This window comes from Nicotiana tabacum, chromosome 3, assembly GCF_000715075.1.
Source record: "Nicotiana tabacum cultivar K326 chromosome 3, ASM71507v2, whole genome shotgun sequence".
Classification (NCBI taxonomy): domain Eukaryota; kingdom Viridiplantae; phylum Streptophyta; class Magnoliopsida; order Solanales; family Solanaceae; genus Nicotiana; species Nicotiana tabacum.
This window is the reverse complement of record NC_134082.1, coordinates 90,870,825-90,942,913: the sequence shown is the minus strand read 5'-3', so window position 1 is coordinate 90,942,913 and position 72,089 is coordinate 90,870,825. Positions and strand designations below refer to the sequence as shown.

The 72,089-nt window shown below is 40.1% G+C and overlaps 1 protein-coding gene and 1 pseudogene across 1 annotated transcript; both read right to left on the bottom strand.

The window, feature by feature from the left end:
* Window positions 1-30,661: 30,661 nt before the first annotated feature.
* On the bottom strand, window positions 30,662-34,904 carry LOC107802443 (uncharacterized). Its single transcript, XM_016625952.2, has 2 exons — window positions 31,958-34,904; window positions 30,662-31,871 (listed from the first exon to the last, which is right to left on the bottom strand). Exon 2 carries the CDS (start codon window positions 31,848-31,850, stop codon window positions 31,071-31,073), a length of 780 nt encoding a protein of 259 aa, XP_016481438.1. The 5' UTR covers window positions 31,851-31,871; window positions 31,958-34,904; the 3' UTR covers window positions 30,662-31,070.
* Window positions 34,905-36,054: 1,150 nt separating this feature from the next.
* LOC107802444 (valine--tRNA ligase, mitochondrial 1-like) lies at window positions 36,055-53,445 on the bottom strand (annotated as a pseudogene).
* Window positions 53,446-72,089: the final 18,644 nt, after the last annotated feature.

Below are 72,089 nucleotides of genomic sequence, written 5' to 3'. Positions count from 1 at the left end.
TGCGGAATTCAGTCAGACGTACAGACAAAAAATAGACAGGAGCTATGTAACCTGTTCAGTAAGACGAGCCTTTTCTCGGGACGCTGCATCTAGGCAATCCCGAAGGCCACGGAGTTCTTCCTCGCTCTTGGTAGAAAGAGTCATGAGCTCATTTGCTTCCGAGGTAAGCTACTTATGTTCGCCCTCACGGCGAGTCAGCTCAGTTTCAAAATTGGAAAACGTTTGGTCATAAAATCACCTTGGCCTGGAACCATGGAAGAAAAAAGGTTAGAAGGCCAAAGGTCGGGGTGCCAAGCAGAGTTTACAAATAGATTACTTGCTCGCATAACCTGTTGATCTTGGTAAAAATAAGCGAAATATCAAGCGCATCAGTAGGCTTTTCAAGCACATCTTTATCACCAACGGGCCCCCCCACGCCGAGAGACTCTATATCGGGGATATCCTGCATCTCCTTCGGAGAAAAGGCCGATTCAGAAGGGGAATCACTCACTTCAATGACCTTGACTAGGTCAATCGGGGTTGCCCCTTGCTCTTGAAGAGCTTCGGAATTGGGATCCCCAAGATAGCTTGCCAAGCGCACCTCGGCTCGAGGGAAATTTCGGCTGTCGGCAATAGCATCTGATACACCTTCGCATGCCTCTTCAGCCCGAGGCCGGGCACCATCGGAACCGAGCCGCGATGCGGAAGCCGCCGACTCAACAATATGAGAGAATATCAAATCCTCTCCCCCTTCAGGTGCTGACAAAGAATCATCTTTCCTTTCACCTCCAGCTCGGGGACTCCCCAACCCTTCTGGAATTAAGACTATTGAACCATCCTTAAGATCTTCCATTCTAGTTTTCCTGGATTTTGGAGGACAAGCCGGCGATCCCCCTCGTCTTTTCCTCTCTTCATCGGGTGTTAGAGAACCCGTTTCCCCAGGCAGAGTTTAGCTCATCAAGAAGGCCTCCCCCGGACCTGCCCAAATACAAAAACAAGCATGGGGAATGAGAGCTGTGAGCACGTGATTTTTCCCTATATGAATTGCTCCTATAAAATCAAAGAAAATAGATTTTTTCCAATTATTGGCCATTTTATAGGATTTTGTAAGATTTTTATTAATTGTTTGCATTTTTGTGCATGTTTAATTCTTATTAAAATCATGAAAAGTGCCAAAAAATACCATGCATTGCATTTAGGTTTGTTTTTATATTTTTAGGATTAATTAGTTAATTATTTGCTTTACCAAAAATAAAAATCACAAAATAGCTCATTTTTACATTTTTTACCTTTTAATTTTTAGATTAGTGATTTTTCTCTTTTAATTCAGGATCTAGTAATTTTTATAATTATTGTAATTAGATAACTAGTTAGTTTTACAATTTAGATTAATTTAGAATTTTTAATTAAAGAAGAAGAAAAAAAACAAAGGAAAATGAATAAAAGAGGTAATTGAAAAAAAAAGGGTTTTAATATGAATTTGGGTTAATTCTTTGTACCAAATTGGCTCAATTCTTTCCCAAAGCTAACCTAGATCCAAGCCCAAATACACTTAAACCCATCAACCCAAAATCCATCCCCTTTCAATTAAAACCTAGACTTAAACCTATATAGAGATTGTGAAAATATTCTTCTTCAAGAATTCCACCACACTACTCACCTCATTGTTGGGTAGAGAAACGGCCTCAACCAATTTGAACACATAATCAACCGCGACCAAAATGTAGGTGTTTCTGTTTCCACGAAGTCAATACCCCCACACATGGATTTTAGGCTACATTTGGAGATAAGATTCCTACCCAACACAGCGTCGTTTCCCCATTGTTTTTTTGGTTCTCCTTCCTTACCTCTCATCTTCAACAGAGGATCAGAACACACACCCAAAAATGAAAACCTTCCCTCTTAGAGACCCTAGCGGCGCACCTCTCTATTCTTGAACAAAAAAAGGACGAACACCACCTTCTCCTCTTCCCGATTCCCTCCTCTTCTCACACTCACCCTTTCGTCTGCACCTCACATATACACTCCTCCCTCACACACGCAAAGGCCATATAGGGGCAGCTGCAAAAATACGAAGAAAAAAAAAAGATCCAAAAAATCAAAAGCTAAAAAATGGGAAGAAAAACATGAATTTTCAATAGAGAATTGAAGAAGAACTGATTTCAAAGCTTGATTTTCTTTATTTCTGAGTCTCTGGAAGCTATTAAAGAGCCGTGGATTTGCCGCTCGATTATCGCTGATTTTGCTTCTTTTTTTTTTGTTCTGAAATTGCTGAGCTCTACTGCTTGTTTGTTTAAGAGGTAAACTCAAAAGCACCCCTTTTGTATTTTGTTATATTTAGTGATGAATGTTTGAACAGTGAAGTGATGTCCAATTGTTTGTGATATTGAGTTTAATCCTCTATTTCTCCTACTGGTTCAATTCTGTTAGAAGCTAGAGTTACATCCTCCTTAGTACTTCTGCAATCTTCCATGTCGTATGTGGATGTTAGGGGAAATACACTTTCATTTATAAAAGAAGAACAATAATTTTAAATGGCATCTATTTGAATCTTTAAGGTTATGCATTTTAGAAAAGAGGGAATACAGTGAAGTGGAGGTTCTTAGAAGATGGAAATAATTGTTTCTTGTAGTTTCTTTTCCGATTTGAAAATGATGTTTCCCTTATTTTATTGTTTATTTGTCTTGTTTTAGATTAGTTCAAATTGTTTAGTTTTTCATTTTAACTGGTTGTGACATTTTTGATTTGGCCCACTTTGGTTTGAATGAACTATATAAAGTACTGGAGATTTCATTTTTTTTAAGTTCCTTCCCTTTTGTTACTTGTTGCTGGTTTAAAGGAGCAGGTCAATACTTAGTTGGTTAAGAACTTGAAATATGTATAAATTTTATATCATTTATTACTTTATCTAATTATTCATGCATTTTATCATCAATGAATTGGTACTTTTCAATTGTTACAGCTGACTTATGTGCGATAGATCTTGTTTAGCTATTAGGATTAAATTAAGCCTATAAATTATTAGTTTGGGCCATAGAACTCTAAACTTGATATTGGTTGCGGCAGTGTTTGAACAAAATATTTTGGGCCGAAGTATTTATTGTTGTGTGGCCCAATTTAACAAGAACTGGAAGTTGGTTCATCTTTTCTATAACAAATGATAGAATATTAGTAATTCTAGGCATAATTGTGAGTTATAACTTTGATTAACTGTTTTGAGATTCTTAGTATTACTCATAAAGTTCTTCTGCAACAATCTTCCATAATCCATGGCTTTCCAATAATCCCAAACTTTAGCAAATAAATAATCATGAACATCGTAGCTTGTTTTAGGCACGATTAGTAAACCATCGTGACTATGGGTACGGTTCCCGTGGCATAGTCGTGATGTCTAATTCCCAAATTTGGGGGTGCATTTCATGTAACCCGATCATAATAACTTCGAATAATAAAACCCTTTGAAATCAATTGAGGTGTGCCATGCCAAATAAAACCCCTAAGCCCATGGCCCTCATAAACTAGTTAGCTCTTATAGAAATTTTGAGGTGTGCCATTTTCCATTAAATAACCCACGGCCCTCATGAAATTAATTCAAACCTTGTAAAAATTGAGGTACGCCATCAATTAAACTTTCCATGGCCCTCATAAATGTTGTTATCAATTTGAACCTTCATAGTTGCTTTAGGCGCATTCTTTAAATAATTCATCACAGCTACGGGTAATGTTCCCTTGACATAGTTGTGATTTTTAATTACTAAATACGGGTGTACATTTTATGTGACCCAATTCTCAACAATGTTAAATAAAGCGTGTTGCGAACCACGGGTGCATTTCATGTAGCTTGGTTTGCGATGTGTTTAAATGACATTGAATCTTCCTAAAAGCGGTTTAAATTAATTTAAAAGCGGTTATAAAGCTAAAAATGCACAATAGGTTAAAACATGTAATAAATCGGATAATAGGTCAATTTTAATAGTTTAAGCGACCGTGCTAGAACCACGGAACCCGAAAATGCCTAACACCTTCTCCCGGGTTAACAGAATTCCTTATATAGAATTTCTGGTTCGCAGACTTTTAAATAAAGTCAAATTTCCTCGACTTGGGATTTTAAAATAAACCGGTGATTTGGGACACCAAATAAACTATCCCATGTGGCGACTCTGAAATTAAATAAAATAATCTCATTTCGAATAATGTCACTTTAATTGGAAAAACTCCCCTATATACCCCCTCGGGTGGGTAAAAAGGGGTGTGATAAGAGCGCAATTAGATGAAATTCCACCATGATCCTTGGCTTCCCATCGAGCCTAGGATAAATCGCGCCACACGCGCTCGAGGTATGGGAAAATCGAGTCCAGTTTAGCTATCCATCCCGAAAGATTTCATTACCGCATCGGGGTACACCACAACAGTTGTATCAACGGAGGAAGTCAGTCCATGAAGAAATGTATCCAAAAGAAAGAAATGGGCAGTTAATTAAGTATGTCTACTTACGCTTCATGTTCCATCTTTCGGGAAACGACATCCTCTCTGCAGGGATCAAGTCCGAAGTCCTAACTCGGACGAAACGGCTCATCCACTCCTCGTTCCTAATCTCGTCGGTGCAAGCAAAGAGGGCCCTCGAGGCCCGGCAACGAAGCTTAATCAGGCCCCCGCGAAAAAGTCGGAGACTGTACACTTTGATCAAATGGTCAAGGGTAAAGGGCATCCCCTCTATCATATTCACGTAATATCTGGTCATGTAAATGATACGCCAAAATGACTGATTAATTTGGCCGAGAGTCACTTGATATCATTCGCAAAAGTCGAGGATCACGGGATCTATCGAAGACATGGAGGGCACCACCGGGCTGAGGGTAAATGGATAAGTATACACACTGAGGAAGTCGTCCTTATACATCATTACGTCCTCCCCCGAGAAGGAACCTCCACTAGCACCGCATCTCCCCAGCGACAGTCGATTTTCACCCTTTCGTTATCCGTTATTAAACTGACGTATCGGGATGCAGGTTTGCATCGCCCCGGTTTCGAAGAAGGTCTCTCGACCTTAAAATCAGAGGTCATCTCAAAGGCCCCTGGAACGCACTCTCCAGTGCTAGGAGGCATTGTTTCACCCTCAAAAGAGAGCGTGGAAGAGGAAGATACATCTCCCTAAGGGATGGAGGCGGAATTGTTCGCCATTTTTACCAGCGGATAACAAAGGAGAAACTAAAAATCACGTTTCAGGAAAAGGCACGGGAGAGAGGTAAGAAGAAAGAAAAACTCTGTTGGGAGCCTGATGATGCAGTAGAAAGGAAGGGGCAAAGAAATGAATACTTATAGAAGCCTAACATATGCGGTTGGAGCAGACCAAAAGACAGCCAACCACTATAATTAATTCAAAGATTTTCAGGATTGTGTGGATGCGACCTTTTGAAGCCCTGTCTATTACATCAGTCACTTGGCAGGACATAACTATTTGTTTCGATGGAGGCGTCGGAGGGGCAAGATCTCGAGGATGTTTCCTTTCATTTTACTCTGAGAAACGTGGAGACTATCTGTATACAGCTAAAATCGGGAAGACCAATTTTAGGATCGACAAGGTATTACGTAATCTCATCTCGAAGGGCCTGAAGAATAGCCCGGGGTCCGATGCCCTAGGGGACTCTTTGTGCCCCGTGTCAGGGCAAAACAAACCGGTGCTTGTTGCAGGTAAACGGGAAGTTCCCTAGGAGCAGTACTTTCTGACAACACCTGCGCAAATAGTGACATCCTGCACCAGGCTGATTGAGTGGTTGTACCAGTTACTTTATGTAATAATTACACATGTGTCATATTGGGATTTTTCCCTCATATATAAAGGGGACCCTTGTCATTTTCAAATGGGGGTTGGGACACAATATTGAAAATACAAGAACATTCTCTCGGCTTTCTAACATATTCTCTTGATTTCATTACTTGCATTTATTGATTATATTCATAGTGTTCTTCTATTTATTGTTCTTCATTTTTTGCTCGTTATTGATCATGAAGAGCTGCCATCGTAGCTCTCATAACTGTTAATCCTCCCTCGATTGCACTTAGTCGAGCACCCGATTCGACATCGAGGCCCTGTATACACCAGCTCGATGCCCCGACTTTCGACCATTCGGTTTGGTTATTATACTATCTACAAGCTCTTATTTACTTTCCAGTCTTTCGCTTAGCATCTATTGCCTAACAACTAGTATAAAAATAGATCGCATATTTTTAGAACCAAAAAATCAAATCTAATTGTAATTACAATTTTCAAGGTAAACAATAAGGCTTAGGGCTACTGTTACCTATTTCTTTCTCTGAGAATTCACAAATCTTATTGAAATCATCTGGTAAATCATCTGCCAACACACTCAACTTCTGGGATCACTCATTTTCACTACTTCATATCTGGTATGCCTCAATCACTTGTAGAATATTTCAATTTTTAGTTTAATTTACAGTTTTTTAGTTAGTTTTAAGACATTTGTCTGTATAATTCAAATATACAACCATGTGGGGTTAAAACTATAGTGGGTCAACTGGTACTTGCTCTATGGGGAATGGGTAAATAGGTTTTCATGCATATATGCTATTACCACGTCAAAATTTGAGCAAAACATTGCAAGCCCTAGAACTTTGTTCGTAAGTGTTTTGAAATTTGTGGCCGCACAAGAAATTATGCAGTCCATATAAGTTAAAATTAGGGTATTTTAGTAAGGCATGATTCTGCGGCCGCAATGAAAAATGTGCGAACCACAGAAAACCCACTGCGGCCGCAAAACAACTCTTTTTTTATTGTTAGAGAGTTGTCAATTTGATGACTCACATGTGCAACCGCGATAGAAAATGTGCGAACCGTAGATAACTGGTTGCGGCTGCAAAACAACCAATTCTCTGTTATTAGAGAGTTGTCATATTGGTGGTGTCTGAGTTGCGTCCGCAATGAGAATTGTGCAGACCGCAATCCAATTCTGCGGCCGCAATGAATATTCTGTGAACTGCAACTCCCTACCCTGTAAGCATGTTTTAAACTGTGTTGTTCACTGTCTCTCTGTTGTGTTCTTATATGTCTGCACTTGAATTGCAACTAACACCTGCTTTTGCTTGGTACAGAAAAATGCTTAGATCTCGAGGTAAAGGTGATACTTCGAATGCGAGGGGAGAACCTTCCAAGGGTCGAGGCAAGAGTGCTTTACCCCTCGCCTTACAAAAGATAATCACAAAGAAGGCTACACCCGGCCGAGGGAAAATGCAGAGCCCTCCGAGTCCAGTTCTTATGTCATGTCTAGGGAAGCATCAGAGGGTAACTCGGTTCAAGAGCAGCCGGTTGTCTAATCAAAGCCACCAGGAAGGTATCAACTCCGAGACGAGCCTTTCACATCTCAGATCACGTTAGAGGGTTCGGAAAGTGCTAGTCAGGCTTCTGAGCCCTCCTTTACACCTGTCCCTGAGGCACCAGATACCACTATTTATGACATCCACGATGATGGTCGAGGGGGAGATGCGACAGCTACCGGCCTTGAAAGGTCAAAGAAGAATGTGTTCTGGGAAGACCGATTTGTCAGCTTAGCAGCCTTCTCTAGTTTTCGTGAATGGTGGTCAGTTAGGTCACTCACTCTTGAGAATCAGTTCCATTTAAAAGATCTAGAAAAGAACAATCCTGCAGTTTTGAGATAGTTTAGAGAGCACAAAGGGTAGATGTGGTTTACCTAGAGCGTGGTGAATGCAAAATATTTAAATTGTCCGGGAATTCTACGCTAATATGGCGCGCATCAAGAAGGGGCTAAGGGTTACAAAAGTGAGAAAACTCAAGGTGCAATTTGACCATCACACATTGAAAACTTACTTGGGGTTTGATGATGTCGAGCCCATAGAGTACTTAGAGAAATGTGCACTTGGGGAGGCAGCCATCCTTGGTTAGCAGAGATGCTAGCAGCTCCTGGGCCACTACCACCATGGATCACAGCAGGGGTTCCTATTCAGAAGAACACTCTGAATTTTGAGGCAAAGGGGTGGCAGACCTTTATTTATAGCAGACTAGACTTGTGCCAGAATGTGACTTATCTTCCAAATCTGCAGGCAGTTCTAGTTGCTTCTATCATGGCCGGGTACCCAATCAATGTGGGTGTCGTGATGTCGGCCAACATGTCTGTGGTCGCAAGGCAAGCTGATACCTCCTACCCGTATCCTAACACCATCACTGAGTACCTTACAGATGCACGGGTTTTTTCTAAAGTGGTGAATCCGTTGTGCAAGATTTAAAGAAAGATTCTAAGTTTTACTTCAACGATGATTGCATGAGAGCCTTTGAAGTTTTAAAGTTCAAGTTGATAACTACTCCCATTATCACCGCTCCAAATTGGAGCGCTCCTTTTGAGCTCATGTGCGATGCAAGTGATGTAGCGGTGGGGGCTATATTCGGGCAACGCATAAATACGAATTTTCGTCTGGTCTACTATGCTAGTAAGACAATGAATAATGCCAAAGTCAACTATACCATTACAGAGAAAGAGCTTTTTGCCATTGGGTTTCTATTGAGAAGTTTCGCCCGTACTTGATGGGTGCTAAAGTTATTGTCCACATGGATCATGCGCCACTTCATTATCTTATGAGCAAGAAAGATTCCAAAGCTTTGTTGATGAGATGGGTACTTTTCTTGCAAGATTTTGACATTGACATCCAAGATAGAAAAAGATGTGAAAATAAAGTGGCGGACCACTTGTCTCGTTTGGATGAGGAGGGGAAGCCGCATGATGGCCTTGAAATCAATAATTCCTTCCTAGATGAGAAACTTTTGGCTATTTCAATGAAAGAGGTGCCATGGTTTGCGGATCTAGCAAATTTCCTTATGAGTGATATCATCTCGGATGAGTTCTCTTCAAACCAAAGGAAGAAGTTCAAACGGGATTGTCAAGACTATTATTGGGATAAACCGTACCTTTTCCGGATTTGTACGGATGGGGTGATTAGAAGATGCATATTGGAAGAAGAGCAATGTAAAATTCTTGGGGCTTGTCATTCTTCACCATATGGTGGTCACCATGGTGGAGCAAGAATGGCGGCCAAAGTGCTAAGTTCCAGTTTCTATTGGCCCACTCTTTACAAGGATGCAAGTGATCTACTGAAATGATGTGATGAATGTCAAAATGTTGGCGGAATCTCAAAGAAAAATGAAATTCCCCTCACCACCATTTTGGAGATTGATATTTTTGATGTGTGGGGTATTGACTTCATGGGTCCTTTTGTGAGTTCTTGTGGGAACACCTACATCTTGATCGCGGTTGATTATGTGTCCAAATGGGTGGAGGTTGTTGCTCTACCCAACAATGAGGCAAGAAGTGTGGTGGCATTCATGAAGAATAATATTATCACAAGGTATGGTACTCCACGGTCTATCATAAGCGATAGGGGGTCACATTTTTGCAACAAATCCTTCGACACCTTACTTATCAAGTATGGTGTCATTCACAAAGTCACGACTCCCTATCATCCACAAGCAAGCGGTCAAGTGGAAGTTTTTTACAAGGAGATAAAGAGGATTTAGTCCAAAATAGTGAATGCTAACCGGACGGATTGATCTAAGAAATTTGATGATGCTTTATGGGCTTATCGAACGGCTTACAAAACACCTATCAAAATCTCTCCATATCGATTGGTGTTCGGAAAAGCTTGTCATCTTCCGATGGAACTTGAGCATAAAGCCATGTGGGATCTAAAGACGTTGAATCTTGATTGGGATGTCGCCTCTATCTTGAGGGTGGCACATTTGAATAAGTTGGATAAGTTTCGATACCATGCATACACAAGTTTGTCTTTATACAAAGAGAAGATGAAATATCTTCATGATAAGTACATTTTCCACAAAGAGTTCAAAGAGGGTGATCTTGGGTTGTTTTTCAACTCATGGTTGAGGATGTTTCCCAGGAAGTTAAAGTCTATATAGAGTGTCTCGTTTGAAGTTGTGGGTGTGACACCCTTTGGTGCATTGGAGTTGAAGAATAAAAATAATGAGGTATTCCGAATCAATGGTTATCGGGTGAAGCACTATTTGGGAAAAGTTGGTGATAGCCACGTTGTGGTGGTGATTCATTTCAATTGATGGTATTGTGCATCGTGCCGCGACATTAAATCAAGCGCTTCTTGGGAAGCAACCCATGTTTTTTTTTCTTTTCTTATATTGTAGTGAGGTGTTATTATTGTGCTAACTGGATTTGAAGTGTGTTGCGGGGATGAGTGTGCTTTACAGAAAATGTGCCCAGAAATTTGGCTAAGTGTGGAAAGAATTGCGAACCGCAATTGTATTGCGCGGGCCGCACAATTACAGTTGTTGCACAAAAGGTGCTATGCGGCTGCACAATTACATTGCGGACCGCACAAATTGAAGATAGAAAATGACAACTCTCTGAAGTTGGTCCCACAGAAACATGGCCAATCTATGGACGCAAGACAAATTCTGCAGTCCGCAACAAACTCTACGGCCGCACAACAAAAGGGCTTCTGAGCCCTCAGAGCGGACCGCAATTGGAATTCTGTGGCCGCAGTCACTTCTCTTTCCCATAGAAAATAATCGACAAGTATAAATATAAGGCCTAGGGCTACTGTTACCTTTTTCCTTCTCTGAGCATTCACAAGTCTGAAAATTGAAATCATCTGGTAAATTATCTGCCCACACACTCAACATCTGTGGTCACTCATTTGCACTACTTCATATTTGTATGCCTCAATTACTTGTAGAGTATTTTAATTTTTAGTTTAATTTACAGCTTTTTAGTTTGTTTTATGCCATTTGTAAGTATAATTCAATTATACAACCATGTGGGGTTAAGACTGTAGTGGGTCAACTTGTACTTGCTCTATGGGGAATAGGTAAATAGGTTTCCATGCTTATACGCTATTACCATGTCAAATGTGCAAAAAATTGCAAGCTCTAGAACTTTGTTCGTAAGTGTTTTGAAATCTCAGGCCTCACAAGAAATTATGTGGTCCACAGAAGTTAAAATTAGGGCACTTAAGTAAGGCATGATTTTGCGGCCGCAATGAAAAATGTGCAGACCGCAGAAAACCCACTGCGGCCGCAGAACAACACTTTTTCTGTTGTTAGATAGTTGTCAATTTGATGACTCATATGTGCGGCCGCAATAGAAAATGTCTGGATCGCAGAAAACTGGTTACGGATGCAAAACAACCAATTCTCTATTATCAGACACTTGTCATATTTGTGGTGTCTGAGTTGCATCTACAATGAGAATTGTGCGGACTGCAATCCAATTCTGCAGCCGCAATGAAAAATTGTGCGATCTGCAATGCCCATTATGCGTCTGCAATGAAAATTGAGTGAACCGCAACTCCCTGCCTTGCAAGCATGTTTTAAACTGTGTTGTTCACTGTCTCTCTGATGTGTTCTTGTATGTCTGCACTTGAATTGCATCTAACAACTGCTTTTGCTTGGTACAAAAAATGGTTAGATCTCGAGGTAAAGGTGATACTTCAAAAGGTCGAGGAGAACCTTCCAAGGGTCGAGGCAAGAGTGCTTTACCCCTCGCCCTACAAAACATAATCACAAAGAAGGCTACAGTCAGCCGAGGGAGAGATGCAGAGCCCTCTGAGTCCAGTTCTGATGTCCTGTCTAGGGACGCATCGAAGGGCAACTCAGTTCAAGAGCAGTCGGTTGTCTAATCAAAGCCACCAGGAAGGTATCAACTCTGGGATGAGCCTTCCACATCTCAGAGCACTTCCGAGGGTTCGAAAAGTTCTAGTCAGGCTTCCGAGCCCTCCTCTATACCTATCCCTGAGGCACCGGATACTACTATTGATGACATCCCCGATGATGGTCGAGGGGGAGATATGATAGTTGCCGGCCTTGAAAGGTCAAAGAATGAATTCTGGGAAGACCGGTTTGTCAGCTTAGCAGCCTTCTCTAGTTTCCGTGAATAGTGGCCAGTGAGGTCTCTCACTCTTGATCTACATCTCCATTTGAAAGATCTAGAAAAGTACAATCCTATAGTTTTGAGACAGTTTAGAGAGCGCAAAGGGTGGATATGGTTTACCCAGAGCATGGTGGATGCAAAAGGAGTACATTGTCCAGGATTTCTACGCCAATGTGGCGCACATCAATAAGGAGCTAAAGGTTACCAAACTAAGAAACCTCAAGGTGCGATTTGACCAGCACACATTGAACACTTACTTGGGGTTTGATGATGTCGAGCCCACAGAGTACTTAGAGAAACGTGCACTTGTTAAGGTAGCCCGTCCTTGGTTAGCAGAGATACTAGCAGCTCTTGGGCCACCACTACCATGGATCACAGTAGGGTTCCTATTTAGAGGAACACTCTGAGCTTTGAGGCGAAGGGGTGGCAGACCTTCGTTTGTAGCAAACTAGACTTGTGCCAGAATGTGACTTATCTTCCATTTCCGCGGGCAGTTTTAGTTGCTTCTATCATGGCCGGGTACCCGATCAATGCGGGTTCCATGATGTCGGTCAACATCTCTATGATGGCGAGGCAAAGATTGAGGTTATTTCTAAACTTTCACCTCCAACATCGGTAAAGGGCGTGCAGAGTTTCTTAGGCCACGCGGGGTTTTACCGGCGTTTCATCAAGAATTTTTTAAAGTGGTGAACCCATTGTGCAAGATTTAAAGAAAGATTCTATGTTTCACTTCAATGATGGTTGCATGAGAGCCTTTGTATTTCTAAAGTTCAAGTTGACAACTACTCCCACTATCACCGCTCCAAATTGGAGCGTTCCTTTTGAGCTCATATGCGATGCAAGTGATGTAGCGGTGGGGGTTGTTTTGGGGCAACGCATAAACAAAATTTTTCATCCGGTATACTATGCTAGTAGGACAATGAATAGTACCCAAGTCAACTATACCGTTACAGAGAAAGATCTCTTTGCCATTGTGTTTGCTATTGAGAAGTTCCGCCCGTACTTGATGGGTGCTAAAGTGATTGTCCACATGGATCATACACCACTTCATTATCTTATGAGCAAGAAACATTCCAAAGCTTGGTTGATGAGATGGATGCTTTTCTTGCAAGATTTTGACATTGACATCCAAGATAGAAAAGGAAGTGAAAATAAAGTGGCGGGCCACTTGTCTCGTTTGGAGGAGGAGGGGAGGCCGCATGACAACCTTGAAATCAATGACTCCTTTCCCGATGAGCAACTTTTGGCTATTTCAATGAAAGAGGTGCCAGGGTTTGAGGATCTATCAAATTTCCTTATGAGTGGTATCATCCCGGATGAGTTCTCTTCAAACCAAATGAAGAAGCTCAAACGGGATTGTCAAGATTGTTATTGGGATGAACCGTACCTTTTCCGGATTTTTACGGATGGGGTGATTAGAAGATGTGTACCGAAAGAAGAGCAATGGGAAATTCTTGGGGCCTGTCATTGTCCGCCATATGGTGGTCACCACGGTGGAGCAAGAATGCCGGCCAAAGTACAAAGTTGAGATTTCTATTAGCCCACTCTTTACTTGGATGCAAGTGATCTAGTGAAAGGATGTGATGAATGTGAAAGGGACGGTGGGATCTCAAAGAAAAATAAAATGCCACTCACCACCATTTTGGAGATTGATATTTTTGATGTGTGGGGTATTGACTTCATGGGTCCTTTTGTGAGTTCGTGTGGGAACACCTACATCTTGGTCGCGGTTGATTATGTGCCCAAATGGGTGGAGGTTGTTTCTCTACCCAACAATGAGGCGAGAAGTGTGGTGCCGTTCTTGAAGAATAATATTTTCACAAGATTTGGTACTCCACGGGCAATCAAAAGTGTTGGGGGTCACATTTTTGCAACAAATCCTGCAACACCTTACTTACCAAGTATGGTTCCACTCACAAAGTTACGACTCCCTATCATCCACAAGCAATCGGTCAAGTGAAAGTTTCTAACCGGGAGATAAAGAGTATTTTGTCGAAAATAGTGAATGCTAGCCGGCCGAATTGGTCCAAGAAACTTGATGATGCTTTATGGGATTATCGGACGGCTTACAAAACACCTATCAGAATCTCTCCATATCGATTAGTGTTCGGAAAAGCTTGTCATCTTCTGATGGAACTTGAGCACAAAGCCATGTGGGCTCTAAAGAAGTTGAATCCTTACTGGGATGTCGCCACTATCTTGAGGGTGGCACATTGGAATGAGTTGGATGAGTTTCGGTACCATGCATACACAAGTTCGTCCTTATACAAAGAGAAAATGAAATATCTTCATGATAAGTACATTTGGAACAAAGAGTTCACAGAGGGTGATCTTGTGTTGTTGTTCAACTCATAGTTGAGGATGTTTCCCAGGAAGTTAAAGCCTAAATGGAGTGGCCCATTTGAAGTTGTGGGTGTAACACCCTTTGGTGCATTGGACTTGAAGAATAAAAATGATGAGGTATTCCAAGTCAATGGTCACCGGGTGAAGCACTATTTAAGAAAAGTTGGTGATGGCCACGTTGTGGCGGTGATTCATTTCAATTGATAGTATTTTGCATCATGCCGCAACGTTAAATCAAGCGCTTCTTAGGAGGCAACCCATGTTTCTTTTTTTCTTTTCTTTTCTTTTTTTATAGTTAGGTGATATTTTTGTGCTAACTAGATATGAAGTGTGTTGCAGGGATGAGTGTGCTTTATAGAAAATGTGCCCAGAAATTTGGCTAAGTGTGGAAAGAATTGCGAACTGCAATTGTATTGTGCGGGCCGCACAATTACAGTTGTTGCACAAAAGGTGTTATGCGGCTGCACAATTACATTGCGGACCGCACAAATTGAAGATAGAAAATGACAACTCTCTGAAGTTGGTCCCACAGAAACATGGCCCTAGAACGCTATACGCTATTACCATGTCAAAATTTATGAAAATTATTGCAAGCCCTAGAACTTTGTTCGTAAGTGTTTTGAAATCTGCGGCGCACAAGAAATTATGTTGTCCGCAGAAGTTAAAATTAGGGCACTTTAGTAAGGCATGATTTTGCTGCCGCAATGAAAAATGTGCGAACCATAGAAAACCCACTGCGGTCGTAGAACAACTCTTTTTCTGTTGTTAGAGTGTTGTCAATTTGATGACTCACATGTGTGGCCGCAATAGAAAATGTGCGGACCACAGAAAATTGGTTGCGGCCACAAAATAAACAATTCTCTATAATCAGAGAGTTGTCATATTGGTGGTGTCTGAGTTGCGTCCACAATGAGAATAGTGCAGGCCGCAATGAAAAATTGTGTGGTCTGCAATGCCCATTATGTGGCCGCAATGAAAATTCCATGAACCGCAACTCCCAACCCTGCAAGCATGTTTTAAACTGTGTTGTTCACAGTCCCACTAGTATGTTCTTGTATGTCTGCACTTGAATTGCAACTAACATCTGCTTTTGCTTGGTATAGAAAATGGTTAGATCTCGAGGTAAAGGTGATACTTCAAAGGGGGGGAGAACCTTCCAAGGGTCGAGGCAAGAGTGTTTTACCTCTCGCCCTACAAAAGATAATCATAAAGAAGGCTACAGCCGGCCGACTGAGAAATGTTGAGCCCTCCGAGTCCAGTTCTTATGTCCTGTCTAGGGAAGCATCTGAGGGCAACTCGGTTCAAGAGCAGTCGGTTGTCCAATCAAAGCCACCAGGAAGGTATCAACTTTGGGATGAGCCATCCACATCTCAGAACACTTCCGAGGGTTCGGAAAGTGCTGGTGAGGCCTCCGAGCCCTCCTTTACACATGTCCATAAAGGCACCAGATACTACTATTGATGACATCCCGATGATGGTTGAGGGGGAGATGCGACAACTGCCGGCCTTGAAAGGTCAAAGAAGAATAAGTTCTGAGAAGACCGGTTTGTCAGCTTAGCAGCCTTCTCCATTTTTAACAAATGGTGGCCAGTTGGGTCGCTCACTCTTGAGCATCAGTTCCATTTGAAAGATTTAGAAAAGTACAATCATGCATTTCTAAGACAGTTTACAGAGCGCAAAGGGTTGATGTGGTTTACCTAGAGCGTGGTGGATGCAAAAGGAGTACATTTGTCTGGGAATTCTACGCCAATGTGGCACACATCAAGAAGGGGCTAAAGGTTACAAAAGTGAGAAACCTCAAGGTGCGATTTGACCAACACACATTGAACACTTACTTGGGGTTTGATGATGTCGAGACCAGAGAGTACTTAGAGAAATATGCACTTGGGGAGGCATCCCGTCCTTGTTTAATAGAGATGCTAACAGCTCCTAGGCCACCACCACCATGGATCACAGCAGGGGTTCCTATTCAGAGGAACACTCTATGCTTTGAGGCAAAGGGGTGGCAGACCTTTGTTTGTAGCAGACTAGACTTGTGCCAGAATGTGACTTATCTTCCAATTCCACGGGCAATTCTAGTTGCTTCTATCATGGCCGATACCCGATCAATATGGGTGCCATTATGTCGGCGAAAATCTCTATGATTGCGTGGCAAGCTGACTCGTCTTACCCATATCCCAACACTATTACAGAGTATCTCACGGATGTGGGGGTAGAGCCGAGGGATTATGATACGAAGGTGCGGCCAAAGAAGTCGTTCTCATGGTACTCTCTGATGGATACTACGAACCCAAAGAAGAAGGTTCAGCCTCATACCACTGCGGGCTTGTATGACGAGCCAGCTGTGGTAGATACAGATACAATTGAGGGTCCATCCACTTCGGCCGAGCCATCATCCAGTGCTGCAGCGATGCCTCCACCACCATCTTCAATTCCCACTGTATCTCCTTCCACAGGTTCCATGTCAGCTTTGAAGCAGGTGCCCATGCCTATTGCTCCACTTTTTGAGCTGTGAGTCTCCCGGACATTGTCGAGCCTCAACAACTGGATGCAGATAGCCATTGCAAAGCTGTCTGACATATCCAGTACTATTGTAGCACAGTCATCCATTTCGGCACCTCAGGTTCCTCCGACAGTGGAAGAGACATTGAAGAAGCTCTTGGAGAACCAGGCTACTATAATGAACACTTTGGTACAACATGGGTCAGTGATTGAGGAACTGGGAAAGGAAGTAAAGAAAATGAGAAAGTCCCAGGCTTCCAAGAAATCAGTTGACAAGCTCCGGAGACAGGTGACCAAGATTGCAGCAGCTAGAGATCTCCCATTTGAGATGTTGATTGAACCAGCTCTGACAGCACCAGTAGCACCATCATCCCCATTGGCACCAGTTGGCCAGTCTGATGAGCCAGACCTGGCTGCCAACATTGTCGAGGTAGTACGCCAGATATTCACCAACCCAATCACTCCCAGAGTTGAGGATGATGAGATCCAGTTGGAAGAGACAGATGGCGGTGACATTGTTGGGGACACAGAGATGTCCAAGGAGCCATAGGGAGTCTTCTTTACTTTTTCCTTTCCTTTACTCTTACTTTGTAAGCATTGATGGAGTCTATTTGATCTTATTTGCTGATTTTAAGACATTTGGCATATACTTAACTTGATATTATTTTCAAGATTTCTCTCATTATATATATATATATATATATATATATATATATATATATATATATATATATATATATATATATATATATCTCTCTCTTATATCATAATGTATATATTCTCTCTCTTCCCTCATTATGCATATATCTTCTCTTCCTCTCTCATTATGTGTATTCGTTATGCTTTCAATAGTTTTTGCTTTGTAGATTTTTTATGTTTGTTTTCTTATTAGTTAGTGTTTAATTTAGTACCTTCTTTTTATGTTTTAGTAAATAATAAGCCTTTGGTTTTCTTAATGTCACGGTTCTTTCCAAAGGCAGTTTTTTGTGTGAACCGGGTAACTCTTCCCAATGATGGATGGCATGACAACCTTCTTAAAGGAATGAGTCTGTTTTGTGTTTGTGATAATAGTAGTAATAATGAACAAAAAGACATGATTAAGTCAAACTCGAAGAGTCAAACATGATTCATTTGGTACCAACACATTTAATTATATTCTTATTGTTATAGACAAGGATTTTTACAAGGAAATAACTCTAGTTAGTGACTTTGTGACTCTTGTATTGACTTTGATACCATCGAGTGGTCTAATTGGATCATAGTGATCTTCAATCTTGAATTTAGTCGTTGTGGGCCCTCAACTCTATCCTCTTTAACAATCTAGTTGCATGAGGGGTGAGATGTTTTGCTGCTAGTGCAAGTACCCGTGTGAAAGGTCTAGAACTTGCCTCGAATGAGTTTTAAGGAGAAATCGTAGGTTTTGCTTGGCTTGAGAAGTGATTGTAGGCTTTCCTTGGCCCCTTTGAGTTTTCTATTGTCTACCAATGATGTCATCCCTAGTCAACCCCTTCGATCCTTTAGCCTTTCTCATTTGAAAATCATGTTACAAGCCTTCACTCGTTTTATCGTGACCTTCTCTTGGCACCCGAGCTTTCCTTAACACTCATGTAAAAAAATTGGCTAAAAATGTAAGTTTGGAGGAGACGAGGAAATTGAAAAAAAGGTATCAAAGCACAAAAAGAGAAAAGAAATGATGAGAAGGAAAGGCCAAGAAAAGAAAAGAACAAAAAGAGAAATGCAAAAAGTGAATAAATGAAAGAGTTTAAGGGATTATAAAGGCAATGATCCCAAACATGGAGAAATATGAATGTAATAATCAAGAAAGAGTAATGTTAAGTCTCTCTAGTCCCCCAAGAAAAAGAAAGTGCCTCAAGGAATCTGCAAAGTGTGAGTCGAGAATTGAAAGATGGAGTGCTTAAGGAAGGTGTAACCACTTATCCATATTGTATCAATCCCTAATCCAAAATCCTTCATTACATCCCGAAAGAATTCCTACTTGATTTTGAGACGAGTGAGCTACATTAGTGGTGATCTACATGAGGGGAAAGCTTATGGTACTAGAAGTTGTACTTGTGACATTCTCTTGAGAGAGATGAGTGAACCTTTCATATATTTTTGAATTGAGTGCTAAATTCTTAAGTGAGCTTGGCAAATGGAAAGTAGAGGATGGAGAGTTTGGGATCTACCATGACCTACAAGATAGAGTGAAAGTCCTTGATGAATAAAGTCAATCCTTGATGCTCGAATGTCACATCAGAGCTATATGTGCGTAAATGTTTTAACTTGTTGCCTTGTCAATAATGTATGATTGGTGTGGGTAATTGTTGGTCCCAACTAAGGTGTGAATGGTTCACCAGTGGCTAGCTGTAATGTCCCTTAACTTTTGGAGGTGGGAACTATTTTATTTGCTTGAGGACAAGCAAAGACTTAAGTTTGGGGAAGTTGATAAGTGGGGATTTTGATTACTTATTAGCGCCTTTTTTGCTTTCGTTTTAGTCTAAAAGCATTGAATTGTATCCCCGAAACTAATCAAATTGTGTAAAATTGCAGGAGTGATGGAAATTGGGTTCCCGAGATAAAATTCGACTCAAAAAGGAGTAATCTAAATAAAGGCAATAAAAGGCATAGAAACTTACAAAGTGCGGACCGTAGAATTCCATCTGCGGCCGCAAAAGCTTGGCTAGGATTAAAGATCAGAGAGATGAAAAAAAGGTCAAGTCTAGAGCTTCCTCAAATTGCGGTTGTGTGGCCACATAAGATTATTTTGTAGTCACGATCATACTATTGTAGACCACAAAAGAGTGCCTTGCGGCCGGAGTGCTTAATTTGTGGACCGCAGAAAGATTGCCTCACGGCTGCAGTTCAGAATTGTGCGGCCGCAGACCTCCAGTTCCTGACAAGTTGAAGAAACCTGTGGACCGCACATGGAATTGTGAGGCCGTAGAAGCTCCCGAGGGGCATTTTTGTCCGAAATTATCAGCTTGTATAAATAGAAAAGTTTCACGAAATTAGGTCAAATTTTGAATATTTGAAGTATTGTAGTCGTTTATCTTTGCTTCTTTAGGAAACCTTTAGCTTATTTTGGTGATTTAACATTAGATTTCTCTATTTTAATCCTTCAATATGAGTTTTATTATCTTTTCTTCTTTGTTTTCTTCTACACCCACTATGAGTAGTTAGATTTTTACTAAGGTTTGACCCAACCCTAGTGTGTAAACCTTATGGGTGATTAATTTTATACTTGTTTATGAATGGATGTTTATTATTTAGATTAGTTCATGCTTTAATTGTGGAATTAATGGTTGCAAACATTGATTCATGTCTATTTGACTTAGTCTCTTCTTGAGAAAGAGGGACCTAGTCTAGGTTAACTTAGCTAACAAGGAATTGGGTCAATTGAGAGATTGATTAACCCAATTAAAGGGTTCAACCTAGAGATAGTAACAACCCAACTTGAGCTCTTATCAACCGTTTTGGTAGATACCCATTTGGTCTTGAGAAAGCCAAATTGGGCAAAATCACTCTCTGACCGGAGGTATTGAGTGGGCAACGTAGTGTTGTGAGCTATAATATACCCCAGTCAATAAAACGAGCATAAAAGTCTTTATCCTATTAGGCAAACACCTAGGTCATGGTCACAGCCCTAGGCCTTTTATATATTTGAAAAACATTCAAAAACAATCATCTCTAGTTTTATATCTTTAGATTTGAAATCATTAGCTCAATTTTAGAATTAGAAACAAAACCTATTTGTGGAAGTGCAATCTAGATACTTCACTTGCTTATACCGAATATATACTTCTAACTCACATCTTAGCTCTTTGTGGATTCGACCCCGAATCTTTGTTGGGTTTTATTATTGCAAACAACTGTGTCATACCTCTTTAGAGGCATGCATTTGGACGTGACCATGACCCTAGGGGGATGGATCCATATCCATACATATGCACGGCCAATTCAACTTTTTATCAGTACGGTGTGGTCACAGGCTCAATATCATAATTCGATCACGCGTGGTCACATACTATATCACAATCCGCCCGGCATGGTCACAGGCATAACACAATTTTCCCGGTGTGGTCACAAGCATAACAACACAATCCGCCCAGCGGATCACAGGCATCCAGTCCAAATCATATCACACGTAAGCAAATATACAAAAATACATGTATATGATGAGTAAATATCAAATTTCATGCTCCTTGAAGGGTATAATGACATGCTAAAGTGCAGGCATGTGCAAAGTGTGCTATCGTAGCTCAAATCAGCAATTTCATTACAGAAATAGCAATTATCAAGTTCATTCAAGGAATTAGCCTCTATGTAACCTCAAACATAGATCAAATAGTTCACAACAAGGTTGCAAATATGGAAAACATCACAACTTAATGCTTAACAGTCAATACAAGGCATATCATAGCCTAAGCACTACCTCGGACATGGATAAATACCTTGGTGCTCGCACATGGGCTCAAACCCAACATATATGCGCACCCATAGCATGTAGCTATCACAAATAACTCAGGCAACTAGTGCCCCAACCAAGTTTAGATAATATACTTACCTCGAGCAAGCCAAATAACACTCTAGAAACACCAACCCATGCGAATAGACGTTCAAATGGCTCGAAACTAGCAAAACGCAACTCAAAACATCAAATAATGCCAAAAGAAACAATAAAGGTCGAATCTTTAATCAAATACTCAAAGTCAACCAAATAGTCAACCTTGGGCGCACACCTCGGAACCTTACAAAACTTACAAATTCCAATAACCCATTTGAATACAAGTCCAACCATACTAATTTCACTCAAATCTGACTCTGAATCGATGTTCGAAGCTAAATTATTCACTTTAGGAAAGTTTAGACAAAAATCCCCAATTCTTTTCTAAAATCATCAATCAAATGTCAAAATTGAAGATAGAATCATGGAATATAATAAAAACCGAATAGAAAGCACTTACCACAATCTATGTGGTTTAAATCACTTCAAAAATCAGGTAAAATCGAGCTCCAAATCTCAAGTTGTGATAAAATGAACCAAACCTCGATTTATAAACTTCTACCTAGCATTTACGCATGTGCAAACCACCTGCCAGTTCTGCAGCATCGCTTTTGCAAACCAAGTTCTGCTTCTACGGAAGAACACTAAAACCCTGACCTCTCGCACCTACGAAAAGTACTTTATGTCTGTATCATCACAGGTGCGAGGCTCCCCTGCTTCTGCGAAACACCCTACAAATCCGCCTTTCCGCTCCTGCGCAACTCCCCCCGCAGATGCGCTAAAGCTTTCGCATCTGCGATATCATGCCCCAGCTTAACCTTTGCTTTTGCGCCCAAACCACCGCATTTGCACCCTCACAGATGCGTCCCCTACACTGCATCTGCTGATACAACATATCTCCAGACTTATTTGCAGGAGCGACTATGACTACACTTATGCGACCACTGCACCTGCGCAAATCCAACCACAGGTGCATAACATCAGTACCAGCAGAAACCACCAACCACACAAGAAGGGAAAATGGTCTGAAACGCGTCTGAAACTCACTCGAGCCCCTAGGGACCCCATCAGAATATGCCAACAAGTTTCAAAACATAACACGGACCTACTCGAGGCCTTAAATCGTACATAACAACACCAAAACCATGAATCGCACCTCAAATCAAACTTAATAAACTTTTGAACTTTCAACTTCCAAAACTCGTGTCAAACCATATCAAATCAACTCTGAATGACCTCAAATTTTGCATATAAGTTACAAATGACATAAAGAACCTATTCCAACTCCCAAAACAACAATCTGAACCTTTGGAAGCTTCAAACCAGTTACGAGGAGCAAAGCAAGCTCTTTAGGACAACAAGCACCCCAAGTGTCATCCGCATCAACCCCTGTTTTCGGATCTTCATCCTCAAAAGGAGCAAGATCTTCCACAAATGCATCTGAAGGAGGAAGCGATGTTGCTGAAAAGATCAAGAAAACTCTTGCTCTGCTTGACCTCTCCGGCTCCAAGCACTCTACTGTGAAGGAAGATGATGATGCTTCAAGCGATGGATCCTCCCCACTTACACCACATAGCGTGAGCCAGTCAAGGATCAATCTGTGTGAAAATCCATGCTACTCTCCGTCATCGACGACAATCATGCAAGCCATGGTGAAAAACACTTCATTTATGGAGGAGCAGTTGGCAAACTTGATGGAAACAATCGTTGGCTTGACCAAATGCATGCAAAATCAAGAGGCTAGAATTGAATAACTAACAGACAGGGTGGGAATTTTGATGGAAGAAGAATCTACCCATGGCAAGCTCCCAGAAGTTCTAGAGAGTGACTCTCCCCCAAGACAAGCAGCATCCACTAAGGCTATCCCTGTCTCATCTGAAGGGATGATTCCAATCGATCAACTGAAGGAGTTCATCGAAGAAACCATTAAGAACAAATATGAAGTTGCTGCCAAATCCTCTCTTACATATGCAAAGTCGTACACTGCAAGGGTCGATATGTTGAAGATGTCTGCTGGCTATCAACCTCCGAAGTTTCAATAGTTTGATGGTAAAGGTAACCCAAAGCAACATATTGTGCACTTCCTTGAGACGTGCAACAATGCTGGGACTTATGGAGACTACCTCATCAAGCAGTTTGTTCGCTCGCTAAAAGGAAATGCTTTTGACTAGTACACGGACCTCGAGGCTGGATCTATCGACAGTTGGGATCAACTAGAGAAAGAGTTCCTCAATCGCTTTTATAGCACAAGACGCACGGTGAGTATGATAGAGCTTACAAATACTCGTCAACGAAAGGGGGGACCAGTTATCGACTTTATCAATCATTGGAGGAATGCAAGCCTCAACTGCAAAGACAGGCTTAGTGAAGCTTCAGGCATAGAGATGTGCATCCAAGGCATGCATTGGGGATTGCGCTACATCTTGCAAGGTATCAAGCCTAGCACATTTGAAGAACTTGCAACTCGTGCCCATGACATGGAATTGAGCATGGCTTCCGCTGGAAATGAAAGGCTACCCATCTATGAACCTCGCAAAGTGAATGACAAGCAAGAAGTCAGGAAATGGGGCAAGTTCGTACCTAAGTCTGAAAGCAAAGAAGCTATGAATGTCAATACGTCACTTGTGAAGTTCACGACGAAGGAGAGCAAGAAGCAGAGTATGAAATCCACTTCGTTTCAAGATAAGCCAAGTGGGAAGCTGACTCTAAAAGAAATGCAAGAGAAAGAGTACCCATTCCTGGATTCTGATGTGCCAGTCATTTTCGAAGAACTCCTCGAGTTAAATCTCATCGAGCTTTCGGAGATGAAGCGACCAAATGAAGCTGGGAAAACAAATGACCCAAACTACTGCAAATATCACCGTCTTGTAAGCCACCCCCTAGAGAAGTGTTTTATCTTCAAGGATAAAGTCATGGACTTGGCTCGCGAAAAGAAGATCGTGCTTGAAGATGAGAAAGCAAGCGCAAACCAAGTCTCTATCACCTTTGGCACATTCAGTCCGGATGAATTATGTAATTTTAAAGAAAGTAAAAATGAAGAATTACTGTAGAGCGACAAAGCTGAAGTCAACCAACCTGATGATGATGAAGGTTGGACGTTGGTGACTTGTCGTAGACGCCACAAAAGGAGCCCACAAAAAGAATCAGTGGAACAACCAACAAGGAAGATGATGGTAAAAAGACCAATAAAAAAGAATCCAGTTAGGCATTTGAAGAAAGCAAAAGTGGAGATGCACCACCCTCAAAAGCCACGAAATCCAGTGACCTTGGAGGAGTTTTTACCAAGTTGGTTTCGCACGAAGATTTCCCATGAGGGCATTGATGCCTCTTGTTTCCATGCTGACAAAGGGGAAGAAAAGAGTGATGACCTACCGTTGGAACCATCTTCGGAAAAGCCCATCGAGTCCACTCCTCAAGAAGTTAATGCTTGTGAGGAAAAGGTCACGTTCACAAATGATGATCTTTTGCTAGGTGACACTCCTCATAACCGTCCATTGTACCTGGTTGGCTATATGCGCGATGAAAGGGTAAATCGGATTTTAGTTGATGGAGGATCCTCAGTGAATATTTTGCCAATCCATACTGTGAAAGAACTTGGTATTCCTATGAACGAACTCTCAGAAAGTTGTGTGATGATCCAAGGATTTAACCAAGGGGGGCAAAGAGCCATAGGCGCAATCAGGATGGGAATCACTATTGAAGATATGCAATCAAGTGCATGGCTGCATGTGATCGACGCGAAGACTTCATACAATGTTTTGCTTGGGAGGCCTTGGATACATGAGAATAAAGTTGTTCCATCTACCTACCATCAATGTTTAAAATACTACGAGGGTGAAGTCGAGAAGACGGTAGTTGTCGATGATGAGCCATTCACCGAGGCTGAGTCACACTTTGCCGATGCAAAGTTCTACTTGAAGAACCGCATTGTGAAGGAGTTGAAAGTTGATGATGGTACGAAAAGCAAGAATGACGAACCCATAACTAAAAGAGCTGATGTGACTATTGGTAAAGCCAAAACTGTTACTGAGGAGGTACCCACCAACGTGAGTAAATCTCATAAAGGGGGTATTGCGTCTTATGGAAAGAAAGTAAGTCCCGCGCTCCAATATGTCCCTAAAAGGAAGAAAGACGAGGGAGGATCACATAATCTCCAAACCAAGACGCTAAGGGAGAACTCTTCCAGTAAAACGAATTGAGGCAGTAAAGTTGTCCTCAAAGCCGCTTGCAGGGTTTGTAGCTCAAAATCGTTTGCAGAATGTGGCACTCCCTACAAAACGAACAGATGAAGGTTTCGATCCTAATGCTTACAAGCTATTTGCAATAGCTGGATACAATCCCAACGAGCCTTCAAAGTTAGGGAAGCTCCCATCAGAAGCTGAAACGAGGCAACCCCGTGAAGGTCTGGGATACAAGCAACCGTCACCAGTGCACATCTCAATAAGAAGGGCAAGTAGCAATTATATCACTGTAGAAGACGAATCTGCCGCTTCTAATAGGCCTTCTATCTTTGATCGGCTTGGAAAATCAACTGTGAGAACTTCTGTATTTAAGAGATTGGGTCCATTAAATAAGGGGAATAAGTTCCAGAGAAATCATCGAAATATAAGAACACCCGTTTTACCCAAAATTCAGGAGATCTCTAAGGATTTCCAAAGTTTGGTTCCTTCCAGAATGAGGCGACAAACAAAACTGGTGGTTTTATGTGAAGAAGTACTGAAGGTAAAGCCATATACTGTGGTCTACACTAAGGAACGTAACGAAGATGAAGAAAGTGTAGGTTCTTCGTATCATATCACTGTACCAGGCGAGAATGGTGTTTCGTCTTCGATGGAAGATAATGCGAAATTGGAGGATGTTTCGCCGTGTTATCACATATACTTCAATGATGGGGACCCTCAAGAAGATGAAGATGCGAAAGATGCTCCACCTGAACTTGAAGAAGGAGTGAAGACGACAGTTGATGCCTTAAAAGAAGTTAACCTTGGCACCGATGAGGAACCAAGACCCACCTACCTAAGTGCTTTACTAGAAGCTGATGAAGAGAGCACTTATATTGAGTTACTCAAAGAATTCAGGGATGTCTTTGCTTAGAGTTACAAAGAGATGTCTGGCTTGGACCCGAAAGTAGCAGTCCATCACCTTGCAGTCAGAAATGGTGCTTGCCCTGTTAAACAAGCTCAAAGGCATTTTAGGCCAGACTTGGTTCCCCTGATTGAAACTGAAGTTAACAAACTCATTGAAGCTGGATTTATTCGGGAAGTTAAATACCCAACATTGGTTTCAAGTATTGTCCCTGTAAGGAAGAAGAATGGCCAGATTCGAGTATGCGTTGACTTCAGGGACCTCAATAATGCATGTCCCAAAGATGAATTCCCACTTCCTATTCCAGAGCTGATGATCGATGCTACTACTGGTTACAAGGCAATGTCTTTCATGGATGGTTCGTCGGGCTATAACCAAATTCGCATGGCACCAAAAGATGAAGAGCTTACTGCATTTCGCACCCCCAAGGGTATTTATTGCTACAAGGTAATGCCTTTTGGCTTGAAGAATGCTGGTGCTACTTACCAAAGGGCTATGCAGAATATTTTCGACGATCTTCTCCACAAGAATGTCAAATGCTATGTTGACGACTTGGTGGTGAAATCAAGAGAGAAGGGTGACCACATGAAAGACTTGAGGATGGTATTTGAATTGCTCCAGAGGTACCAACTTAGGATGAATCCGTTGAAATGTGCCTTTGGAGTTACTTTTGGAAAGTTCCTTGGTTTCATTGTCCGCCATCGAGGGATCGAAATTGATCAAGCCAAAGTGGATGTCATTTTGAAAATGCCTGAGCCTCGAGATATCCATGAATTGAAGAGTCTGCAAGGAAAGCTAGCATACCTTAGAAGATTCATATCAAACCTGGTTGGGAGGTGCCAACCATTTAGTCATCTCATGAAGAAAGGCGTTCCTTTCAAGTGGGATCAAGCTTGTAGCAATGCCTTTGAAAGTATCAAAACCTACTTGATGAAGCCTCCAGTTTTAGAAGCTCTTATACTAGGAAAGCCATTGATACTATACATTACGGCGCAGGAAAGGTCTGTGGGAGCATTATTGGCCCAAGAAAATAGTGAGGGGAAAGAAAACTCTCTTTACTACTTGAACAGGATGATGACACCTAACGAGTTGAACTATTCGCCAATTGAAAAGTTGTGTTTGGTGCTAGTCTTCTCAATTCAAAAGTTGAAGCACTACTTTTAAGATCATGTTGTCCGTCTTGTTTCTAAAGCAAATCCCATCAAGTTTGTGATGTCAAAACCTGTTCTTAGTGATCGACTAGCGAGATGGTACCTCCAATTTCAACAATTTGAGATTTTGTACATCCCTCAAAAGGCTGTAAAAGGACAAGCATTGGCAGACTTCTTGGCAGATCATCCGATACCTGATGACTGGGAGCTAACTGATGAACTACCTGATGAGGACGCAATGGTCGTTGAAGTTCAACCCCCATAGAAGATGTACTTTGATGGTGCTATGCATCGTGGGGGATCCGGGGCTGGCGTAGCATTTTTCACTCCTCAAGGTGAAGTCTTGCCCTACTCTTTCACCTTGACACAACTCTGTTCCAAGAATGTTGCTGAATATCAAGCATTAATACTTGGGCTTGAAATGGCCGTTGATATGAAGCAATTGCAAGTCTTTGGTGACTCCTAGTTAGTGGTCAATTAGCTTTTAGGTAGTTACGAGGTCAAGAAGCCTGAACTACACCCATATCATGATTACGCGAAAAAGTTGATGGGGTGGCTCAGCGATGTGACTATTCAGTATGTACCAAGGAAAGAAAATAAGAAGGCTGATGCTTTAGCTACTCTAGCTTCATCATTAGCCCTGCCTGACCAAGCGCAAGTTACCGTCTGCCAAAAATGGGTAGTAATGCCGCCAAATGAGGTCGAAGGTGAAGAAAACGAACTCAAGCAGCTTGTTTCTATTTCTGAAGTTGAGAAAGAAGAATGGCGACAACCCATTATCGACTACTTATGCTATGGGATACTTCCAGAAAATCCGAGGAGAAGGACTGAAATCCGTCGTCGTGCACCTCGATTCCTTTACTATAAGGATACTCTATACAGAAGGTCGTTCGAGGGAGTACTCTTGCGATGTCTAGGAGAAGAAGAAGCTCTCCAAGTTTTGCAAGAGGCACATTCTGGGGTATGTGGGTCACACCAGTCTGGACCAAAGCTCCACTTCCATATAAAAATGATGGGATATTATTGGCCAACGATGGTAAAAGATTGCTTGGACTACGCTCTAAGATGCAAGGCTTGTCAATTCCATGCGAATTTTATTCATCAACCTCCTGAAATATTGCACCCGACTGTTGCATCCTGGTCATTTGACGCTTGGGGATTGGATGTTGTTGGACCACTGCCAAAGTCCTCTGGTGGGCACCTATACATCTTGGCTGCAACTGACTACTTCTCAAAATGGGTTGAAGCTGTTGCTCTTAAGGAAGTAAAAAAGGAAAATGTTGCAAGTTTCATCCGAGTAAACATTATTTATCGCGTTGGCATTCCTCGTTACATAATAATGGATAATGGAAAACCATTCGATAATAGGTTGATGAACAGGATTTGTGATCTCTTTGGATTCAAGCAACGTAACTCTTTGATGTACAATGTTGCCGCCAATGGTCTAGCTGAGGCATTCAACAAGACTCTATGCAACTTGTTAAAGAAAGTTGTCTCCAAATCCAAACGAGATTGGAATGACCGTATGGAAGAAGCTCTATGGGCATATAGAACGACTCATCGCACGCCAACACATGCGACTCCTTATTCACTCGTTTATGGAGTCGAAGCCGTCTTGCCACATGAGCGTCAAATACCTTCGTTACGACTGGCTATTCAAGAAGGGATCACTGATGAAGAAAATGCTCGACTTCGATTAGCAGAGTTGGAAGCTCTTGATGAAAAGAGATTGGAAGCTCAACAGAGTCTTGAATGTTATCAAGCTCGATTGTCTCGCGCCTTCAATAAAAGAGTTTGTCTGAGATCCTTTCAAGTAGGAGATCAAGTCCTTGCCGTACGAAGACCCATAATTACTTCACATAAACCTGTAGGGAAGTTCACTTCAAAATGGGATGGGCCATATGTCGTACAAGAAGCTTACTCAAGTGGGGCTTACAAGCTGGTTGATGCAGATGGTATGGGGATCGGCCCTATCAATGGCAAGTTTTTGAAGAAGTATTATCCTTGAAGTCGCCACGCTCCTTGACGCACGAGCCTAAACTACATGTTGCTACACTCCTAGCCCGCAAGAGTATAAACTGTGTACGACCCAAAAAAAACTCCGCTAGGTTGAAAATCTCGAAAGAGGTGGCCTAGGCATATCTACTCAGTCTGAACTACGGTATGACTTGATCCTCTTCACTGAGGTACGTAGGCAACTTAGAGTTTCATTATTAAGTTTAGTCGTATAAGTTCAAAAGATACATATTGCCCCAATTGTTGTTCGAGTGAAGTATGGAGGAATGCAAAATCAAGCTAAAATGTCATTCTTCTGTTGAACTTTGATCTCATTTGATTTAAAGGTGGCAACCCTCCTTGGTAAATTGATATCTTCAATGGGCCAATTTTAGAAGGATGTCAAATATTTGCATTGAAGTCCAGAGATTCTCTATGTCTTCAGGTTCGCCAAACCTTCAAGTTTGTTGGTCTCCAAGTCCGCCATCTGCCTAAAAAAAAAGGGGAAGAAAAGCGAGGCGTCAAAAGGAAACACAAGTATAAGGAAATGATTGCTTGGCGCAACGTTTCAAATTCAGTGAGATTTGAACCCCAAGATAGTTGTGAGAATATGGCTCTTAAATTTCGATTTATGTCAAGTAAGGCGTCTTCCGATCTCGAGGCTTCCATATCAAGATACAAAATATTTGGTGAAGTCGCGCAAATCTGAAATTGTCGGTGTATCAGAATTTAGTCTTGACTTTGAAATATTATCTGAATGTATCCGTAAGGCATTAAATCTTGAATTTTGGATATGTTATATATTTGGAAGTTAAGTTTCCATTAGATCAAACGGTTCATGATTTCAACGTTCCTACTTCAAGATACAAAACTTTTGGCGAAGTCGCGCAAATCTGAAATTTTCAACGTGGTGGAACCTAAAGTTGATTTCAAAATATTATCTGGGACGATTCTGAAGTTATTTGATTGAGAATTTTGGATATGTTCTAGATTTTGAAGCCTAGTTTTCAAGAAATCAAACGGTTTATAATTTCAACGTTCCTACACCAAGATATGATTTTTTTAGTGAGACTGGGCAAATCTGGAATTGATAGCGAGGTGCAATATAAAGTTGGCTTCAAAATATTATTTGGGACGATTCTGAAATTGTTTGATTTAGAATTTTGGATATGCTCTAGATCTTGAAGTCGAGTTTTCTTGAAATCAAACGGTTTGCAATTTTGATATTTTTACACCGAGATATGAATTTTTTGGTGAGACTGCGCAAATCTGAAATTTTCAACGTGGTGGGATCTAAAGTTGGTCCCAAAATATTATCTGGGGCGATTCTGAAAGTGCTTGATTCTGAATTTTGGATATATTTTAGATATTGAAATCTAATTTTCGAAAAATCAAATAGTTCATTATTTGGACTCTCCCACGACAAGATATGAATCTTTCGTTACAAGTGCGTAAAGTAAAAAATTATGCAACTAAGATAAATGTCGGGTAATGTAAAGCAAACGAGAAACAATCTTATCTAAGATGAAATAATATCCACTAGGTCAACCTAATATAAAAATTAAAAGGGGAGATAATGCTAACAGCCTAATCTAAACAAAATTTGTAGTTGATCAGTTCTTGACAGCTAGTCTCCAAGTTCTTCTTCTCCTCCAAATTGGCCGAATCATCAACAGTCAATAAATTCATGTTGTCATATGAAGAGACCTCAGTCTCGGCAGTTGAAATATTTTTCTGAATCTCTTCAACCTCCTTTTGAGTCACTTCTATAACACCTTCGAGGTTCTCCCTCTCTTGTTGTAATGTATGCAACTTCTTCACGACTCTCTTCAATTTCTTTTCACTAGAGGAAACTTTCTTGACTTTCTCACTTGCTTCAAGTTTGAACGATTCGAGACGCTCTTTAGCTTTGGAAATCAGCTCTAGCTTCTCATCTTCACTCGTCTTATCAGCCATATTGGATCGCTCTTGGTCATATGATGCGGCAAGTTCAAAAAGAGAATTCAGTAAATCTTCTAATGGAGAAAAATCCAGAATATTCATCTTCTTTATATCCTCAAAAATCTCAATGATTTGCTCCCTATAAGATGAGAGCAATTCCAGACAAGTTTTGGAGAGCCTATTGCAAATATCCTCCCAAAGTCCCAAAATGAATTCCTTCTTGCGATTGAAAACAATGCGTTTTCCTTCAAATATAGATACCGCCGTATTTGTCATTGGTAAAATGCGAGTTATCTCATTTGGAGTTTTTCTTTTTAGGGATTCGTCATGAGGAAGAGATGACGCCATTGACGATGACTTCACTTTACACGTAGGCCCTCCAATAGATTCATCACTCACTTGCGGCTTGTCGCATGGGGATACCATCGGCTGCCCAATAGTGTTTACCTGCATAAAGAAAAGGCAAAGAAAGTAAGTAACTTATAGTGAAGCTACTCCTAAAAAAAGGAATGAGCGAGGCGATTGTATTTTACCTCTTTGTTACAAGTTGTATGCGTTTTTGAGGGACTATCAACACTTTGAACCTCTACGATCTCTATTGGGTTAGGTCGTTTCCTTTTCCAATTTTGATCTTCATTGGTACTCTGGTTTATGTCTTGAGAAACACGCGTGTTAAATGGAAGAACTAGAGGGTGTGTCTGTATAGCTGTTGAAGTGCACACCACTTCTTTCAAAGCTGCCTTTGAGGATTTAAGCTTCCTTTTTTTAGGTTGTATAACTACTTTTGGGATTGGAGTTGATATTTTTTTAACTTTTGCAAGCGTCTTTCTAACACCTTGATCTTCACCTCCTAAAGGAGTTGTAGACTTTAGCCCAACATTGTCTACCAAAGCTTGTAAGTTATTCTCGAGAAACTTCCCATGCGCTTTCTCCTACCAAGACATATAATTAGTGGAGAAAGGCTTCTCCATAGGATCTCCCGCTGGGGGAAAAATCGCACGTGACATAGATCGATACAATGTGCAAATCCTCCAAAATCTGATTCCTTAATCTAGAGAGGTGTCGCGGATATCGTTCTCTAAAAAGTTGGGGATGTTCTCGTAAAATCCAAATTGACGACCAAACTGATGCGGGTTATATGGCTCGATGATGAATGAGTTACCATACCTCAAAGGAAGGTAATTAAAACGTAAGCTCATGAAGTAATTTGATTCCAAATCTTGAGGGGCATCGTTATCCACGTAATAATAAGGACGGGAATTGGTTAACATTGTTGGTGCCCAAACTATATCCTCCCCATTGTGGATGCGTTTTCTTCCATCCTTCTCGCCAAAGTACCTTGCAGCCCCTTCTCCTGAGTATGTCACCATCAAAGGGACATACGGACCCTTAGCAAGTGGATAGTGGGTTTTGAAGTAATGTGTAAGCCGGCCATAAACATAATGAATGGGAAAAGAAACTTTGACCTGATCGAGTTGGGAAGAACGCGAAATCTTATTCAAACCATGATAAATACTCGCTAAAACTGGGACTGCAAGGCTAATCTGTCACCCGCATGCCATCATGCTTGCCATCTTAAAAGTCTCAGGACGAATGGAGTTTTCTACCTTGGGGAACACAAAGGCACATAGCCAAATTGATAAGAATGTCGCTACATATGTCTCATCTTTCTTGTCAGACCTCACCCTAAGCTTAGAGAATATAGTTTCTTGATCACTCGACAACCTCGTCGTCTCGGGAATAACTCTGTTAGGATTATGTGTTGACTTTAGGCATGCAGATTTCTTTTCCTTTCTCAACAGGGCAGGCCTATATATTAAAGTTTTTTTATACCAAAAACTTGCCCACTTGATGAAGGAGACCTTTTGGGTAGCACCCGTACCCTCCTTAAGATGATAAAATGCGGCAAATAAATACTCACAAGATCGAGGAATAAATCTGACTTGTTTTTCATTCAAACCGATGAGTTCTCTTGTCTCAGGTACCACTTCTTCATACGGAGAACCCGCAATGGGCAAACCCCCAAGGATATGTAAGTCCCAAAGAGATATAGATAGCTCCCCAGCTGATGTAAGAAGTGTGTTCGTCTTGGGGCACCAAGCCTCACAAAATGCTTGCAAATGTTCGAGTTTCGATCATAAATGAAAAGTGAGGCATAGACAGCATCATAAATCTTTGTTGTACTCAGAGTTTGTTGGCTTCCACCAAGTACGTCTTCAGCCCATTCCCAATATCTTGGGATATGATAATAATCGCCCTCGATTGTTGTTGTGTTTTCCCAATGTACTTCGCCTTGAATTATGTGACTTCCTAAGTTTGGAAGGGTGCTAGCAATATTTACATGGCGATGGATTGGCGCTTGGAGAGACCACATCTTGGATAATGGATTAGAAATCGATTTGTGTTCCAAGGTCCAGTTCTCTACATGAAAGGAGTTCCTTAGAGGAGGCCATGGGGCTGCATATCGGTCGGCTTGTAAGGTGTGAACCAAAAGCTTGGTTTGTTCTATGCCATCTTCAGTCTCGATGATGAGATATCTAAGTTTTGAGGAAGGTAAGGTATAGTCCCTGAAATTTGTCATCTCTTCGTGCTAAAAAAAAGAAAAAGAAAAGAGGGGTCATCAAAGTCCGAATCAAGAATATTAGAATGGGTACAAAGGTCTAAATGGATGAAATGCTCTCCAAGAATCGGGCCATTTTGAGAGTAATATCTCCAAGAATTGGGCCACATTGAGAGTAATCTCTCCAAGAATCGAGCAATTTTGAGAGTAATCTCTCCAAGAATCGGGTCACATTGAGAGTAATCTCTTCAAGAATCGGGCCATTTTGAGAGTAATCTCTCCAAGAATTGGGTCACATTGAGAGTAATCTCTCCAAGAATCGGGCAAGGATGAATACTCATCCCCTCACACCCCAAGATTATCTTCTTCATGCGTGGATCATCTTATTGAACAAGAACATATCTTTCTTGTTCGACCTACAAAAAAAATGACAAAAGAAGAAAAATAGAACATATCTTATTGTTCGACCTACAAAAAAAATGACAAAAGAAGAAAAATAGAACATATCTTTCTTGTTCGACCTACAAAAAAAATGACAAAAGAAGAAAAATACAAGAAAAGAAGAAGAAATTACCTTAGTGTTAATGCTTCCGAATCCGCAAAACTAGACTCAATATGGCTTGCAAATAATGCGAATTGATGCTAAACAAATACGACGTAGGGGTTTATATAGATAACAAAGGTGGCTGTCAAATAGTGATTTCTCGATGTGGGACTTTGCGACAATTGGTCTTGGAAAAGGACATGGACTGTTGAGGCGGCGACAGTTACTCTAATTAGAGTTGGTGTGGGATGGAATCCTTGCAAAACAATAAGATGTCAATTGGAGTCCTTACCAATTCGTTGTCAACGTGTAAGCCAATCCAAATTTAACCCAAACTCAATTTCCATTTGACAATCCAAATGCAAATTCAATTCAATTTACGTGGCTTCCTTTAGACAAAATAGTTATTTTATTATTTTCCTAAATTTTAGGACTTTGAAATCAATAAAAAAAATTGCATATCAAAATCTTTCTTTATTTAAAATTTTATGTAATTAATTAGTCCTAATATTTAGTAGTTACTGTAAGCATTAAAATTTTATCGAATTTAAATCGATAAAATAATATGGACTATATTTTAATATGCTAGTCCAAATAAATATTATTGGGCTAATATAATTGAATTAGTTATATAAGTCCAATATATATGGATTAAATAAATAAGTCTTAATCCATTGGGCTAGCCCATTTAATTGGGCTAAAGTGATGAGCCCACTTCATTAAGCCCAAGATGTCATCTTCCTAGAGGCCCAGTTTGGTGTCACGTGTCAAATGACATGGCGCGCCAAGTCAAGCGGAAGAGCCAATAGGACCATGCCACGTGTCAAAATGACAAGGCATGTCCAATCGCGCTAAAAGGCCAATGAAATCGCGCCACGTGTGCAAGTGACATGTTCTGGCCAATCAAATGCAACCATGTCACACTTCAATTTGATTGGTCGGAAAGAGTTTGTTCTTATCACAACTCTTCCCTTCCACAACTATAAATAGGGGTCTTCATAACTCAGAAAAGAGACCAGAAGTTATAACAAGAAGTAAGAAAGAGCTCGTGGATTAAACGCTGCAAATTCCTCCACAAGTTTCAGGCTTCAAGTTCAAAAAAATCAAGTGCAAGTTCAAGAACGAAGAACAAATCAAGGTCAAGTTCAAGTAATAAAGTTCAAGCTCAAGAACAAGATCATCGTTCGAGGCAACAAATACATATTCAAGATCAAACTCAAATGCCCTTGAATTTATACTAGAAAAGTAGAATCAAAGGAATCATAGAGATTGTAACACTCAAATATTCAAAATAAAATACTACGACTGTTGCGATATTTTTTCGATCTTGATTTTATTTTCTCGACCCAAATTTATTGTCTACACATGGATAACACAATAATCAACAAGGAACAAAGAGGGGATAAAATCACGTAAATTAAACTTTACAACAGTTAAATGTATTTGTATTTGAGATGCAGATTTCGTTTTGAATTATGATGAGAAAACTGGTGCTAAATGGATAAAATCACGTAAATTAAACACAATAAATCCAAGCAACAATTGAAAATATAATTTAAATTCTCACACAGGTATTACAATAATTAATAATTTTAATGTTATTCTAATGGTAGTTAACTTAAATAGAATTACAGCAAAACCAAACAGTCGATGACCTTCCAAATGGAGTTTTCCGGAACCAGAAGACACTCTAATTATAGTACCTCAACTTGATGATTGAGACGGTACTAGGTCCTTCAAAAGATTTCCATTCCTGTGCCGCGCGCTATGAGTTCTTTCCAGTAATTTCAGTACTTGCAGATCAATATGAGGTGTAAAACGCCGAATATTATCTTCAAATGATTCCAATTCTTGCCTTACGACACAGAGTTTCACTGTATTGTCCTCATGGACGTTAAGCGGAACTTTCTCTTTATAGCGAGAGGCAGTCATCATTTTGTTTAAGCTTTTCATATTGCCTGCAGAAGAAGAAAGAGTTGATACATCATTACATGGCAAATTGAACCGCTTGTAAACTTAACATTATAAACTGACTCAAATTTCACAATATCAACTTGAGGCCAAAGTCCACTTTTGAACAAAAACAACTGAACGACAAAAAACCAAATTGCATCTTGCGCTATGCTTCAAATGGATGCACTAATTGAAAGCACTGATAGCAGACAGGAGGGAGGAATAGAGGAACATGATTTCCCATTATAAAAGAAAAAACATGCCACATGTATATTAATATCTATTGATACCCAAAACAACTTCCTCGATGTAGTTCAATGACCTCTGCAATTGACCAGATCGGGCCCAAAGTTTCAGTGACTCAAAGACTAAGACAAACACCAATTTCCTGTTTCTGCAAGGCTTATATGCTTTAAATACTGATTCAAAAGGAAAAGCGTCTAGTTTACTTCTGTTCGACAGAAAAATCAGATAGTATAGCATCAAGGAGAAATTCAAAGGCACAATCAAGTTTTGCAAACAATAGCACCAGTCTATGAAATTCACTTACTTCCTAGTGTCTTCTCTCTTCTTTATGAGCCTTTGAACTTCAACCACTGGGTCACAAGTAGTCCCTTCTCCCTCAAGAAAAACTGTGAGAGACTCATCCACAACCTCTATCAGCCCGGTTAGTGTTGCCTTGGTCCTATGCCTTTGAAAAATATCCTCAAGGCTATGAGATTATATGCCCTCGTGAGACTGTGCCGGCAGCTACACCATGAATCCTCTACATGAGGCTGCCATCATAAGGCAATGTGAGGCGCAGAGGAGTGATTATATAGCCAAGACATATGGGTAACAATACCGGTGCTATTGTCCCCCTTATTTGTACTTTTCCTAATTGTTGTATTTTTCTTTTCTGTTATTAATAAAAAACTAGCCCTAGGCGCTTGCCTAGCAGATTGCCAAAAAAAAAATATTTAAAAACCTCTATCAGCCATTCAATGGGAGCTGTATCACCCTTACTTGAGACCTGAAGAAAAATAATGCAAGAAATGTGGGCTGTAAGAAAAATAAGAAAATATTATAAAAATACATACATATCCCATCCCTCCAACCTAATAGCCACTAAAACGTCGACTCATATGCATATTACATACAATATCTAAAAGGGCACTAGTCTCTACTGGTCCTCTATTAGGGTTACCGAGGTCATTCGTAATTTTCCACCCAGTTCAACCCTGCACATTTAGTGTTTAAACCTCTATTTCCAGCTTCATATCATGTGGAAAAGGAAATGAAGAAGTTTCAGATCAAAAAGAACCAAGCTAGACATAGAAAGAGATACCTGCAAAGATGACAACGCAGCTAAAGTGCAAATCTCCATTTTGCGGCTTCGTATGAACTCCACATTATCATCCACCCAGCAAAGCACAAATGCTTTTCGCCTAAGGACAGCAAGATCACCAGTTGAATGTTTTATGAAACAGCTTTTTCTTTCTCAAAACAAACTATCATATCAAGCAATACAAAGAAAGCCTAGCATATCAATCTCTCCAACAATCACTTAGGTGCGTCATCAAAAGGTGTATCACTTACTGAATGATTCACCAACACATAATCAAACAGATCATAGCACGCTGGTATCCTTAGCTCAAGTACCATACGTTATATATGTTGTGGAATTTAGCAAAGGCACCTAAAGAAATTACAACTCAACAGACAAACAACAATTAAAGCAGTATGAAAGCTGAAGTAGCAAATTCTAATCTTCTAAAGATGGGTACTGAAGATAGATATTACGAACAACTAAGTTGAGAGATTGCCTTAAGACCAATCTCAAAGATAAATTCAACCTTCTCACAGGTCTAATAATCACAAAATTTATATGGACCAACCACATATTCGATGTGACATTACATTCAAAAGTGATCCCTGTGATACTTTAACAATCTTGTGTGGACTGCACATGTTCATCATCAGTGATGAAATTTTTTTATAACATAGCTCTTTTATAATAGCTCTTTTATAACATGTAGTTCACACACCATTGGACACCATATAGACTCCCTCTAAGAGATAGCAAAAGAAACCAGAAAATGGCACTTGAAATGCTTTTTATACGAAAAGATACGTTCACCTAGAAGACAGAAGATACGGCAAATCATTTACCTTGCGAAACTCTCCTTCGGCGGCAACAATGCCCTCCTCGACCTCAGACCTTTAACAATGGACAACACCTTTTCCATCCCAGCTTCTACCCAATCATTATCCCAGCCCTGAAAAAGTGAACAGATGTAGAGAAACAGGGTCAAAAGATAATATAACAATCATGCAGCAGCTAGCAAGCATTATATATTAAGTCCTGTTTTCCACTACTAGACTCATCTTGATAAGCTACCATTTTTAGACCCTCAAAGCAAGTTAACCTATTCCAAATATATATTCTTGAAAAACAAATTGCCTACATAGGTTTATTTATGAGAAATTTAGCAATGTACAAGCATGATGCCTACTATGTACATTGATTTTTCAGAAATTGATCCCATACAGCTCTGAGTAACCATAAGACTCTAACATCACACCAAAATCAATGCCGAAAAGATAAGAGGAAAAAGCTAAACTTCAACCTCAGTCAAATAAAAAGAGGAAGCATACATCGAATTTACTTGACAGCCACCAACAGAGGTAACATATCTATTTGCTAGTTTTGGAACTTAACATTTGTGCTTAAAGCATACCTCTATAGTTGAAGGATAATCACTTATCACAATAGATTCTTTCTTTATGGAATTTCCGCTAGCAGGAAGATGCTGCCATAATTCTTCGGAGACAAATGGCATAAACGGATGGAGTAATCTCAACCCGTTATCTAAACAAAGCCACAGGGTGTCTTGAGCAAATCTTCTTGCAGATACAGATTCTGGATTATCACCAACAAAGTATGGCTTGATTACTTCTATAAACACATCACACAACTGGAACTGCCAGAACGAATACATTGTTGTTGCTGCATCGGAGAAATCATAAGATTCCAGGGATAAGATAGTTTTTGCTATGGCCTTGTTAAGAGCTGAGAGTATCCACTGGCAGATAAAAGGCATTTCACGAGGAGCTATATTTGTTGGAGGGGTGTAATATTCACCCAGTTTACTCCAGGCAAACCTAACAACATTCCATAATTTATTACACCATTGACGATACCCAACAACTCTCTGGATATCCAGATTGATTTTATCGGACTGGAAGGACAAATTAAGAAAGTTAGTAATATCCAAAGAAAGTAAAAAGGAACATCTTATTAAATTTTAAGAAATGTTACAAATCTGAGCAGTATATGAGAGTAGGGCAAATCGAAGAGCATCTGCCCCACATTCAGGAATACCCTTAGGAAAGTCCTTTGCCTGTCCCTCCTTTGCACTCTCAATTTCTTTGGCATCCAGGTTACCCTTTTTTAATCTCTCATGAAGATTATCAAGGGTAATTCCATTAATAACTTCAAGAGGATCAACAACATTTCCCAAAGATTTGGACATCTTACGTCCCTGTGCGTCACGGATCATTGGATGCAAATAAACCTGCAACGCATGTTAAAATGAATAAGATTTATTATGATCTCAACAGAAAGGTCAAGTTACTTAACTGCTTCATGTGAAAAAAGTTAATATGTGCCTCACACAACTGACATTAGCAGCGAGGCTTCTTTTTGTCTCACAAGTTAGTGGACCCATGGACCCAAAAGTGTATGATTTGGGTCCATCAATTTACAAGACAAAAACAAGCCTCACACAACTAGTGTCAGTTATGAGACACATAATAAAGTTTTTTGCATCATGTGGATAAAACACGGATTCTTTTTGTTTTTTGGCAAGTAGATAAAAACAGATTACTAAATAACTTTCAGTAGCACTCCATTTAAAATTCTGTTTTAAGCACTGAAAAGGCCATGGATCGTGGAAACAGAGCCACATTCGTGAAAAAGATATCAACTGCTCTTAAAATAGATTAGGATCATACTCCACTTATAGCATAAATAAGAAAAATTGGCTTTTCTATGAGGGATATGATGAAATTTGCTAACCTTCATAAATGGTACATCACCTCCCAGTGTTATCGCCAACATCACCATACGTGCAACCCAGAAGAAGAGAATATCATGTCCAGTTTCAATAACGGAAGTTGGATAAAAAAAACTCTTAAATCTGCAGTATCGTCTGGCCACCCCAGTGCAGATAATGGAAAAAGACCAGATGAAAACCAGGTATCCAGCACATCTGGATCTTGAGAGAGCTCAAGAATCGTCTTCCCTGGAAATTTCCTACAAGCCAAATCTCGAGCCTCTTCTGCATTTCTAGCGACGATCCAGTGATCATCACAAACACCAAATTCCTTCTGCTTATCATCATGCAGTGTCACATACCAAGCAGGAATTCGATGACCCCACCAAAGCTGCCTTGAGATGCACCAGTCACGAATATTATCAAGCCATCAGCATGTCCATCACATGGAGGACAACAAATTTTTTAATCAAATGGTGAATCAAGAAAAAAAAACGGCTTAAAACAACATGTACAGGATTTTTATGTTTAAATTCCATAGAAAAACCACAACCAAGTTTTCCGCATCTATACATCTGTTAGAGATAGCTATGTAATTGTCCCACATTGGAATAGGAGTAGTATTCCCTTTGTATAGAGTAGCTATAAATAGCACCTCTTGTATTGCATCACACACAACATATCAATATATATCATATTTTCTCCCGTGCCTTCTCACATGGTAGTAGAGCTATCGTGAGAGATTTATCGCTGTGCATAAATTCCAGCGATTCCGGGAAATAAAATCAGTCACCGGAACCCTTTTTTTTCGGCGACTTTCAAAGTTGTTTTGTGTCTGCTTTATCTCGGTCAGTGTTGTGCACAAAATCCAACACTACCACAAGAGGAGTCACTGTCCGGCGACCAAATCCCAGTGAAAATCTCCGGCGGTACTGTAACTGTCCAAAGAAAATTTTTCGGCGAAGTTCCAACGTTGCGTGGGCCACCTTCCGGCCATTTTTTGGCGACAACTCTTCAGGACAGATTGTTTCCCTTGCAATTCCGAGCCTACCCATCCAGGTTACACCAATTCCGACCACTTTTTTATTTTTCCGGCGTGAATAGTGATTTCAAAAAAAAGTGGACTTCCGGCCATTTTTTTGAAAAAGTTCCTTCAGAACAGTTGGGTCTTCTGGTAATTCCGATCCTACCCCTACTGTTTTTATTTCATTCCGACCACTTTGAATATTTTCCGGCTGCAACAGTAACTTTCCAACTGCTACAGTAGTTTCTTATTCTGGTTCAGTGTTCTTATTCTATTTTCAGTGGATTACAGTTGATTATTTCTCTTATTTGGTAATAATTTACAAGATGTCTTTGGGAATTGATGTTTTTGGGTCTAAAAGCATGAGTTCTGGAAACTCTAATGTTATGATTACCTCGAAACCTTTAATGGGAGGTTCAAACTACTTAGCTTGGGCTTCATCTGTCGAGTTGTGGTGTAAAGGTCAAGGTGTGCAAGATCATCTGATTAAACAGTCTAGCGAAGGAGATGAAAAGGCGATAGCACTTTGGGCAAAAATTGATGCTCAATTATGTAGCATCTTGTGGCGTTCTATTGATTCTAAGTTGATGCCTTTGTTTCGGCCATTCCAGACATGTTATTTGGTTTGGGCAAAGGCTCGTACGTTATACACTAATGAAATATCTCGCTTCTATGATGTGATATCACGGATGACAAACTTAAAGAAGCAAGAATTAGATATGTCTACTTACTTGGGTCAGGTACAGGCAGTCATGGAAGAATTTGAGATATTGATGTCAGTTTCTGCTAGTGTGTCAAAACAACAAGAGCAGCGACAGAAAATGTTTCTAGTTCTTACACTCGCTGGACTTCCTCATGATCTTGATTCAGTACGAGACCAGATTTTGGCGAGTCCGACTGTCCCTACAGTTGATGAATTATTCTCTCGATTACTTCGCCTTGCTGCTGCAGCACCAAGTCACCCAGTGATTTCATCACAGATACTTGATTCCTCTGTTCTTGCATCCCAGACAGTGGATGTTCGGGCATCTCAAGCTATGGAGAATAGACGAGGAGGCGGTCGTTTTAGGAGATCTAGACCCAAGTGTTCTTATTGTCACAAACTTGGACACACTCGCGAAATGTGTTATTCCTTAAATGGTCGTCCACCCAAAAATGCCTACGTTGCTCAGAGCGAGAATACAGGTAACCAGGGCTTTTCTGTATCTAAAGAAGAATATAATGAGCTCCTTCAGTATCGAGCAAGTAAGCAAACATCTCCACAAGTAGCCTCAGCTGCCCAGACTGATACTCCTATTGCTGGTAATTCTTTTGCCTGTGTTTCCCAGTCTAGTACTCTTGGAACATGGGTCATGGACTCAGGCGCTTCTGATCATATCTCTGGTAATAAATCACTTTTGTCGAATATTGTATATTCACAGTCTCTTCCTACTGTTACTTTAGCCAATGGATATCAAACTAAGGCACAAGGAGTTGGACAAGCCAACCCATTGTCTTCTATCACCCTAGATTCCGTTCTTTATGTTCCTGGTTGTCCTTTTAGTCTTGCATCTGTTAGTCGTTTGACTCGTGCCGTCAATTGTGGTATATATTTTATTGATGATTCTTTTATTATGCAGGACCGCAGTACGGGACGGACAATTGGTACAGGTCGTGAATCAGAAGGTCTTTACTACCTTAACTCGCTCAGTCCTTCCACAACATGTCTAGTTATAGATCCTCCAGATCTAATCCACAGACGTTTAGGACATCCGAGTTTATCCAAACTTCAAAATATGGTGCCTAGTTTATCCAGTTTGTCTAGATTAGATTGTGAGTCGTGTCAGCTTGGGAAACATACCCGAGCTTCCTTTACGCGTAGTGTTGAGAGTCATGCAGAGTCTGTTTTCTCCTTAGTTCATTCTGATATATGGGGTCCTAGTAGAGTCAGTTCAACCTTGGGATTTCGTTATTTTGTTAGCTTTATTGATGATTACTCAAGATGTAATTGGCTTTTCTTAATGAAAGATCGTTCTGAGTTATTCTCTATATTCCAGAGTTTTTGTGCTGAAATCAAAAACCAATTTGGTGTCTCTATCCGCATTTTTCGTAGTGATAATGCCTTAGAATATGTATCTTCTCAGTTTCCGCAGTTTATGTCTTCTCATGGAATTATTTATCAGACATCTTGTCCTTATACCCCTCAGCAAAATGGGGTTGCAGAAAGAAAGAATAGGCACCTTATTGAGACTGCTCGCACACTTCTAATTGAGTCTCGTGTTCCGCTGTGTTTTTGGGGCGATGCAGTTCTCACACCTTGTTATTTGATTAATAGGATGCCTTCATCTCCCATCAAGGGTCAGATTCCACATTCAATATTGTTTCCCCAGTCAGCCTTATACCCTCTTCCACCTCGGGTTTTTGGGAGCACATGTTTTGTTCATAACTTAGCCCCGGGGAAAGATAAGTAAGCTCCTCGTGCTCTCAAGTGTGTCTTCCTTGGTTATTCTCGTGTTCAGAAGGGATATCGTTGTTATTCACCTGATCTTCATAGGTACCTTATGTCAGCTGATGTCACATTTTTCGAGTCTAAACCTTTCTTCACAACTGATGTCACTTCTGCTGACCATCATGACATAACTGAGGTCTTACCTATACCGACTTTTGAGGAGTTTAGTAATCCTCCTCCACCTTCAACCACAGAGGTTTCACCCATACCAACTTTTGAGGAGTCCAGTGTTATCCCTCCTAGTTCCCCAGCCACAGGAACACCACTCTTGACTTATCATCGTCGTTCGCGCCCTACATCAGGCCCATCTGGTTCTCGTCCTGCACCTGACACAGCTCCTACTGCGGATCCTGCTCCTAGTACACCGATTGCACTTCGAAAAGGTATACGGACCACACTAAACCCTAATCCTCATTATGTTGGTTTGAGTTATCATCGTCTGTCATCTCCCCATTATGCTTTTATATCTTCATTGTCCTCGGTTTCCATCCCTAAGTCTACAGGTGAAACATTGTCTCATCCAGGATGGCGACAGGCTATGAGTGACGAGATGTCTACTTTACATACAAGTGGTATATGGGAGCTTGTACCTCTTCCTTCAGGTAAATCTACCGTTGGTTGTCGTTGGGTTTATGCAGTCAAAGTTGGTCCCGATGGCCAGATTGATCGACTTAAGGCACGTCTTGTTGCCAAAGGATACACTCAAATATTTGGGCTAGATTACAGTGATACCTTCTCTCCAGTGGCTAAAATAGCATCAGTTCGTCTTTTTCTATCCATGGCTGCAGTTCGTCATTGGCCCCTCTATTAGTTGGACATTAAGAATGTCTTTCTTCATGGTGATCTTGAGGATGAGGTTTATATGGAGCAACCACCTGGTTTTATTGCTCAGGGGGAGTCTCGTGGCCTTGTATGTCGCTTGCGTCGGTCACTTTATGGTCTAAAGCAGTCTCCTCGAGTCTGGTTTGGTAAGTTCAGCACCGTTATCCAGGAGTTTGGCATGACTCGTAGTGAAGCTGATCACTCTGTGTTTTATTGCCACTCTGCTTCAAGTCTATGTATTTATCTGGTAGTCTATGTTGATGATATTGTTATTACGGGCAATGATCAGGATGGTATTACTAATCTGAAGCAGCATCTCTTCCAGCACTTTCAAACTAAGGATCTAGGCAGATTGAAGTACTTTCTAGGTATTGAGGTTGCTCAATCTAGCTCAGGTATTGTTATTTCTCAAAGGAAATATGTGTTAGACATTCTTGAGGAAACAGGGATGACAGGTTGCAGACCTGTTGACACGCCGATGGATCCGAATTCTAAACTTCTGCCTGGACAGGGGAGCCGCTTAGCGATCCTGCAAGCTATAGGCGGCTGGTTGGTAAATTAAATTATCTCACAGTGACTAGGCCCGACATTTCTTATCATGTGAGTGTTGTAAGTCAGTTTATGAATTCTCCCTGTGATAGTCATTGGGATGCAGTTGTCCGCATTATCCGGTATATAAAATCGGCTCCAGGTAAAGGATTACTGTTTGAGGATCGAGGTCATGAGTAGATCGTTGGGTTTCGGATGCTGATTGGGCAGGATCACCTTCTGTAGGATGAAATTTGGTGTCCTGGAAAAGTAAGAAACAGAATGTAGTTGCTCGGTCTAGTGCAGAAGCAGAATACCGAGCAATGGCTATGGCAACATGTGAACTAGTCTGGACCAAACAATTGCTCAAGGAGTTGAAATTTGGTGAAATCAGTCGGATGGAACTTGTGTGCGATAATCAAGCTGCACTTCATATTGCATCAAATCCGGTGTTTCATGAGAGAACTAAACACATTGAGATTGATTGTCACTTCGTCAGAGAAAAGATACTCTCAGGAGATATTACTACGAAGTTTGTGAGATCGAATGATCAACTTGCAGATATTTTCACCAAGTCCCTCACTAGTCCTCGCATTGATTATATATGTAACAAGCTCGGTACATATGATTTATATGCTCCGACTTGAGGGGGAGTGTTAGAGATAGCTATGTAATTGTCCCACATTGGAATAGGAGTAGTATCCCCTTTGTATAGAGTAGCTATAAATAGCACCTCTTGTATTGCATCACACACAACATATCAATATATATCATATTTTCTCCCGTGCCTTCTCACAACATCTATATCTGATGTGATACTTGCACAAAAGTAAATGATAGAATATCCATTTTCCACCACGAACAAAAGAGAATGACAATCAGAAGATCCTAAAGCAGTCATCAGTCCCACCAAAATGCATAAGTCCAAATATAGGGAGGCAGTGGGGCACACAAGTTAGCATCTCATTTAAACCTTTGCATTCATTTAACCAAAGCATTTTTGGTGGCCAGATCCAACATTACCTTTTCCATTCAGCAGCATATTGTTTGGGGATGATCTCCATCTTCTGTTTATCATCATCCATCACAGCATCCAAAGCCTGTTTGGCCATACTTTTGCAGTTGACAAACCACTGGGGCTTTACAAGAGGTTCCACTACATCATTGCTTCTTGAACAAATCCCAAGGCGCATCTCGTTATCCTTGACATCCCTGTAGAGACCCTGTAACACAATTCAGACATCGCATCTAAGCCACAGTCAACTCAACTAAGCCTCGTCCAGTTATCCCAGGATACTATTTTTTACTTACTATACCCCATGTTTACACAACACAGCTTCTTCTCGAGGTTATCCTCAAATGCAACCCACGTTCATAGGTAAGAAACTTAAGAACAATTCAACAGCCTCATGAACTCGTAAAGCTAAACTCAAGCAAGATGTTACATGTCTAAAAGAAAAATTTGGAACAGAATGTTACTCACCCAATCACAACTAATTAAATACTCAAATCCATCTCACTTTAAGTCATTGAATTCTACTAGGTCTGAAATATAAGGTGTTAATTTGACTCGTTTATTATATGCTCATGGTAAACAACGTTAACAAAGAGAAACATAAAAGCAGCTAGGCTGGGGCACTCATTGAACCAGAAGTTCAAAGATGGAAAACCGATACCCAGGCTTCTGGAGATCTGCAAATAGATCCTCTGTTACTGAGACCCTAGGGCATTAATTTCATTAATAAGCTGAATGCAAGCTCACGACATTCGAATATTAGTTTCCCTAGTTCTGAGTATGGTGGTTGCAATGGTTGCAATAGGGAATCACAACCTCCGCCCTGATAAATGACATTTTCTACTTCCGGGACATCCAACTGGGTAAGTTGAAGTGTTCAACTGAGTGTTTGGTCCAACTATCAGTGTCTATTTACGTATTTTGCATTAATGTTTTGTGAAGATATTTATGGATTTTTTAAATGCAAGATCTCATAAACTTGACAAATTTCTATACATCAATACATGCACACAAGTCCATTAGCATTTCATTTTCAGCTAAGACAATACATAAAGTTATGAAGGTACCTTTTCCTTTAAAGCTTCAGCCACAGCGAAACGAGCGTTGAAACGAGGCATTCCTTCAAAGTCTGCACCCCCGTTGCTATTTATGTTCCCATCGTCAGTAAAAATATTTATGAATTCAAGTTTGTGACGCTGTCCAAACTCAAAATCATTTGGATCATGGGCTGGAGTTATCTGCAAGGATATTCAAAGAATGGTCCAAAAAGCAATGATGAATATCTAGAGAGAGAGGGGCAATTGTTCCTTAACATTCAAAATATAATGATATAAAGTACCTTAACAGCGCCAGTCCCAAAGTTCATATCTACAAGTATTTCATCACAAACTATTGGAAGCTTTCTTCCATTGAATGGATGAATAGCAAATTTCCCATGAAGGTGGCAGTATCTTTTGTCTTCAGGATGTATAGCAATAGCAGTATCACCAAGTATAGTTTCAATTCTGGTGGTTGCCACAACGATTTCACCAAGCCCACCTTCCAAGGGGTAAGCAAATGATGTCAGCACCCCAAATTCCACTGGCTCTTCATATCCAGGGACCTTCAAATGTGTCTTCTTTTTTATGTCTTTATATTCAACCTACAAACAGCAAGCAGCTTGTAAAGTTTATATAGAAGTATTTGCTACACCATCTAAAGCTTGATCATGAAGGGCGATTTGCTCACCTCAATATCAGAGATTGCAGTACGCAAGACACAATCCCAAATGCACCATACGTGGAGCCCTTGATAGATGATAATTGAAGTTAATACAAAGCTAAAACCAATTCAAAAACTTGCGCAAGCAAAGAAAACGGTTGCGTCCCACACATAGGCAAGAAGACATTCACATGCACATAACGAGGAGAGAAGGCAAACAAAGAGGAAGAAAAAGAGTTACTTACCTGTATATAAGACCTTCATTGGACAGCCTAACAAATGCTTCAGTAACAGCCTTAGACCTTTTCTCATCCATGGTAAAACACTGATTTGGGAGAACATGTTGGAGCACAATATATAAGTATAACTATAATAACTTCAGGATTTTCTCGACAGACGAAGAAAATGGTAAAATCTCGATTCATACCTCACGAGACCAATCAAGTGACGCACCCAGGCGACGTAATTGCTTCAGTATAGTACCCCCATAATCATTCTTCCAATTCCAGACCTTAAAAACATCAACAAGTACAATTAATAAATATATGGGTGCAATGAATTGTTAAAAATTAGTACTTGGCTTCCTTATTCAACTCTTCAGCAGAGATCTTGTCCCAGACTGACAAAGCAGGCAAGGCAACAATTGGAAGGATACTACAGCCAGTAAAGTGATTTTTGACGAGAATGAAAAGCCAATAATGATGACACTAAGATAAGTTAAAGACATTAAAAAGGATGGTAGCACTTCGCAGTATATACTCACTTCAGATTTGAAGTTCTCCCGACCAATATCATGTCTAGTCAAATTCCTCTCCCGCATGATCTTCTTTTCCACAACAACCTAGATTTAGCATCCACGACACAGAATTAGAAATAGCATATAGGAATGCAAAGAGCAGAAACGACCATGTTATTGTAAGTAAAAATAATTGAATAGCCTTAAAATCCCTGCTATACCACGTTTCAAATCCCTAACAAATCTTTGGGGGTGAAATTTAGCTTTAGGAACAGTAAACTGACATAAAACATTATCTTGTTTTTTAACTTTTACTAGCAATTGTCCTTGACTCTGATTCATCTTGAAAAAGACTGCGATTTCAACAATCCTCTATGAGTAAATATTTATTCAAGTTCTGATGATATGACTGTATCTAAGTAATTGTCGTTCTGTAAGACCATACTAAAAAATCTTTTTGAGATTTTCTCCAGAAAGTTAAAAAATTCAATTCGGCTAAACTTAAATTCTCATATTACAAATATTTTGAGTTGTCATATCACATCATGGTAAACAATTCAATAAAATAGGCCTATTTGAATCTTTTTCATTATTTAAAACATGTTAGTTGCTATTTATCTTTCTTGTGTTATTTTTCAAGATACTATATGAAATACATACAAATACACTAGTAGACAAAATAATGCTGGTGTCTCCAATTGGTTTTAGTTTATATTTTGACACAAATCATAAATAACACCTTGGACTTGGTCGCAAAACAAAAGGATACACTAGAAGAGTAGCAGCTTGTTGGGAAAGAGAGAGAGAGAGAGAGAACTGCAGCTTGGTTTCGAACGGGGACGGGAAAAAGATGAAACTATGAGGCTGAAGAAGATTAGGCATGTTATTTTAGTAAAATATATTAGAAAGTGTAAAATTTACTAAGGATAAATGATAAAGTTCTTTCTCAAACTAAAAGTGCTTATAAGCTGAAAAATAATAAGTTGGGGTGACCAGGTTATGGCTTTTGGCTGATTTTAGCTTATAAGCACTTGGCTTATAAGCAATTTTTTACCAAACGTGTAGATAAGCTAAACAGTGTTTATAAGCTAATTTGAGCGGCTTATAAGCTTAGCCAAACACCCTCAAACAAGAAAATTGGTAATGCCAGGATTTGACATGTTTGACACACAACCTGGGTTGCGATTCCAGCATGATCCATCCCTGGGATCCACAAGGCATTGTATCCAGACATTCTCCGCCAACGAATAATTGTATCCTGCAAAATAAAGGTAAAATATAAAATTCGTACAAATAGATGAACACTCTATACCAGGCTCGATGATTCTAATACCTGGATGGCAGCTGTAAGTGCATGTCCTATATGGAGAGCGCCAGTCACATTTGGTTGGGGCAAGACCTGCATATAAGCAAACAGGTAAGCAGCTTAGGAAAAGGAGTCCAAGTTAGACAAGGTACACAATACCAAGCAAAACTTTCAGCACAGTTTATTTCCCCTTCCAAATTATTAAGCAATACAATTCACCAAGTGATTGTCTCAAATGAAATGATACCACTTAAGCGCACCGTTATAATACTATGGAAAAACTTTTTTGTAGCTTTTGGGCACATATGCACATTCACTGTAAAGAAGTAAAATGGAGTCTTATTGATGATTCAGAATTCCATCCAGGCAACAGTTTGGTCGTGGGTATTGGTGGGTAATCTGGAGAAAATGCCTCCCCAAAATGTTTGAAGACGAAAACGATATACTTAGGCCTAAACTCAAATATTCTGTTTTGCTTTCTTTTTGGACCAAAATGGTTTTTGTAAATGATTTTGATGGCATGTTTGACTTAATTAGCTCACTGCAAAATCTATGTAACATTCGTCTCTACTCCTTTCTAAAACTATCAGCACACACTTGATACTAGTCTGTATTAGTAAAATAACACATTATCAGAAACTAAAAAGTGTAAATAGATTTCCCACTAATTGGGAGTAATAACATTCTCCCCTTTAAAATCCTAGAGAAATGAGGCTGATATTGACAAAGCTATCGAAGAATACTCGAGGAAAATGAGCAAATAAAACTTTCCTCTAATTGTTTAGAGCATTTTTGCTATTCAGGAGAAAGAGAGTAAAAAAATGATCTCGAAAACCTACATCATGAACACCAAAGCACGGTAAGATAACAAATAAAAGGTTATAAAACTACATATATTCAAACGTTAACATCCCAAGTAAAAATTGCTATGTCGTGAGATACCATGTGCTTCGCCTTAAAAAGCTCTCTACGAACTCAAAGTACACATAGTTCCTATATGTCCTATATATTCATTCATACCAACATCTTCAACTAGAACATCATATGAAGTAAGGTGGTAAACTTACAATCACAAAAGCTGGCTTAGAGCTGTTTGGGTCAGCAACAAAGAAATTGAACTTTTCCCACCATGCATACCACCTATTCAAGTTAAAATAAGGAATCATGATAGTGCGCTAACAAGAGAGAACTCTTTCCTGAATTGCTAGTAAGTAGCACGTAAAGGTAGAAAAAAAAATTCATACTCACGATTTCTCTACAGCACTGGGACTATAAGTTTTTGCCATTTGACAGGAGAGCTGCTGCTTCTCTCCCAGGGGTGTGTCTGGATCAACAAAATCTTCATAATTTTCCTCTTCACCCTCCATTTTTGAGTTCTTCTTCTTATCCTTCTTTGACACATTGGAGGCGGCTTGTGCCTTAATACAGACGAACCATGTCAGAGAAGCTTACATATAGATAAGACTAAAATCAACTTTCATAATTTATCACTATGTGAGCTTGCTGAAGGTCTTGTAATAGTTGCACTAAGAGTTCAGTAATTTCCTTTCCGTTGAAATTGATATATAGAGAATGACATAACAGAAACTAAGCCATTCCACCAATACAGACATTTATGAAATATAAAAGTATCAACCATAACCAGATAAATAAGCAAAAAAGTTTTTTTTACCTGTTTTGCTGCTTCCATTTTTAGTGCAGCCTTGAGTTTTTTCAATTCTTTCTCTCTAGCCTATAAACACAAAAGAAACACTTAGTAGATGTATGACCAGCAAACACATTAAAAGTAAATACATTAAAAGCGCCAAAAAAGAACTTAAACAGTACTATGTAGAAAGCCAACAGTGTTTCATGCTAGCAGTAGCATAATCCTTCCTCTCCCTGCTATACCCCTCCAAGAAGGAGTGTCTGGTTCTTTATGTCCCAATTTATCACCTAATTTAAATTTAAATTCAAATTCTAAATTTTCCTTTTTTTTACCCTAATATTTAAGACTAGTTTTAGATCACAAGTTTCAACAGTTTTTCTTTCATTCTTAAATTCCATCACCAATCAAACATCACCGTATAAAGCGGGACGGAGGGAATATCCATTTCAGAATATTTTGAATCAATCAATTAACTGTGTCAATCCTAAGTTAGAATCAATATACTTGAATATATCGGAAAAAAATTGATTTTAACAAGGAACTAATGTTTGGACGTGGTTCATTGTGAAGAACCACCCTTCGCAACAAAACCAAAAAAGTATCGAACAAACCTTTTCTTTCTTTTTCTTTTTCTTTTCAAAATCTTCAAGAGTTAATTCCTTTCCATCTGATGTTGCTGTCGCCGCCGCCACCTATTAAAAACTCAAGTCACTTAAAACCAAAAACACATTAAAGAAAACCAAACAGAAAATTTGATTCTTACCATCATCGTATCGGCTGTAGAAGAGAAAATACAATGGCGCATAAGAGAAGGACGAAGAACCCGCGGCTGATGGAGTAGGTTGACTCAGTCTAAGAGGCCTTGACAAGACCTAAGGCAAGCCATTATGAGACAAAACTTTTAGCTTCTTATTGTTGTGCCATGATGAAAGAAGAAAGCATGCAGATCCTCATGTCAAAGAGATTCAGCAAAATTTCCACCCAAAATTTTTTTTTACCAAAAAACACACAAAGTAATGAAAATTCACAGTGCTACAAAATTATGAGCTCACTTTAACAAAACAGTCCATATCCAAAAGAAAAAATAAAGTTAAATAATTCAAATGCACAATAACAAAAGCTTCACTTTTTTAACCAAGACTACTCAAAGAGAACGAACAGATACTCGCACTGTCAACCCCACAACAACATCAAACCTTTCGGAACAAAAGACTAAAAGCTTCAGAGCTCTATATTGGGTCCTCCATGACTAAAGAACAAAGAATACATACATAAAGTATCGCTAATACAAAGCAAAAAGCAGTTTTTCAAACACTTCGATCGAAAAACAACATAAATAATTTTAAGGCACGCCACATATATATTTTTTTTAAAAGAAAAAAATCTAACAATCTTTAGAAAAACACAGAATCATTAGAGCTACCTTAAAATTAACAAGTAAAGGAGAAAAAAGAACCTGAGAGGCGAAATTACTCTGTTTGTAACTAAGCTGGCTGTTGCAAAAGGAGGAAACCCTTTTGCAAAAGAACTTTGTAATTCTGTTTGTAAATATGCTGGCTGCCGTGTGAAAAGGAGCATATTTATAATCTCTTTGCCTAAACCGACATTGTGGCCTTGACAAAGGCTAAAGGTCGAAAATTACAAATTCTCCTTGATACAAATCCGAAAGCTAAATGGACGGTTTTAAAAAAGGAAATTTGGCACCGGGTTAGAAGGCACCCAAATCCCAATTAATTGGCATACAAAAACCATACGATATTGGCGCCCTTTAGCCATAATTTTAATTTTTAAATATAATATCTATATATATATATATATAATATATTAAAAGCGTTCGTCTTTTCAATCCTTTTAAAGTAGAGCTTACACCAGATAAAATAATAATTTGATTATTTTCCTACTATTTAGGAATAATCATTTAATTAATTTTCTACTATTTAGGAATAGTAATTTAATAATTTTCCTACTATATAAAGCATTGATTTTGCAATTCCAATTCACACTAACTCCATTTACACTTAGGAGTATTAAATGTCTCATGTTAGGTTTAGGAGATATTCGACGTTAAGGTTGTAGGTTAGGAGGAAGTTGCGAATATTTCTAGGGCACATCCGAGTAGGACTAGACAGTTAAGATTTAGTTTTAGGATGCTAGTGGTTATGTACCGATGCATGACTTTATCTACTGGTTATTATTGTACTTTCCGTCTATTTCGTATTTTATATATTGCTGTTATTTTATTATGATTTTATTGATGGTACTAATATATCGCCTCTTGTCTCCTTCTTGAGCCGAGGTCTCCTGGAAACAGCCTCTCTGCCCCTCAGGGTAGGGTCTGCGTACACATTACTCTTCCCAGACTCCACTAGTGAGATTATACTGGGTTGTTGTTGTTGTTGTTTTTGGTTTCCCAAAATTTTAAAACCAAAAGCAAATAAAAATAAGCAATTAATATTATTAGGTTTAGTATTCTTTTACTCCTATCATAATTATCGTAGGATACAAGTCTAATCTTTAGTTTTCTAGAATTAATGTTACTTTAGGTTTAGTATGTTTTTACCATAACCGAATATCACTAATTAATGTTAGTTTAGGACTAGTATTCTTTTACCAAAATTATCTTAGGATTAAAGCTTCTAGAGTATTAAAATCAAAACCATTTAAAATAAGGAGGAAGTGAACACTTTTATAAAAAATAAAAAAGGTCAATATGCCACATTCTTTGCCATAAACTCATGATAATATTGATGTTGCAAAGATAAACTTATTTGTGATTGTCACTTTTAATTTTTATTTACAATATATCATGTACGATTATTAGTTTAAAATTATCTTCAATTGTAAATTATAATGTATGTTTATCTATTGTGTATTATACAATTATTATTTTTTGTTTAAAGGAAATTGTCTGTAATGGTAATCAAGTTTCTCTTTTTCCTTTAATATGCTCTCTGTATTCTTCCCCTTTTTCTAATGCATTTTGTATCTGAATGAGCAGTGATGGTATCTTTTTTATTTTGAATAATATTTACTAAATTTTCAGTTATAAAGATACGATTTTGTTATATTTATACTAAAATATCATAATATTTTTTGTAGTTCCAACTTTTTCATATTATAGGTTAGAAGAACAGTTGCATTCGAGTCACTCTAAAATAGTAATTATGATAATAATTTTGTTGTTGACTCTAATATAAGACGGATTCCAACAGACTTTTTTTAGTTTAATGGTATTAGGTCTTATCATTCAACATTATCATATATTTATTTTATTTTAAATCTATTATATTTTGTTGTGTGCGCATATATGTTTGTACAAAGGCTTTTGTAATATGAATTGAGACTCTGTATGTTGTTTAAATATACTTTTATTCAAAGTTTTTTAACGATTAATTTGCACTACATGCTGGGTTGCGTAACAAATAATGCAACCATATAAATTAGGATGTGCACTTGTACTATATATAAGTTTATTCTTATTTATAAGTGAAACAAATATTTTTATGATAATTATGAAGGCTATACACAATTGGTTTATTCTTTTTAATAAAATAAATAAATTTCATATAAATAACATTACTATTTAATTATATTTTTAAGATTTATAATTTTAAAATTAACCAAAATCTTAGCGGTTGAAGCTTTTGTTATTCAAAATATATAAAAACTCCTAATATTTAATAATTTAAAATCAAGTAAGATTTTACATATTTTTTCTTGAGCTTTTATGGAACTTTGCTTTTGTTTTTTTTTTTCTGCCGTCTCTATGTTGTTTGTGAAGGTCTACTCCTTTTCATTGTTTTGGTCAAGGTATTTATTTTAGTACTATTACGTATTATTAAAGCCAATCTAGAATGTAACTTAACTTCTTCTTTTTCGAGTACTAATAGGATTTTATATATTACTTACTAAAAAGAGTTTAACATATTTGTGATGATCCAAAAGGTCATCACTTTTTTTAAAATAAAATTCTATGTTCCGAGACTTTAAAAACCTTTTTTAGCATCACCTCGCTTTGTGTGCATAGTCCGGGCGCGTAGCTGGAAAGCTACTATGTGAAAATCTGTGAAAAATGATAAATTTTGGCTATTAAATGAATTACATTGACTTCGGTCAACATTTTGGGGAAATGGTCCCGGAGGATTCGTAGGAAAATATGGGACTTGGGCGTATGCCCGGAATCAAATTCCGAGGTCCCAAGCCTGAGAAATGAATTTTTAAAGAAAATTATTTTCTGAAATTAATTATGAGATTTGGAAATGAATTGTGATTAGAACTTGATGGTATCGGGCCCGTAATTTGGTTCCGGTGCCCGACACAGGTCTTATATGTGATTTAAGATAAGTCTGTGAAATTTGACAAGAAACGGACTTGAAAAGGTGTGAATCGGATCGTTTTTGGAAAAATTTGAAAGTTTGAAGTCCTTAAGAAATTTTCATGATTTTGATGCTAAATTCATAGTTGTTGATGTTATTTTTGTGATTTGAATGCACGAGCGAGTCCGTATGATGTTTTTAGGTTGGTGTGCATGTTTGGTTTGGAGCCCTGAGGGTTCGGATGAGTTTTGGATAGGCCACGTGATGTATTTTGGACTTAGAAAATTGCAGGTTTTCAGCTGTTGCATTGCAGGCTTCGCATTTGCGAAGCCTGGCTCGCAAATGCGAGAGGCCTGTCGCAAATGCGAAAGAGGCCCAGGCCAGCCCATCCTCGCAATTGCGAGGGTTCTATCGCAAATGTGATCCCCTCACTTCCTAGCCGGTGGTAGCAAATGCGACCCTATCTTCGCATTTCCCAGCTCGCAAATGCGAGCCCCTTTTCGCATTTCCCAACATAGCAGAGGTCGGGATTCGCAATTGTGAACCCTTGGTCACATTTCCCATACCTGCGACCTGCAACTTTTATACTTAGCCGAAAAACAACCATTTTTCACATATTTTCAAAACACAAACTTCCTAGGGCGATTTTTCAAGAACAACTCTTCTTTCAAATCGATTGTAAGTTAATTTTAACTCGTTTTCTTCAATCATTAACATCTTTTAATATGATTTCAACTCAAAATCAATGATTTTCATGGGAGAAATTGGGTGTTTTGGGTAGAACCTAGGTTTTCCAAAAATTGGGGATTTGGACCTCGATTGGAGGTCCGATTTCAAAACAAATTATATATTTGGGTTCATGGGGGAATGGATAATCGGGTTTTGGTTCGAACCTCGGGTTTTGACCATGTGGGCCCATAGGCAATTTTTGACTTTTTGTGTAAAACTTTGAAAAACTCATTTTCATGCATTCGAATTGATTCATTTAGCGTTTATTGATGTAATTAAGTAACTTGTGACTAGATACGAGCGAATCGGTGATGGAATCAAGGGGTACAGCTATAATTGAAACGTGAATTGTGTTCGTGCATCGAGGTAAGTGTTTGGTCTAAACTTAGTTTGAGGGATTAAGAGTCGAGTCTTATTTGCTATATGGTATTTGTAGAGTACGACGTATAGGCATGGTGACGAGTATCTATACGTTGGTGTCAAACATGCCCGTGAGTCTTATGTTGTGATTATTACAACTTCGTAGTATTGTTCATGCTTTGGTGATGATTTCTATTGTTGGGCAAAGATTGTGGAAGTAATTGTGGCATTCGAATATCGAGGAGCGTTGGATCAAGTCGTATAATGAAATGTGGAAGTGTAAGAGGTAAATTGAACCCTATTAGAGCATTGACTCAAGTTGTAAAGTAGTTGTGAAGTAAAAGTGAAAAAGAGAAAAGAATGTCTCCCTTGCCGGGATGTTGTTGTTGTTTTGATGTTGCCCCTTGCCGGGACTTGTTGTTGAATTATTGTTCCCTTAACGGTATTTTTATTGTAACTTCATTTACTTCCTTGCCCTATTGTTTGTGATTGTTGTTTGGATAAGGAAGAGAGTAAAAGCACGAAGGGTGATGTCATGCATTGTTTTGGTAAGAGAGTGGTAAAGCACGAAAGGTGATGTCGTGCATGATTTGTGAGGAAAGAGTGTAAGGCATGAAGGGTGATGTCGTGCCGCATGATGTACCATTCCGTGCCGATTATATTGATTATATGGTGAGGAAAGAGAGTAAAAGTACGAAGGGTGATGCCGTGTACGTTTTCATTATATGATTGTTTTGGTGAGGATGAGAGTAAAAGCACGAAGGGTGATGCCGTGCATTTATTGATTTCTGGTTCTTTTGTTGATATCTGAGATATATATTGCTTCTTTCATTTACCTGTTGTCTTTCTATTCGGAATTGATATCTCCCCCGCAGCATGCTCCCCCTCCCATTATTTGACTGTTTATTTTTGTTCTTCTTTTCCGTTGTATATATTTGAATTGCACAAGTTTATTTGGTAGTCTGGTCCTAGCCTCGTCACTACTTCGCCGAGGTTAGGCTAGACACTTACCAGCACATAGGGTCAGTTGTGCTGATACTACACTTTGCACTATGTGCAGATCCCGAAGCAACTTTTGGCCCGTAGAGTGGGTGGCTACCTTCAGTCCACGCGGAGATATAAGGTAGACCTGCAGGCGTCCGCAGGCCCTGGCGTCTCCTCTATCCTTTATTTCCTGTTTCATCTCTTTGCTTCAGAATTGTGTGTCTTTTATTTTCAGACCTTGTATTTAGCAGTCTTAGATCGTCTGTGGTACTGTGACACCAGTTCTGGGTGATTAAGGCTTAGACTGTTGTAATAGATACATGTTCAGATATTTTTGTTGTTTTCTTCCACTTATTCTAAATTTCCGTTGTTTATCCGTTATTATTTTATATAATGTTAAAGAGAATAAAATTGGTAAAAAGGTAAATTAGTTCAAACGAATGGCTTGCCTAGCTCACATTAGCAGGCGCCATCACGACTCTCGAGGGTGGGGAATCCGGGTCGTGACAATATTACAAGCCATAGTGTCAGTTGTGGTGACATTGGGGTTAGTTATCCTCATAGACAAACGGTGATTGTCACATAAAATATTTTGATTACCTAGAGTTCTAAGCATATTACAAACTGTAGTAGGTAATTATTTCAAAGAGTTGCATTCTCCGCTCATGTCCGTAGTTAATTGTTGCATCACAAAAAAGGCGGTTCAACAAATAGTTTTATTCTTCCAGATTTATATTGTTTGTTTTCTTGATTTTTGGCGTTTTAGCTAGTGCATCAGCTACTGTATTTTCTTGTCTGAAATTATGTCGTAGTAGAAGGCCCTTCTCCTGGTGCATTAATGACTTGCAAGAGTATATAAGATTATCTAGAACCACATGCCCATTGTTAAGTGCCTTTATCACCTCTTCGAGTCTGTTTCCACTTCTAATGGGAATAGAGTAAACCTTGCCGCCAGTTGCAGTCCCTCCTGGAGTGCCTGCAGTTCAACATATAAGGAAAAGAGTCCATTACAATATTTTTGGAATCCTAGTATCCATTTGCCCGTGTTGTTTTTAAATACTCCATCCAAGCCACATTTTGTTTTTTGTTTTTGGAACGCACTGTCTATGTTGAGTTTGACCCATCCTTTCTTAGGAGCATGCCATTTTATTTGAATAATTATGTTGGTATGGGTGGGTGTGCTCTTGGATGCCAGGAAATGGTATTCCAGGGAATGGTTTAAGATTTTATGGAAAGAACGACAAAGGTTAGTATTGGTAATATTGTTGTTATTCCTTTTGATCCACATCCCCCCAATCAAAAATGAAAAAGATCTATCCAGATATGTATGGCGATTCAAATTTTGGTTTGAAGTTTTTAATATAGAAGAGCCAGTGAGTTGTGAAGATTGAGGGTAGAGTTTCAATTCCAAGTTTTCTCCAAAGAGGTTGAACTAGGGGGCATCGAATGAAGATGTGTACAATAGACTCTACTTCCATATAAAGTCGTATTATGGAACATGTGTGTTATTGATGATGCTAAAACAAGATTTGCTGGTGAAGCATCCATTGTTATTTCCAGTCTTTAAAGGCAAGAAAATTTGATCAATTTTGATCTTAATATCCCTAGGTATATCAAAGAAAATATTTGTGAGGTCCTACTTACCATCAGAATGGATATATTTTACCTTGGTGTTGGCCTATTTTCTACTAAGGGGGGCCTTCTATACAATGTCTTGGGGGTGGAAGGTCCGGGATCCATTTTGAAGACCAAATGTTAAGAACCGATTTGTTGCTGGGTTGCCATATGATTCTTTTTGAACAAATCGTCCATCCTTTGAGGACACTCTTCCAAATGAAGGTGGTGTTAGTTTTTGACTTATTATTGGCATATTTAAAAATAAGAAACTTAGACCATGTAGATATGGGGTTTGTGAGTAGCCTCCAAGCTAGACTGGTTAGTATAGTCTTCCAGCTCAGATAGTAGACCTTTTAGTTTCATTAGTGGATCCCCAGATAAAATCTCGTTAGATACGGTCGATTTTCTTGAGAATTTTAATAGGTAGATGAGTGCATTGCAAGGCATGGCTAGGAATTGAGTTTAAGGTGGAGATAGTTAGAGTTGTTCTGCCAGCTATATTGAGAAAGTTGGCTTTCCAAGAGGTCAGTCTACTTTGCATGTTGTCAATAATGAATTGGTAGTCCGTTGGTTTTGGATGTTTGTATAGGATTAGAAATCCTAAATATTTTGTGACGACCCGGCTAGTCGTCTCATAAGTTATCGCTCTATTTTTCCCTATTTCAGCTTTTTTATGCTTCGTTATCCATGTTTTATGTGATCGGGTTGATTAGTTTGAGTTCGGAGAGGATTTGGTAAGAAATATGACACTTAGTCTCTCTTAAGAAGGCTTAAGTTGGAAAAGTAAACCGGATGTTGACTTATGAGTTAGAGGGCTCGGATGTGAGTTCCGATGGTTCGGTTAGCTTCGGGAGGTGATTGTTGACTTAGGAGCGCGATCGGAATGGGTTTTGGAGTTGTAGAGAAGATTTAGGCTAGAATTGGCGAAGTTGATATTTTGGCGATTTCCGGTTGATAGGCGAGATTTTGATATAGGGGTCGGAATGGAATTCTGAGAGTTGCATTAACTTTGTTGTGTAATTTGGGATGTGTGTGCAAAATTTCAGGTCATTCGGACGTGGTTTGATTGGGTTTTTGATCAAAAGCGTATTTCGGAAGATTTTAGAAACTTAGGCTTGAATCCAATGTGTTTTGAGTAATTTGATGTTGTTTGAGGTGTTTTGATGATTGGAACAAGTTTGAATAAGGTTTTAGGATATGTTGGTGCTTTTGGTTGAGGTCTCGGGGGCCTCGGGTGAGTTTCGGGTGGTCAATCGGACCATTTTGGAGTTGAAAGGATAGCAGAAATTGCAGGTTCAGGTTGCAGAGAATTTGCCCTTCGCGATCACGTAGGGTGTATCGCGATCGCGTAGGAGGAATGAAGGAAGCTGTCTAGTTGTTCTTCGCGTTTGCGAATATAAGCTCGCGATCACGTAGCATGGGAAAGGCATTCTTCGCGAACGCGGGAGGGGAGTCACGTTCGCATAGGGTTAAATGGACCTGAGTCTTGGATGGATAATTGTTCATCGCGAACGCGTAAGTGTGTCCGCGATCGCTTAGAGTTAAGTCGTCAGGCATTGCATTCGCGTAAGAGTTATCATATTCGCATAGAGTAAAATTTAGGAAGCTAAGATTTGTCCTTCGCGATCGCGAGGGAAGTGTCGCGATCGCCCTCGCGATGAAGGAAATAAGGCCTGGGCAAAATGTTTTTAAGTCTTCTTGTCCACGATTTTGGGTATATTTTCACCCATAGTTGCTCATTTTGGAGGTTTTTGAAAGAGATTAAAGAGGGATTCAAGGGAAATCGACTGAAGGTAAGAATTTCAGACCCAAAACTTGATTATATTGTGAAATCCATCTAGAAAATCATTGAATTATTGCTAAAAATGGAAGAACTAGGACCTGGAATTTTGAAATTCTAATTGGGATTTGGAGGACCATTTGGGGTCGGATTTGAGAACTTTTGATATGTATGAACTCGTGGGGAGATAAGGAACCCGTTGATGTAAAAATTTCTGAGTTTTGAGAAGTGGGTCTGGGGCTCGGGTTTGGCCAATTTCGGGATTTTTGGTATTTTTCGATTGTTTTCACTTGGGCTTTATTCCCTTAGCATATTGTGACGTATTCGTTCTGATTTTAGATAGATTCGACACGCATGGAGGCCAATTCGAGGGGCAAAGGCATCGCTAGCTAGAGTTTAACCAGTTCGAGGTAAGTAATGATTGTAAATGATGCTCTGAGGGTTTGAAACCTCGGATTGCACATCGTAGTGCTATATTGATGTGAGACACACACTTGAAAACGAGCGTGTGGTCGTATACTATTGGGGATTGTGACTTGGTCCATCCTGATTGATGATTTTACAGCGTATTTGACTGAAACTTATTTGTTGTCATCATTATTTGGGCTGAACGCCATATTTGGGCTTCGAGCCAACTATTTGAACCCTTTGGGGATTTTTATTACCATTTCCTCACTGTTTTGACTTATTACTTGAACTTAGTCCTGTTATTTTCCACGAGGGGCTTGTGATGATTTTGGACTGATTAAGGTAGAGGGCCTAGTTGTGAGGATACACTGGTACTGATATGAGGCCGATGGACTGAGATACTTATATATGTCACAAGATGGCTTGATATTGCGCTTGGGCCGTAAGAGGCCCCTCCCGAAATCTTTACACCCCTAGTGAGTGCGGGTACCTATTGTGATATGATATTGAGCCAGAGGGGCTGGTACTGTTCTGAGATTGAGCCCGAGGGGCTGGTACTGTTCTGAGATGTTGCCCGAGGGGCGGATTTATTGATACTGTGCACGAGGGGCGAATTTATATTTGTTTACTTAAATGTCAATTACTTGTTTTACTTATTGAAAAAGGGATTTTCACTCGACTTTTCACTGTTTTACTGTTTTAAGTGATTTTACTGCTTCAGTATGGAATGCCTTGCGTTTTTACGTGATTTCTTACTTTCAACCATTATTTATATTTGTTACTCACTGGGTCGGAGTACTCACATTACTCCCTGCACCGTGTGTGCAGATTCAGGCATTACTGGTTCTACTCCTGAGTGCTGATTCCTCCAGTTCCAGGTGGCTTTCAGGGACTAAGAGGTAGCTGTTGATGCCCACAGCCCCGTGTCTCTATTATCTTGTCATTTCTATTCCTTTAGAGCATTTGTACTAGTTATTGGATCTAGCAGACTTGTATTATGACTCATAGATGCTCATGACTTGTGACACCCCTATTAAGGTTGTGTCGGGCTAGATTTCCGCATTGTTATCTATATTTCTGCTATTTAGTATTATTTAAACCATGTTTAGACTATATTTGTGTTGATTAAATGTGTAAGAGGTGATTTGGGTCAAACTGGCTGGCCTTGTCTTCACGAGAGGCGCCATCACGACCGGGTTTGGGGTTAGGGTCGTGACAAGTTGGTATCAGAACCTAGGTTACATAGGTCTTACGAGTCATGAGCAGGTTTAGTAGAGTCTCGCGGATCGGTACAGAGACGTCTATATTTATCCTCAAGAGGCTGCAGAACCTTTAGGAAAAGCTTTATATTCTTGAAACTCTTGTCGTGTGAACTTGTTGATCCGAGTACTAAACTTCTGTTATTCTATTCTCTCATAGATGGTGAGGACTCGAGCTACCGGACGAGGTGGATGACCCCAGTATCACCAGCTGAGGCCACCAGATGTCGTGGACACGGTCGTGGTCGTGGTAGAGGCAGAGCAGCGAGGGCAGCACATGTAGATCCACTAGCTGCCCCAACTCAGGATCAGGCTCCAGCAGCACTAGTTCAGGCACCAGCTATGCCTATAGTGATTCTGGGTCTTCAGGAGGCCTTGGCACAGATCTTATCAGTTTGCATTGGTGTGGCTCAAGCAGTTTCAGCCACTACAGCTGCAGCTACTTTACAGACCGGGGGAGGCACCCCAACTCCAATTGCTCGCACACCTGAGTAGGTAGTGCAGGGACTTCAGATGCTAGGGGCACCTCCAGCCCAGTCGGTTGCACCAGCTCAAGAGTTTGTGGTACCGGTTATGACGGATGATGAGCAGCGTCACCTTGAGAGGTTTGGTAGACTCTAACCTCCGATATTCAGCGGTGTAGAGGGCGAGGATGCCCAGGGTTTATTGGATAAGTGCTAGCGGATGCTTCGTACAACAGGGATTCTTGAGACTAGTGGTGTGGCATTTACTACCTTTTAGTTTTCTGGGGCTGCCTTCACTTGGCGAGAGGCGTATGAGAGGTGTAGGCCTGTTGGTACAGCGCCCCTTACTTGGCAGCGATTCTCCGTTCTCTTCTTGGATAAGTATGTGCTGCCGTCCCGCAGAGAGGAGTTGCGTAGATAGTTTGAGTGGTTACGACATGAGGATATGACTGTGTCACAGTATGAGTTGAGTTTTTCTGAGTTGGCTCGTCATGCCATCTAGATGGTTCCGATAGATTGAGAGAGGATCAGGAGATTTGTTGATGGCCTTAATTATCATCTCCATATTCTTATGATCAAAGAGAGTGTGATGGGTGTATATTCGAGGAGGTGGTTTATATTGCTCGTGAGATTGAGTTGGTTTGCTATCAGGAGCGAGAGAAGAGGGAGGCCAAGAGGCCTCGAGGATCGGGCAGTTATAGTGGTGCTCCTTTGAGGGGCCAGTTTTAGCATGGTAGAGGTCGTTCATTCAGGCCTACTCAGTCAGCTCGCCCAGGTTATTATGGGGCATCTTCAGGTCATGGTTATCGTGGATCTCAGTAGGGCCAGCCATCACTCAGTGCCCTCCCAACTCAGAGTTCATCTCGTGCCCTATTAGTTCAGGGTTCTTCTATGCCGGGTGCATCTGCTAGTCACTCTGGTGTGAGGGGTTCCCTTCAGTCCCCTTCTCCAACACCTGGGATTTGTTTGAGTATGGTGAGTTGGGCCACATATGGAGGTAGTGTCCTCGTCGTGCTACTAGTTTGTCCCAGCAGAGGGGACAGTCATCAGCTTCAGCACTAGTCTCTTCACCGCCACCCGCTCAACTAGCTAGGGGGTGGGTTAGTCAGCCAGGGGTCGCCCTAGAGGGGGAGGTCGATCAGGGGGCGGTCAGGCCCGTTTCTATGCACTCCCCAGCAGACCCGATACAATTGCTTCAGATGCTGTTATAACAGGTATTGTTTCAGTATGCCACAGAGATGCCTCTGTATTATTTGATCGCGGTTCCACTTTTTCTTATGTGTCATCATACTTTGCTCGTTATTTGGGTACGCCCCGTGAGTATCTTGCTTTACATGTTCATGTATCTGCCCCGGTGGGCGATACTATTGTTGTAAACCGTATGTACTAGTCGTGTGTAGTGACTATTGGGGGTCTGGAGACCCGAGTGGATCTGTTATTATTGAGCATGGTAGATTTTGATGTCATTTTGGGCATGGATTGGTTATCTCCGTGTCGTTCTATTATGGATTGTCATGCTAAGACAGTCACATTGGCTATGCCGGGTGTGCCACGGATCGAGTGGCGTGGTGTGACTAATTATGTTCCTAGTAGAGTGATCTCTTTCTTAAAGGCCCAGCGTATGGTTGGGAAGGTTTGTCTGTCATATCTAGCGTTTGTGAGGGATGTCGGAGCTGAGACTCCTAGTATTGATTCTATTCCTGTTGTGAGGGATTTTCCCGATGTGTTTCCTGCAGACCTGTCGGGCATACCACCAGATAGGGATATTGATTTTGGTATTGACCTGGTACCGAGCACTCAGCCCATTTCTATTCTGCTATATCATATGGCACCGATGGAGTTGAAGGAATTGAAGGAGTAGCTTCAAGAACTCCTAGATAAAGGGTTCATTCGGCCTAGTGTGTCACCTTGGGGTGCGCCGGTTCTGTTTGTGAAGAAGAAGGATGGCACGATGAGAATATGCAGTGATTATAGACAATTGAATATGGTAACAATTAAGACAAGTATCATTTGCCTCGCATTGATGATTTATTCGACCAGCTTCAAGGAGCGAGAGTGTTCTCCAAGATTGATCTCCGTTTAGGTTATCACCAGTTAAAGATCAGAGATTTGGATATTTTTAAGACAGCTTTCAGGACCCGATATGGTCACTATGAGTTCTTGGTGATGTCTTTTGGGCTAACCAATGCCCTAGCAGCGTTCATGCATCTGATGAACAGTGTGTTTTGGCCTTATCTTGATTCGTTCATGATTGTTTTCATTGATGATATTCTGGTGTACTCCCGTAGTTAGGAGGAGCACGCAGAGCATTTGAGAGTTGTGTTGCAGAGATTGAGAGAGGAGAAACTTTATGAAAAATTCTCCAAGTGTGAGTTTTGGCTCAGTTCAGTGGCTTTTTTGGGGCATGTAGTGTCTAGCGAGGGTATTTAGGTTGATCCAAAGAAGATAGAGGCGGTCCAGAGTTGGCCCAGATCGTCCTCAGCCACAGAGATTCGCAACTTTCTTGGTTTGGCAGGCTATTATCGCCGGTTTGTTCAGGGATTCTCATCTATCGCATCGCCCTTGACCAAGTTGACTCAGAAGGGTGCTCCATTTGTATGGTCGTACGAGTGTGAAGAGAACTTTCAGAAGCTCAAAACAGCTTTGACCACAGCTCCTGTGTTGGTTTTACCATCAGCTTCAGGTTCATATACCGTGTATTGTGATGCTTCGAGAGTTGGGATTGGTTGTGTGTTGATGCATGAGGGTAGAGTTATTGCTTATGTTTTTCGTCAGTTGAAGCCCCATGAGAAAAACTACCCTGTTCATGATTTGGAGTTGGCTGTCATAGTACATGCATTGAAGATTTGGAGGCATTACTTGTATGGCGTATCTTGTGAGGTGTTCACTGATCATCACAGCCTTCAGCATTTGTTCAAGCAAAAGGATCTAAATTTGAGGCAGCGGAGATGGTTGGAGTTGCTTAAAGATTATGATATCACTATATTGTACTATCCGGGAAAGGCCAATGTGGTGGCCGATGCTTTGAGCCGAAAGACAGTGAGTATGGGGAGTTTGGCATATATTCCAGTTGGGTAGAGACCTCTTGTAGTTGATGTTCAGGCCTTGGCCAACCGGTTCGTGAGGTTGGATATTTCGGTTGTTGAGGATACATGGCCAGATTTATGTGCCCAATGTGGATGTGCTTCGGGAGTTGATCGTGGAGGAGGCCCATAGCTCACGGTATTCCATTCATCCGGGAGCCGCGAAGATGTATCAGGATTTGAGGCAGCATTATTGGTGGAAGAGAATGAAGAAAGATATTGTGGGTTTTGTAGCTCGGTGTCTCAATTATTAGCAAGTAAAATATGAGCATCAGAGACCGGGTGGTTTGCTTCAACAGATAGTTATTCCTGAGTAGAAGTGAGAGAGGATCACTATGGACTTTGTTGTCGGACTCCCACGGACTTTGAAGAAGTTCGATTCTATTTGGGTGATTGTGGATCGGCTGACCAAGTCCGTGCACTTCATTCCGGTGTGTACTACATATTCTTCAGAGCGGTTGACAGCGATTTATATCCGGGAGATTGTTCATTTGCATGGTGTTCCAGTTTCCATCATTTCATATAGAGATACTTAGTTTACTTCACAGTTTTGGAGAGCCGTGCAGAGAGAGTTGTGTACTCAGGTTGAGCTGAGCATAGCTTTTCATCCTCATACAGATGGTTAGTCCGAGCGTACCATTCAGATATGTGAGGACATGTTGCGTGCTTGTGTTATTGATTTCGGGGGGTCGTGGGATGAGTTTCTACCACTTGCAGAGTTTGCTTATAACAACAACTACCAGTCGAGTATTCAGATGGCTCCATATGAGGCTTTGGATGAGAGGCGGTGTAGATCTCCAATTGGTTGGTTCAAGCCCGGTGAGGCTAAGCTATTGGGGACTGATTTGGTACAGGATGCTTTGGAGAAGGTGAAGGTGATTCAGGAGAGGCTTCGTATGGCGTAGTCGAGGCAAAAGAGTTATGCTGATAGAAAGATTTAAGATGTGTCCTACATGGTTGGCGAGAAGGTTCTGTTGAAGGTTTCACCCATGAAGGGTGTTATGAGATTTGGGAAGAAAGTGAAATTGAGTCCACGGTTCATTGGGCCTTTTGAGGTGCTTCAGAGGATCGGGGAGGTGGCTTATGAGCTTGCTTTGCCACCTAGCTTGTTGAGTGTGCATCCAGTATTTCATGTTTCTATGCTCCGGAAGTATATTAGGGATCCGTCTCATGTTTTGGATATCATCACTGTTCAGTTGGATGAAGATCTGACCTATGATGTTGGAGTCAGTAGCTATTTTGGGTCGTTAGGTTCGGAAGTTGAGGTCAAAGGATATAGCTTCAGTGAAAGTGCAGTGGAGAGATTGGCCCGTGGAGGATGCTACCTGGGAGACCAAGTGGGAGATGCAGAGCAGATATCCTTACCTATTTGAGGCTTCAGGTATGTTTATTGACTCATTCAAGGATGAACGTTTGTTTAAGTTGGGGAGGATGTGACGACCCGGCTAGTCGTCCCATGAGTTACTGCTTTGTTTCCCCCCATTTCAGCTTCTTTATGCTTTGTTATCTGTGTTTTATGTGATCGGGTTGATTAGTTTGCGTTCGGAGAGGATTTGGTAAGAAATGAGACACTTAGTCTCTCTTAAGAAAGCTTAAGTTGGAAAAGTCAACCGGATGTTGACTTATGAGTTAGAGGGCTCGGATGTGAGTTCTGATGGTTAAGTTAGCTTCGAGAGATGATTGGTGACTTAGGATCGTGATCGGAATGGGTTTTGGAGTTGTAGAGAAGATTTAGGCTTGAATTGGCAAAATTGATATTTTAGCGATTTCCGGTTGATAGGCGAGATTTTATATAGGAGTCAAAATGGAATTCCGAGAGTCACAGTAGCTTCGTTGTGTCATTTGGGATGTGTGTACAAAATGTTAGGTCATTCGGATGTGGTTTGGTTGGGTTTTGATAAAAAGCGTATTTCGAAAGATTTTAGAAACTTAGGCTTGAATCCGATGTGTTTTGAGTAATTTGATGTTGTTTGAGGTGTTTTGATGATTGGAACAAGTTTGAATCAGGTTTTAGGTTGTGTTGGTGCTTTTGGTTGAGGTCCGGAGGGCCTCGGGTGAGTTGCGGGTGGTCAATCGGACCATTTTGGAGTTGAAAGGATAGCAGAAATTGCAGGTTCAGGTTGTAGAGAATTTGCCCTTCGCGATCGCGTAGAGTGTATCGCGATCACGTAGGAGGAATGGAGGAGTCTGTCTAGTTTTTCTTTGCGTTCGCGAATATAAGCTCGTGATCGCGTAGCATGGGAAAGGCATTCTTCGCGAACGCGGGAGGGGAGTCGAGTTCGCATAGGGTTAAATGGACCTGAGTCTTGGATGGATAATTGTTCATCGCGAACGTGTAAGTGTGTCCGCGATAGCGTAGTGTTAAGTCACTAGGCATCGCGTTCGTGTAAGAGTTATCGCGTTCGCGTAGAGTAAAATTTAGAAAGCTGATATTTTTCCTTCGCGATCGCGAGGGAAGTGCCGCGATCGCGATGAAGGAAATGAGGCCTGGGCAGAATATTTTTAAGTCTTCTTGTCCGCGATTTTGGGTATATTTTCACCTATAGTTGCTTATTTTGGAGGTTCTTGAAGGATATTAAAGAGGGATTCAAGGGAAATCGATTGGAGGTAAGAATTTCGGACCTAAAACTCAATTTTATTGTGAAATCCACCTAGAAAATCATTAAATTATTGCTAAAAATGGAAGAACTAGGGCTTGGAATTTTGAAATTTTAATTGGGGATTTGGAGGACCATTTGGGGTCGGATTTGAGAACTTTTGATATGTATGAACTCGTGGGGAGATAAGGAATCCGTTGATGTAAAAATTTCTGAGTTTCGAGAAGTTGGCCCGGGGCTCAGGTTTTGGCCAATTTCGGGATTTTTGGTATTTTTCGATTTTTTTCGCTTGGGCTTTGTTCCCTTAGCATATTGTGACGTATTCGTTCCGATTTTAGATAGATTCAACGTGAGTGGAGGCCAATTCGAGGGGAAACGACGTCGCGAGCTAGAGTTTAACCGGTTCGAGGTGAGTAATGATTGTAAATGATGCCCTGAGGGTTTGAAACCCCAGATTGCACATCATAGTGCTATATTGATGTGAGACACACGCTTGATAATGAGCGTGTGGTCGTATACTATTGGGAATTGTGACTTAGTCCATCCCGATTGATGATTTTACCGCGTATTTGACTGAAACTTATTTTTTATCATCATTATTTGGGCTGAACGCCATATTTGGGCTTTGAGCCAACTATTTGAACCCTTCGGGGATTTTTATTACCATTTCCTCACTGTTTTGACTTATTACTTGAACTCAATCCCGTTATTTTCTACTATTTTTAATACTCAGCCATTTTTACTCAGTTTGGAGACTTAAATGATATTTTAAATGATGTTTTTGGCTGAGAAATACTGTTTTACTATTGCCCGAGGGGCTTGTGATGATTTTGGACTTATTAAGGCTGAGGGCCTAGTTGTGAGGATACACTGGTACTAATATGAGGCCGAGGGCTTGAGATACTTATATACGCCACGAGGTCGCTTGATTGATATGAGGCCGAGGGCCTAAATTTGATGCTACGAGATGGCTTGATATTGCGCTTGGGTCGTAAGGGGCCCCTCCTGGAGTCTGTACACCCCCAGTGAGCATGGGTACCCATTATGATGTGATATTGAGCATGAGGGGCTGGTACTGTTCTGATATTGAGCCCGAGGGACTGGTACTATTCTGAGATTGAGCCCGAGGGGTTGGTACTGTTCTGAGATGTTGCCCGAGGGGCGGATTTGTTGATACTGTGCCCGAGGGGCGAATTTTTATTTGTTTACTTACCTATCAATTACTTGTTTTACTTATTGAAAAAGGGATTTTCACTCGACTTTTCACTGTTTTACTGTTTTAAGTGATTTTACTGCTTCAGTATGGAATGCCTTGTGTTTTTACATGATTTCTTACTTTCAGCCATTATTTATATTTGTTACTCACTGGGTCGGAGTACTCACATTACTCCTTGCACCGTGTGTGCAGATTGAGGCATTGCTGGTTCCGCTCCTGAGTGTTGATTCCTCCAGTTCAAGGCGGCTTTCAGGGACTACAAGGTAGCTGTTGACGCCCGCAACCCCGTGTCTCTATTATCTTGTCATTTCTATTCCTTTAGAACATTTGTACTAGTTATTGAATCTCGCAGAATTGTATTATGACTCATAGATGCTCATGACTTGTGACACCCCGGTTAGGGTTGTGTCGGGCTAGATTTCTGCATTGTTATCTATATTTCCGCTATTTAGTATTATTTAAACCATGTTTAGACTATATTTGTGTTGATTAACTGTGTAAGAGGTGATTTGGGTCAAACTGGCTGGCCTTGTCTTCACGAAAGGCGCCATCACGAACGGGTTCGGGGTTAGGGTCGTGACATGTTTACAAGTGCATTACTAATGTTGATGTTGAATTTGCTTGCCACATTTTTGGCCACATTTGGTTGACAATTTTTTGATAGAAGGATATTGGATTTTTGGAGATTAATATTTTGGCCCGATAATTTGCAAAAGAGGGAAAGGCTATTTTCGATGGAGTTGTAGGATTTCTCATTCACCCTAGCCATTAATGTAAGGTCGTCCGCAAAAAATAAGTGAGATATGCTAGGATCTCCTGGGATAAGGTGCATGGGGTCCCATTAACAAGTGTCTACTTGATGGGAGATGAGGCGGGAGAGTATGGAAATGTTAAGTGGAGAGGGGGAAACCTTTTCCAATACTTCTACTAGGGCTAAAGAATTAAGTCGTGGTACCATTGACTAAGATTGCAATATTGCTTGTACAAATGTAGTGCATGATTAATTTGGAGATAGATGGAGGAAAATTGAAGAACTTGAGGGTACGGTAGATGAATGACCATTCAGGCCTAATGCCTTTTCTAAATCCAGCATTAGGATCATATTGGCCTTTTTCCCTTTCATCTTTTTAAAACTGTTGATTCTTTCTTGGACGATGATAGCATTATCACTAGTTCTCTCACATTTTATGAAACCAGTTTGGAATGGGATAATGAGATCATTGAGAAAAGGTTTTAATCTATTAACAATTATTTTAGTGATAACTTAATAGATCGTATTGCAAAGGCCTATTGAACGTAAAGTTTTTAGGTTATTAGCATTATGGATTTTTGGTACAAGGAAAATGTAGGTATTATTAATATTTATTGGTAGTGTGCTGGTGTGGAACACTTGGAGACAATAGTTGATAATAGATGGGCCAGCGATATTCTAATATTTTTGATAGAAAAAATGGTGTATACCATCGGGCCATAGTGCTTTAAAAAGTTTA

What these genes read in the sequence shown, in the direction of transcription:
- LOC107802443 (XM_016625952.2), bottom strand. Translation starts at nt 31,850, where the DNA reads ATGGTATCCCCATGCGACAAGCCGCAAGTGAGTGATGAATCTATTGGA.